At 35.8% G+C, this 72,089-nt stretch overlaps 2 protein-coding genes across 3 annotated transcripts; one reads left to right on the top strand and one right to left on the bottom strand.

The window, feature by feature from the left end:
* Positions 1 to 13,822: 13,822 nt before the first annotated feature.
* Positions 13,823 to 31,854, top strand: LOC144437557 (protein mab-21-like 3). Of its 2 annotated transcripts, none has more exons than XM_078126518.1 (4): positions 13,823 to 14,679; positions 22,191 to 22,419; positions 24,276 to 24,426; positions 29,533 to 31,854. In XM_078126518.1, the coding sequence occupies exons 1-4, from the start codon at positions 13,908 to 13,910 to the stop codon at positions 29,557 to 29,559; spliced, it is 1,179 nt and encodes a 392-aa protein (XP_077982644.1). In that variant the 5' UTR covers positions 13,823 to 13,907; the 3' UTR covers positions 29,560 to 31,854. The 2 variants fall into 2 exon arrangements, with proteins under 2 accessions (XP_077982644.1, XP_077982643.1); XM_078126517.1 differs by having other exon boundaries at positions 28,819 to 31,854.
* LOC144437559 (proton-coupled folate transporter-like) lies at positions 29,801 to 48,048 on the bottom strand. Its single transcript, XM_078126519.1, has 5 exons — positions 47,303 to 48,048; positions 37,281 to 37,412; positions 32,774 to 32,857; positions 31,704 to 31,860; positions 29,801 to 30,329 (listed from the first exon to the last, which is right to left on the bottom strand). Exons 1-5 carry the CDS (start codon positions 47,490 to 47,492, stop codon positions 30,248 to 30,250), a joined length of 645 nt encoding a protein of 214 aa, XP_077982645.1. The 5' UTR covers positions 47,493 to 48,048; the 3' UTR covers positions 29,801 to 30,247.
* Between the last annotated feature and the right edge of the window lie 24,041 nt (positions 48,049 to 72,089).

Here is a 72,089-nt window from a genome sequence, read left to right as displayed (position 1 = left end):
AATTTAAGTCCGGTATAAAACTTCACCTTTTCATTATTAGCATCAATGGTTTAGTAAAAACAGTAAACTGTTCCTGATTCTGTTGAGTCCGTCTCGGTGCATTTCTCAAATTATTAATCTCTATATATAAAGTCTCATTATCTCTGCATGAGAAATATCTGTACCACTGCACTGTCTGTGTTGAAATGGTGCGATGTCCCTCTTTTAAAGTCTCGGTGTCTATTAAACTCGCTACTGAATCAGCTGGTTTAATTTTATTGCTGGAAAATATGTAGAAGGGAACCTCTCTGATGTCCACTGAGTTTTTTTTCTGACCTCTGCATGGTTTGTTCATATCTTTCCATTCTGCCTGTGGATGGGGATTGTGACACTGTATGTCTCATGTGTAGAGAAGGAACTGGATTTGTCGAGTAATACAACTTTGAAGGCTGACCTGTCAACATAAAACATCAAACAGAAAAATGTTGAATCATCATTTTTAATCTCAAAATGAACATGAAAAAAACACTCAAAATAGGAACCAATAGTTGAAATTGGTGACAGAATAGCTATGTAATAGAGCCCTAAGAAATAATAAGGTGTGTGTGTGTGGGGGGGGGGGGGTACTTTTTCCAAATGGGTCCTCAGGGAGGGCCATTGTTTAGAAAATGGAAATTGGTGTGAGGAGCAGAGTGGGTCTCACAGTAGTAATGGGGGAACAACATTACAAGATATTGGTAATAATGTGGTGGAGTTGAGATGTTGACCAATCAGCCCTGGGGTTGTCAGTTGTGCACTCCATCTAGGCTTTGGTAGTTCCGGCCTTCAGCTCAGCCAATAGATCAAAACACAGGCTTTGATACAAACACAAACTGTGATGCCTTCAAAAATCATCAATGTGGTGGGATCTTACTACAGAAAAATTGTCTGTTTCTAGTGGGATTGAACCCAGGACCTCCTGACGACTAATCTTGAGCTCTAACAACTATGCCACAGAGAGGCAGTTAAAAATGTTTTTCATTAAAATCTTTTTACAGGGCATGGTCATTTGTTGGAGAAAGAAAATTGAGGGAGGGTCACTTTTTACATCCCCCCCCCTCCCCCCCCCCCCCCGGCTAAAAAAAAAACATAAGTAGAATTACATGTTTCTCAATTTGACAACTTTCAGTTTGGATATTATTGCTTGCATTACCTGCAATGAATGTAAAACATTTTGGAATTGAAAAATGAAAATAAACACTACTACAACTTTACACTCTACAAAATGGAAAGGGAAATAACAACTCAAAATAACAACATTGGCATTTATCACTCATCATCATCATGTCCCTGTAAACAGATTCACTTGGCAGCTCAGTATCGCATGTATTAATCTCGTTACATTTTCACAGCTGGTTATCTGGGGACATGACCTTATATATATATATATATATATATATATATATATATATATATATATATATATATATATATATATATATATATATATATATATATATATATATATAGATCAAAACACAGGTAATGCAAAACAATATATATATATATATATATATATATATATATATATATATATATATATATGATATTCACATAACAGGTATTTTTTGATCATGACTCAGTGTGGACTGCTTGACTGTCTTGCATCTACTTTATAAGATCCCGGGTTAGCACTATCTTAATTATAATTATTGACTACACAGGGCCAAAAGGAGTTTAATAGCATCTTGACAGTGAAAGGTATGGGAAAACTTGAGCAGGGAATATGTATATCTCATTGGGGGGGGGGGGGTCCTATGGGGTCTATAAGCCCTGGAGGTTTTTTACTTACATCTTGACAGTAAGAGGGGAAGAGCTTGAGACTGGGATATGTCCATCTCATGTGGGGGGGGGGGTGTCCAAGGAGGTCTCCCTCTAGAAGCCCTGGAGGATTTTTACTCTTATAAAAGCCATTTTTTAGTCTATTCAGACCCTTTCAAGCAATAACTCAATCCATGACAGTACCATCAAGTATCAGAAACTATTCTCTATAACTTACATAGGGTTGAAATATGTTCTTAAAGTTAAACAGTTAAATGGCATCATTAAATACATGTAGTAAAGGTCAGCACATCTACTGGTAGTATCATTGGTAGGGGAGATTTGTTAGACTACCTTGGCAAACATTTCACATCTTTAAAAGACAATATCATCTCAAATTACAATTGGGTGAAAATATTTAAGAAAAGTTCAATACCATTATGACAGGTTGTTGGTGCATCTGATTGTTGGTTGAATGCAAGAGTGGCCTCTGGGGGTGAGGGAGTCCTTGGGGTTTTTCCCCTGGCAGATCTGCAGTTTTTGGCTTCTATTAAGACAATGTTTAGGTTATTCATTGCCTTTTAGGTAATATTTCCAAGCTTCGAATAGCTAACGTAAATGTAAGTTTTAAATGAGTTTCCCATGTCACATAAAAATGGCCCTGTAACATTGGTATAGTGGCATTAATATTGCATGTACAGTAAAGTCACCGGTACATTAGAGAACTTTAGGAATTGTCATACCGAGTGTATAATAGAAACTGGAATCTGATGAGATGTGGTGATTTGTAGTGTCAATAACATGTAGTGTCCAAAATAGAAAGTGTATTAATCCCTTCTGACAAGTTCATAGTGACGAGTAAGGAACATTTTAGATTAACTTCTTTTATAAACTATCTATGAAGATTACCATTACAAAACCTTCAAGTTCACTTTTGCCCCATAGTGCAATATAAGTGAAGCACTGATTGTGAAACAGCCAAGCATTTACATGACATGTTCTGTAACTAGTGTGGTAGCTAGGTAATACATGTATATGTATATTTATTGTTATGCGTGAACTAATAAGGAATATTTAAAGAAATCATGTAAGAAACAGGGAGAAGAACAAATATTGACATGTACCACATTTCAGACAAGGCTATATGCCATTGTAGAAAGAGGATTTTTTTCTTCCATCACAATCCAAAACACAATGACCCCCTATCCACAATTTTGAAAACAGCATGACCCCCCCCCCCACTGGCAATTTCAAAAACAGGGTGACCCCCTCCCCCCACCCCCAGGCCGAAGGAACTGACCGACCCCTTAATCCTATTCAAGAATGGTGATGGGTCATAAGTAATGGTGTTATTTGGTATTTACGATATTCAAAACTATTATCAATGCTGACGGTATATTTTGAATATGACGATGCCTGAATAGAACTATTAGCTCACAAGTGACACTAACTGTGCTGTGTCACCGTGAACGTACACGGAACGATCGTCAGACAGTAATAATGGACGGGATCACAACAAATAATTAAATAATAAATAGCGTATTGAATATTTAGATAAAGTTTAAATTTCTCTACCTGTGACAAAGTACATGTAATCTCCACAGACTAGACACGCGTGACGTATCCGATACTCTGTTGTTTCCTTCTCGAGATAAAGCGGTAAGCCATCATTAAGTCCTCTCTCCTCTCGGACAGCTCTGTTTGATCTCTTTCTCCAACATATTTAGAACGTATACTTTGGTTATAACATTTACTTCCGCGTTTCCGGGTTAACATTGTGAGGACCCACCAGTCACTCTTCAAAAAAACTACACAAAACTTTGATGACGCTCTTTGACGTAACAGCAGATTTTGTATGACGCGAAGTGACGTTTGCGCAAGAGAGTGTAACAAATTGGGGGTTACCTCTACTGTTTAGGTAATCCCCTTCAATGTTACTCTCTCTCTCCACTCTCTCTCTCCACTCTGTACACGGGATCGACTTGGACTTTTAGGGAATTAGCTCAGACTACACACAATGTTCATGGTTAACCTGGATCATTTGAAAGTGGCCACGGAGCAGATCGAAGCTCCTGACCTCGGACCGTCTCTTCCAAAGACTGAATCCATCATTTTATTATTCCATCAAATTCTTATAAACATAAAATATACAATACTCAAATGATTGGGTGATAAAGTAATCATCACCATAAATGACTAAAACGGAAGTATTGCCGTCGCCTTAATTCAATGCAAATGATATTGACAAATATGAAAACTAGCCAAACAATGTGATCACGTCATTGTTCTTCCAACTGTCTGTAATTAGTCATTAGTTGACATCAACGATCTTATAATAACTTAATGTTGTCATCTTAGAAGAATACTATTCGCGAAATGCAAACATTTGTTCTAAGTATTAATTCATGACAGCTGAGAGTTCACGGTGACCTCGCAAAACATCAAAACTTAGCGAATATTAAAAAGTTGTATTCTCTCATCCGTAACACTATCACCTTTTCCCAAAGTGTGGCGTCCCCGCCACACATTAAAATATTCAAAATAATTGCCTTTCATAAATGAAACACTTTTTATGATTTTGTAAATCGATAGAAAAGGAGAAAAGTACAAACAATTAAAGAAATTAAACTTGGAATATTATGGATGTGGGCTCATTTCTTGAACAGCAGTCTGATTTCGAGACAGGCAGTTTACTTTCAAAGATTGGAATTGCAGCGATTATCTTTTTCAACATTGACGATAATGCGAGAGGTTATTCAAGAAGTACCTTTAGAGTCATACAGCTCCTCGATTATACAGCGTCTGGCCAGACTATACAATCACTCACACAGCCGTGCCTATCTTTTACCCAGATAAAAATGAAATCCTTTTGAATTTTGACTTGTAAAATCTATCATACAGGTACTCTTCAATGACAACTCAAAATCATGAAATGAATGATCATTTCATTAAACAAGTGGTGTCATTCTTTTTTGTGAAAAAACAACAACTTTACGTCGTTTACGATTGAAAAAAGTTGGACTAGCAGTTATCATGCGGGTTTTTAGCATCTGAGGAATTTCAGAAATTCTTGTGGAATTTGAAAGGAAATTTTGCATAGACAATAATACAGCTCATTTCGGTCGGATCTCTGTTTTACACTCAAATTTAAATTCAAATAGTTATCTTGTACTGCAGATTCAATAAAATACTATATCAACATGGTTCCTTTCTTTACTGTAGGAACTTTAAATCACAAAATCAGACTCAACTTGTGAGCAACGCATTTATCTGTAGCGTTTCGGCTCACTACAACTCAGAGTCAATAAAACTTCGGAGTTTCCAATACTCCATACTTCAATACATATTCTTATTAAAACTAAAATTTTCTCCATAGAAAAATCAATAATATTCTTCCTGCTTGTACGCGACCGTTGAGATGTAAAACAGCATCACTGAAATGGTTGTGATAGGAAAATAGATTCCCAGAATTGTTCGTCGTCAAACTAAATCGAGCATACAATTATTATTTCTCATGATTAGCTTTGTACACAGTAACAAACTCGCTGATCGTGAATAGAAATGAATTCGAGGAATAAAAATAATGTCAATCTTTGAAAAAGGTTTTACTCCCGTATGATTAAAGAGTTGTTTGTCCTTCAAAGTCTTAAGAATGTAGTTCACATGCGAACTGCTTCGGTCTGCATCGGCGTCCGATACGCGATATCTCCAATCGCCTGTCAGCTGTTCGGTCCCCGTTGAAGGTTTCATGCTACAACGTTTATCAAAGTCTCTATCGCTGTCTGTTTATTCACAATTCCACGTTTTGAAACACAGTCCCTCCTTCTGAGATGTCTTAGTCCATCACTGCAATATTTTACGAGTTCTAGTTCGAGTTGAATTCCCACCATTGCAACATAATAATTAAAAGTTTCCTTTCGAAAAGTTATCGAGTCATCGATTTCTCACTCACCCAGCGGCGTTGTTTTTTTTCTTCTTCTCAAAGGTTGTCAATTATTCTTCATAAAGTTTAAATTTGTCTCATTACGCGCACAATGGTCCTTCTAGTCCAAGGCCGGTTTTTCCACCAATGTAACAAATTATGGGGTGACCTCTACTGTTTAGGTAATCCCCTTCAATGTTACTCTCTCTCTCCACTCTCTCTCTCCACTCTGTACACGGGATCGACTTGGACTTTTAGGGAATTAGCTCAGACTACACACAATGTTCATGGTTAACCTGGATCATTTGAAAGTGGCCACGGAGCAGATCGAAGCTCCTGACCTCGGACCGTCTCTTCCAAAGACTGAATCCATCATTTTATTATTCCATCAAATTCTTATAAACATAAAATATACAATACTCAAATGATTGGGTGATAAAGTAATCATCACCATAAATGACTAAAACGGAAGTATTGCCGTCGCCTTAATTCAATGCAAATGATATTGACAAATATGAAAACTAGCCAAACAATGTGATCACGTCATTGTTCTTCCAACTGTCTGTAATTAGTCATTAGTTGACATCAACGATCTTATAATAACTTAATGTTGTCATCTTAGAAGAATACTATTCGCGAAATGCAAACATTTGTTCTAAGTATTAATTCATGACAGCTGAGAGTTCACGGTGACCTCGCAAAACATCAAAACTTAGCGAATATTAAAAAGTTGTATTCTCTCATCCGTAACACGAGCACATATTTACTGAAGGGGAGCTAGGGATGCTAAAATATCGCCTCCAAGAGAACGTCATACATGTTGACTAAATAAGTTATCGAGGAGCCAAAGAAGTTGTCGAGGCGAGTCAAATAAGTTGTCGAGGAGCCAAAGAAGTTGTCGAGGCAAATAAGTTATCGAGGAGCCAAAGAAGTTGTCGAGACGAATCAAATAAGAATTCGAGTTGCCAAATAAGTTTTCGAGGCGAGTCAAATAAGATGTCGAGTTGCCAAATAAGTTGTCGAGGCGAGTCAAATAAGATGTCGAGTTGCCAAATAACTTGTCGAGGCGAGTCAAATAAGATGTCGAGTTGCCAAATAACTTGTCGAGGCGAGTCAAATAAGATGTACATAATAAAGGCCCTAATGAAGCGCCATAAATGTGGCTATTTTCAAACATGTTTGACCATAAAACCTGAACGCATTTACGGGAACGGCTGTATTTCGATATTTATAGACCTTCCACGGTTTCCTAATCTCTGCAGATGATTAGGTTGGGCAATAAAATATAATTTAGTTATCTAAATCCTTTTGGTGGCTGATTTATCTGTACCATCTACATATACATCTATAGTATAGTATAGTATACACACATACTATGATACTATGAAATCTTACTTGAATTTCCCTGGACTGTTTTCTTAGTCTAGCTTTAAAGGGGTCATATGGATGAGGATTGGGTTTTTAAATTTTAACACAATTATATCATGGCTTCCTACTTGGAAAATCAATATGAAACAGCATATGACAAGACCTTCAAGTTGTTTGTAACTCAATAAATAGGAAAGGTTTAATAAAATATGTAATATGTTTGTTACTGTACATACAATACACACTGTTTACGCATTTGTTCGCTTTCTGCAAAGTATTGAGTTGCAAACATAGATCTGGCCAATGATTTTTCAAGTAGGCAGCTTGTTTTATGCATTAAAATTCGAAGTGGCGTTTGATTGGTTGACATAAAGACCGAATGAAGTGAGAACAACAATAAGATTTCACCATTTTACCTTACACAATAAAACTGTGATTAGTCAAGACCCAATTAATTAGAGCCGTGTAAAGACCCAAATAATTAGAGCCGTGTAAAGACCAAATTAATTAGAGCCGTGTAAAGACTAAATTAATTAGAGCCGTGTAAAGACCCAATTAATTAGATCAGTGTAAAGACCCAATTAATTAGATCAGTGTAAAGACCCAATTAATTAGAGTCGTGTAAGGACCCAATTAATTAGAGCCGTGTAAAGACCCAATTAAATAGATCAGTGTAAAGACCCAATTAATTAGAGTCGTGTAAGGACCCAATTAATTAGAGCCGTGTAAAGACCCAATTAAATAGATCAGTGTAAAGACCCAATTAATTAGAGTCGTGTAAGGACCCAATTAATTAGAGCCGTATAAAGACCCAAAGTTATGATTTCTCACATTTCTTATCATGCGTCCATTGTTGTACTTGTAGGTACTGTGGTCTAACATTAGAAATACCAAAGAAATATGATGATGTCGACGTCAGAAAAGTTAGGAACTTAAGGAAGGTAGGTTGGTAAATTGGGGTCTTGTTGTGACATTGACGCCATCGTATTTCTCGTGTAATATTATCTCAATCCACTGATAGTAGTGTGACAGGCAGAGCCCGGGAGGCAGGGTCCCTCAATCAGGTATGATAGCATGGATGTCTCTCGTCTTAGCTGATGTCGCCGGCCAGGTATGTGTAATGCTGCAATTACTGGTCCAAGGAATTGTGGGATAGCTTCACTTCCGCTGTCATTAAAAGAGTTTGTAGTGTGTAAAAAAAGATTTTGTCGTCTCAAAAGAGAGTTTGCATGCAAATAGTTTATATTACACCCACGCAGAGAAAGATTTATATATTTGTCGACGAAACTTAAATTGCGCCCTCATAGGCTGAGTTTCACATATTGAAATTAAACCGTTACTGGTACCATGAACTTTAGTTTTGATGTGGAATTTCAAATTTACTTGAATTGAAGAGTGATTAGCAAATCAGCAAAAAAGGATTGCTCTTTGAAAACAAAAGTTCTGTTCATAGTATTATAAGTTTGTTCTTGAACGACAACAGTTTAATACAGAATATGCAAAAAATTGTGTTCTTGGGATGCAAATTTTTTGTACAGAGTATTAAAAGATATACACTAAAAAATAAAAGATTCCTTTCAAGAATTAGGAGTTGTTCTTACGAAACAAACATTTTGTTTCAAAGAATTAAAAGTTTACTCATGAAAAAGAAATGTTTCCTTTCAAGAATTCAAAGTTCGTTCTTTGGGAAAAAGCTTTGTTCAAAGAATTATAAGTGTGTTCTTTGGAAGGAAAGGTTTTGTTCAAAGAATTCAAAGTCCATTCTTTGGAAAGTAACGTTTTTTTTCTTGGAAAATAGAAGTTTTATTCAAAGCAATAAATTTTGTATTGTCACCTAGGGGCCACCGTAGTGACTTAAGTTATGAGGACGGCTAGTACATCTGGAAATCCCAAGTATGTTGTAGAGGAGAACAAGAGGGGATATGATTGAAGTGTGGAAATATCTAAATGGAAAATATAATGTTTATCACATCTCCTACATTGTGACCTACAAAGTGTCACCGGAAGTCATGCACTCAAACTTATGGAATTTGGAACTTCAAAATCCACGCGTGCAAACTACTTCGCAAATCGAGTCATTTACCAACTGGAACAACTTATCTACTAATGCTGTAACATCACCAACTTTAAATACATTCAAAAACACATATTGGAATGACTCTAAGTATATTACAGACCCAGGTGTTTTTGATCACTAAGTATTTACAGTATCTTGTTTACCATCACACCATGAAGTAATTCACACACACACACACACACACACACACACACACACACACACACACACACACACACACACACACACACACACACTTTGTTACTAAATGTATGATTTGGTGATAGTTTTTTGGACAATTTGACATTGGTCAGCTCATAGGCTATTAGCCTTTTCTAGCTGTAATTTGATATGATATGATATGATATGATGTGATGTGATGTGATGTGATGTGATGTGGTATGGTATAATAGAAAACAGCGCCACCATCTAATCTTTATACATAGAGTTGAAATTATCAAAAGTTTTCTATAACATCTTGACAGTAAAAGGTCGGGCATCTAATGGGTTATTGACTAAGTGACAGCTCATTTTGGGATGATAGGGGCCCCCTCCCTAGAAGCTCAATAATTTCACAGCTTCATACAGCTACATTTAATGTACGCGTTAAAAGTATCACATGACATGTACGGAAACTAGTATGAAAGGTAATATATGTATATGTAGTTGTTAAGCAGTGTCTCAACGGCACTTTAGGCGAAATAATAACATAGAACATAGGTAAGAAAACCGGAACGGTAAAAAATACTACAGTTCATACAGTCATGTCGCTCTAGAAATTAGTTATTCTTTCATCACAATTCAAACACAATGGCCCCATTTTTAAAAAGAATGACCCCTTTCCTCCTTCCAGTTTCAAAAACAAAATGTCATCAACCCATATGAAACCATCGAACCCCCCTCCCGGCAGGAAATACTGACCGGTCCCTAACTGTGCGAATTGAGTATTGAAGTTTCAAAGATAAACAGTCTGTACCACTGTACATGACTTTAATATGCTAGTTTCAAAGGGACACAGTCTGTAACTGTATGACTTTAGTATGGTAGTTTTAAAGGGACACAATCTGTAAATGTATGAGTTTAGTATTACAGTTTTACTAGGGTACTGTCTGTGAGTTTAGTATGGTAGTTTTACTAGGATACTGTCTGTGAGTTTAGTATGGTAGTTTTAAAGGGACACAGTAATAACTGAATGAGTTTAGTATGGTAGTTTTACTAGGGTACTGTCTGTGAGTTTAGTATGGTAGTTTTACTAGGGTACTGTCTGTGAGTTTAGTATGGTAGTTTCAATGGGACACAGTAATAACTGAATGAGTTTAGTATGGTAGTTTTACTAGGGCACTGTCTGTGAGTTTAGTATGGTAGTTTCAATGGGACACAGTCTGTAACTGTATGACTTTAGTATGGTAGTTTTACTAGGGCACTGTCTGTGAGTTTAGTATGGTAGTTTCAATGGGACACAGTCTGTAACTGTATGACTTTAGTATGGTAGTTCTAAACGAACACAGTCTGTAACTGTGTGAGTTTAGTATTGCAGTTTTAAGGGAGTTGCACAGGCTAGGACGTCAGTTAAAATTCTCAATAAAAATATGTAAATTCAATTCAATAAATGTATTAATACACATTTGAATAAGAATTAGCAAGGGGCTAACAGGAAATGTACAGGTAAATCGACCTCAAACTGTGACTGGAATTGACATGTTTGTATTTTGCTGGGGAGTCTGATGCGCCCTCAACGATGACTCTCTGTATCCAAGGCCCACATCACGCAATGGCGGCATTTTGTAGAAGGCTCAGATGCCGTCAGCATGAACTAGTATTCAGACGCCTGCTGCCAATTTCACCTCAAAATCTCAGACGGAGGGTGAGTAAATAAATATAACGTTCAACCTTTGATTTAGATGTGTTTCTAACTTTCCTATGCTATCCATGCGTACATGTGTATCACCGTCATTGACGTCACGTATTGTCGCCAAGTACTCGTACTACGTAGATAGTCGGTGCAATTTTCCCTGATAGTGCACTTCACCGGCACCTATGCTGAGTAACTTATTCATTTCATGCATGGATGAGAAAGTGGCCTAAACATTATTCTTTTCTTTTTTTGACAGGATCAATCCGAAATGAAATAGACAGGCTAAGACAAGAAGAGGTACAAAAGGTCGACGGGTGCGGACAGTGCATTCAGTAGCTAGCTAGATACTGATGCCGTCCGATACACGAGTAAACGATTCCCAACTTATCTGAATTACTGTGTTTTCACAGGGACTTATCATTTCATAAATAAAATATTGTTTTGTGTATTTATAAGATAGTTTTGACTTTTGTTAATAAATCATCGATCATGTATAATACAACCAGACAATTGAGTTGATAAAATATTTGGATCCCATCCCATGTTGCATTCAGTTATGTGCTTTCTACTCTGTTGCAGTAGAAATGTCATGTTTGTTATTTCATTTTGAATTCCATACATTATTGGTGCAGCATACTTTTTCAACACTACAGTAAACTTACTCGTGATCTCATTCGCTTGCTTGCTTGCTTGCTCAATGACTGGGAGAAGACCAAGAGTGTTATAAAATTTACTGAAATTTATTATTGACTATATTGTACATAATTATTCTGGATATGGCTTCTTCTAGTGTTGATTTTACAAAAAATATAAATGGACATCTAATAATAACTGATACATGACATGAGTCTGTACGGAAAATCTACTGTAGACATAAATATTTCCATACATTGAAACATTCACAGAAGTACAATTTCTGACTTGCCATACACGCTTTCATTTTGTGGACGATCCACGAGAAAATTCGACACTACTGCCGCAACAGTTGACACATTGCAGGACGATTGAATATTAGAATGACAGGTCTAGTCAAATGAAAGTTGCGTTTTCTCTGTAGTACGTAGGGGTATCTTCGTTGAATGGTTTTGTACCCGCTGTTGCTTCTATTTCTTGTATAAACCGTCTGTCGGCGTCGCAGTCCCCACACTTGTAGACCGGAGACCGTAGACACGTAGTCGGCTGGCTGCGCTGTGTGGGTTACTGGACAATGTCTAACCACGAGGCCTCGCTCTAACCTAGTCGCCGTAACTCTGTCTTGCGACTCCATGTACTCTTCCCTGGCCTTTATACCAGCGTCTGACAAGGCATTGTAACGAAGCTTGGCCTTTCTTTTTCCTATTTTTGGTTTCGACATCTTCAAATTAGCCGTATTTCAGGCGATATGCGGCGATGGCTGATCAGCTGAGCAACCGAGGCTTCACACAGAGCATAGCGTTGCGCAACGCATGGTTTGTTGTTGTCTCCCTAGCTTTGTAATAATAAGTAAGCTTTACGGTACGACACGTATTACTTGTATAGAGCGTCTCTACAGTAGTCTAAAGGTGGATATGAACCATATGACGATTACCATACATACTAGAGGGTCCAAAGAAACTAATTCACAGCTTTGCTTTCAACTAGCGCTCCTACATACGGCGCAGAAGGTTCGTGAAATGCTGAAAAAACAGCATTTCTTCTGTTTTTCACTGTTTTGAGCTCATTTTCTTAATCATTTAATTTGCTTATTATACAAGCTAGGGAATCCGGGTTTCGATTATCAAATAAATTAGGTCAAGGACAACAAACGTATGGTTGGAATTTTCCCAACAGTTGAATGACCAGGGAACACTGCTTCATTGTAAATGGGATACATGTTTACAAAAAATGCAATTTTGACAGATAATAGCAACCAAATGGAATTAAATTTCAGCAAAGTTGTACCATACGAATTTGACATTTGTATTTATGATGACAGCGGTGAAAAAAACCCGAAAAAAACCCAACAATTGCCTTGTAAAAATTGAAAAATATGAAAAATATGACATATTAATATACACACGTATCAAATTTCATCATAACATAAACAAACAATATTTGAATGACTTTAGCATGGTAGTTTTAAATGGACACAGTCTGTAACTGTATGATTTTAGTATGGTAGTTTCAAAGGGACACAGTCTGTAACTGTATGACTTTAGTATGGTAGTTTCAAAGGGACACAGTCTGTAACTGTATGAGTTTAGTATATGGTAGTTTCAAAGGGACACAGTCTGTAACTGAATGAGTTTAGTATGGTAGTTTTAATAGGGCACTGTCTGTGAATTTAGTATGGTGGTTTTAAAGGGATATAGTCTGTGAGTGTATGAGTTTAATATGGCAGTTTTAATAGGGCACTGTCTGTGAATTTAGTATGGTGGTTTTAAAGGGATATAGTCTGTGAGTGTATGAGTTTAATATGGCAGTTTTAAGGAGGGGGGCACTGTCTGTGAATTTAGTATGGTACTGGTTTTAAAGGGATATAGTCTGTGAGTGTATGAGTTTAATATGGCAGTTTTAAGGGGGACACTGTCTGTGTCTGTGGGAGTTTACTACATCAGCTTCATATGCCTTAAACAACAGGAAAGTGTTAATAGCAAAGTTAATACATGTATGAGTTATGAAATGATCACGGGAAATAATACTTACATGCACAGTTAATACACTAACCAGTCCTATAGAAAATTCCCCGCGGGTAATTCCCTGGGAAATACCCTATTTCTATACTTACTCATAACCCCAATATAGACCTTATTACTCATGCACACACGCGCCTATAGATACATGTATACTGTTCTTACCCTTTTCATTTGTCGTAGCGCAGTATTCAGACACTTTCAGTGGTATTGCTAAAGTACACAAAACGAGCACTATATCATATAACTTTACATTGTGTGTTTTTGATCTTAACCATGGCTACTGGAAATAGTGAAATACCTGCCTACAAATTTGGATCATGTCGTCCAACACATCCACGCCGATCGTTTGTTGATAAACGGTTCGGTGGTAATGGTCGTTGTCAACGCAGCAGGTGTGCGAGGGTTTCGCAGCCATCGCTACTTGGTGTACCCGTCAGTATGTCTGGAACTCGACAACAGCCACAAACACCGTCGCCATCTTGGATACAAAAGCATGAAATACTGACTGAAAAGTACAAAGGATACGAATTTCTACTACCAATCAATATGCAACGTCGGTGGATTGATCAACAACCTATGTTACCAAGCAGTGATGAAACTTTAGTTTCTTTGGAGAGTTTTTATGCTGGAGAAGTGGAGTTGCAACCAAACGAAGCCACTGGGACTGAGGTGGACGTGTTATCCAAGTTAAGACAGATCATGCAGTGTGTGCATGAGTTGGACGGTCGGTTTGGGGAAGAACTTATACCTTCTGGTGGCTATTACCAAGGCCTTAAGGTCTCTGCGCCTGATGAATTTGACTATATGGTACCTGTAAATTTTCCAGCTGCGTGTATACAGTGTACGACGAATCTACCAACGTTCATAGCTATTGAAGAAACCACTATCGGCCCTCCTCCTCCGTTGGGTTACTGTACAATAACGGCCCCAGCATACTGGGACAAATCATGTCAACTCACTGGAAATGGATATATAATTCCTTGGAAGGTAAAGAAAGCCTTCAAAGGATACATTGCACAAGCAATTGTAAATCTTGGTTTAGAAGGTAGGTATATCATTATATACATATGTACCACGTTTGTTGGATCTTTCAGCCTTTACGCACTGCATCAGAGACTGTCCCGTCATTCTTATTAAGAATGACGGCCAATTAAATTGGCTGGGGGAGGAGGTGGAGTCGAAAATGTGCTTTCTCAAACTGCCAATATTAAACCAAAGGGTGGTACCTGCTGTAGAGACTTCATTTCCGAGAATGACCCCCTCTCAAAACATATTTTTGACACGGCACTTTGTATGTAAAGTATACAGGGTAATTACTATGATTCTGTTGCTATTTATAACACTACTTGAATGTAAATGAATATAAATACTGAATTGAAGAGCATACGTTACTTTTGGTACTGCTTTCTTTGTTTATCTAGAATCTATAAAACATATTCATCATTCCTCCGAGTATCTCAGTATACAGAATTAATCCATTGGAAACGCATTACATGCAGTTAGGGACCGTTCAGTTTTTAAGGTTGGGGGCCCGGCAAATTCTTGTCGTTCGTTTTAAAAGAATGATAGACCCTCTGCATCCACACCAAAAAAATGTTGAGCACTTGTACAACCGAAATTTGTAATAATTGCCGATATTTGTAATAAACCGAAAATTGTAATAAAATTCCCACATTTGTAATAAATTCTGTGAACGACAATTTTAATAAAAATTGCCGATATTTGTAATAAATTTCAGAAAAAAATGTGCTATAAACCTGCCGAAATTTTTAATTAAAACAAGCGACCTATCGGTCAGAATAGCTCCGCTGTTTTTTTTTTTATTTTTTATTTTTTATTTTGGTGACATGTGGAAGTGGTTCAGTTCTTCACTATGCAGTTTTGTTTTAGCGATGTAATAAAGTGGTTACTGGTTTCATATGATGTCTCACTATAAAACACATTTTACACAGAAGTTGGTAATGTATTGTACTTTTATACCAGTCACCATTTTATAACAAAAATCTACTGTTATGAAAAATTGCACAAAATCTCTGAAAAAAAAATGACTGGGAAATGCACGCAAGAAAAAGAAAAAAAAGAGGATTTTGAGGTTGGCTATAAATAATTCCAGTGTCTTACAGCTTTAACCCCTGGAAAATGTTAAGGATGAATGATGAATGAAATAAACTAGGGATCTAAAATAGTACTCGATAGTACGTGAGGAAATCGTCTCAAACTAGCGATACAACTTTCAAAATATAACTTGACATGTCTTCATTTGTTAGAGTTATACAATTCAAGACGGGTTGTCACTCGAAAAAAACAATTCTGTGAATAATGACACTCTGAACGCAGCGATTTCTCGGACGATGTTACCACTGCACTGTAACGTATGGCTGGCAACGACTTGCTTCCGGGTTAGTCCCTCGTGCATCCGGGTACTTGGGATTGTCGCCGTACGGAAACTCACTTGCCGTGCATTACCACATCGGTAATTTTGCCACCAATATTGATCGTACAAAAACAAAACTCCATAAATGAAGCACAAAGTACTTTCCCGTTCAAAATGTGATAATTTTAGAAAGAGTATTATCGTTTTTATTGACGACTGACTCTGTCAAAAATCGTCCCACACACTTCAGTTCAGGCTAGGCATGCAAGACTTCTCACATCACATGATCGTGAGGTGCGTATACTGGAATGAACCACTCTGTAGGAGGGGTGGAGAATTTGATTTGAAGTTTACAACCGTGTTTCGAACAAATATTTGTTATTTGGGCGCACAATGCGTAGAATTAAGACTACAGCACATATTACATTGCTTGTTTGACGTCAATAGCGTCTTTTGAAAAGTTGCAGTTTACCTAAATAAAAGTCTCGCGGACTGATTTCCAATATGGCGTCGGTCATAATGCTCATTAACATATTCATTTTTTTTTAATTACAAAAAAAAATCATAAAAAATAGAAAAGAAGACGTGCTGACTTGAAATTAACAAATCTAAGTAAGCTACCCTCTGTGCATCAACACACCAGATATCAAAGCAATCTGATAAATGGTTTTTAAGGAGATGATGAAAATGTCATTTTCGGAAAAAAATCATAAAAAATTGAAAATGGCACAGATCAACTTGGCATGAACAAATCTGAATAGCCTTCCCCCAGGGAACATGCACACCAAATATCGAAGTATTCTGGCTGTTACTTTCGGAGAAAATGATGAAAATATAAAAGTTTGATGGACACCTATCATTCACTCTACTCTAAACCTCCTTATACCCCCTATACCTAAAGCTACGCTTTCAGCTTTCGCTGACAGCGGAGCTAAAAAAGTTAAGGAGAACCTCCTTAACTTTGTTTTATTACTCTGGCTTTCAGAGAAATGGAGTTACCCATCCTTTAACTTGGAAGGGAGATAAAATATCGTCATTACAGTTTTCTTAGAATCGATTTTGTCATTCTAATCCGTGACATTAAGTGACCAAGTGATACACCTATTGAAAATCTCAAATAGAATATAGATATTTAGGCAAAATCTATTATCTGTTTTCTAAATATCTGGATAAATTTCACCAAATTGCGATTTTTTTCAAAATCGGACATGAATGTACACAAGACCATTCAATTTTTCGCAAACATAAAACCCTCTCAGCCCTTCTTTTAGTGGCCATTTATTCATCGCTATGTGATCTGCCATGTAGTATATCACTTGGCCACTTAATGTCACGGATATGATGCACTAATAATGTTGATGGTATTGTTGTTGATGATAATAATGGTGATGATAATAATGTTGATGGTGATAGTAGCGATGGTGATAGTGGTACGGTGATGATGATAGTGGTGATGGTAATAGTGGTGATGATAATAATGTTGATGGTGATAGTAGCGATGGTGATAGTGGTACGGTGATGATGATAGTGGTGATGGTAATAGTGGTGATGATAATAATGTTGATGGTGATAGTAGCGATGATGATAGTGGTACGGTGATGATGATAGTGGTGATGGTAATAGTGGTGATGATAATAATGTTGATGGTGATAGTAGTGATGATGATAGTGGTGATGGTAATAGTAGCGATGATGATAGTGGTACGGTGATGATGATAGTGGTGATGGTAATAGTGGTGATAATGTTGATGGTAACAAGAACCTGAAATATGTTAAAGCAAGCTTGTCTGTCTCTGCGTTTCAAGATTCAGATTTACCGATGCATTGAAAAGTCAGACGGTGACCCCCCCCCCCCGTGCTAGTGACAAAAAAAGATTCCGAAATTAAGATGACCCATCCACGAGTTTGCAGCCCCAGCCATGAAAACTTAACGGCCCCTTAACACAACTCTTTCTATCAAAATTGATCAGCACAAAATTAGCAATGTTGACAGGAAACAACACAATTATCTTCCAATAATGCTACCTGTGGTAAACATATACTGTGTGTGGTATTATACACTATAGTATGAAATGCAACGAAAATGTATGGAATCAAATACAAATACAACTCTCTGCGCAGTGAATTGATACTAAATATACACCTCGAAGATACAAAATTGGTTAAAACATAAGCGGCCGTTGGAAACATATGTTAAAGAAGAAAGTGTTGTTTTTGCTGATAAATATGTACCCCGTATAGGAAATAATAGCAAGAAAGGAATATTAGTCATATGGTAGTACATGTTATGGGTCATATGGTAGTACATGTTATGGGTCATATGGTAGTCCATGTTATGGGTCATATGGTAGTCCATGTTATGGGTCATATGGTAGTCCATGTTATGGGTCATATGGTAGTACATGTTATGGGTAATATGGTAGTCCATGTTATGGGTCATATGGTAGTACATGTTGTGGGTCATATGGTAGTCCATGTTATGGGTCATATGGTAGTCCATGTTATGGGTCATATGGTAGTCCATGTTATGGGTCATATGGTAGTACATGTTATGGGTCATATGGTAGTACATGTTATGGGTCATATGGTAGTACATGTTATGGGTCATATGGTAGTACATGTTGTGGGTCATATGGTAGTACATGTTATGGGTCATATGGTAGTACATGTTATGGGTCATATGGTAGTCCATTTTATGGGTCATATGGTAGTACATGTTGTGGGTCATATGGTAGTCCATTTTATGGGTCATATGGTAGTAGATGTTATGGGTCATATGGTAGTACATGTTGTGGGTCATATGGTAGTACATGTATGTGGGTCATATGGTAGTACATGTTATGGGTCATATGGTAGTCCATTTTATGGGTCATATGGTAGTACATGTTGTGGGTCATATGGTAGTACATGTTATGGGTCATATGGTAGTCCATGTTATGGGTCATATGGTAGTACATGTTATGGGTCATATGGTACTACATGTTATGGGTCATATGGTAGTACACGTTATGGGTCATATGGTAGTACATGTTATGGGTCATATGGTAGTACATGTTATGGGTCATATGGTAGTACATGTTATGGGTCATCAAAGACCGAATTCAATTCAGTGAACGAACCCTAACCCTAACCTGATACATAGCTAACCATTCTTAAACTATACATCGAAGCAAATAGTTGACTTTCTATTTTGGGAAATACTTCACTTGTTCGGAGTGCATATATATATGAAATGTAATTATGGAAATACGGATAGGGAAAGAGTACGGGAGGGGTATTCTGCAGCTTAATCTTTCAATAGTAATTCACAATTGCTCAGGAGTAAGTAATTTCACGGCACCAAAATAAAACAACACATTTATCGTGTTGTTTTCAAAGTGAAGTTCCACTTCAAGTGGTGTTTTAAAAAAATGATAAAATGACCCCACGCTATAACACCGACCCTATTGACAGGCCCTATGTTCCATTTCCTCAATGAATTTTGTCATCTCCATTGAAAGGTCAGCGTTTATCTCTTGCCATCTAAAACCGATGTTAACGTTTACTATAGATTTTGCTGCTACTGAATACTATACAGCCATGTTAATAAGCAAAGAGAATGGTTGACAATCGCTATCCCTTGACACAAATAAAGCTTTTGGTTACGATCTCATCCATCCCTTGTTGGCCAAGCATGCAGCTAATTGCATTCCTTTCTCATATTATTAATCTTTCGCTTACCAATGGAATGTTCCCCGAGGCACTTAAGTATGCAAAAGTTATACCATTGTACAAAAAAGGGTCCCCCTTTGATGTTGGAAATTACAGACCAATTTCAGTACTACCCGTTTTTAGCAAAATTTTCGAAACTATCGTTAATAAGCAAATTGTTTCCCATTTAGACAAATTCAACATTCTATCAGATATTCAATATGGTTTTCGGAAACGCTACAGCAGTAATTTGCATTGGCCCTTGTCGACATTGTCGCAGAATTAACTAATAGAATGGACAATGGAAATACAACCTTTGGAATATTCATTGACTTCAAAAAAGCTTTTGACACCATCAATCACGAAATTTTATTGCGTAAGTTACGTATCTATGGGATTAGGGGGGAACCGCTTAACTGGATTCGTAGCTACCTTTGTAAATGTCAGCAATCCGTAAATGTTGGCGGGAAATCTTCAAGTCCAAAGCAAATCCAATGTGGAGTGCCTCAGCGATCAATTCTCGGCCCGACTCTTTTTCTTACTTATATAATAATAACATTTGCAACTCCAGCAACTATTTCAATTTCAGACTTTTTGCCGATGATACAAATTTGTTTCGATCATTGAATTCCCTAAAACCTAACCCTAGTATTATCAATGAAGAGTTCAGACATGTGATTAGATGGTGCATGGCTAACAAACTTACTATTAATGAAGAGTTCAGACATGTGATTAGATGGTGCATGGCTAACAAACTTACTATTAATGAAGGGTTCAGACATGTGATTAGATGATACATGGCTAACAAACTTACTATTAATGAAGGGAAAACTAATTTCCTGTTGATTAAGACGACAAAGAGAAATATAACTTTGGAAGGTAATCTTTATGTTGGTAATATGGCGATAGAGCGCGATTCATCTGCAAGTTACCTCGGTGTTTCTATTGATCCATCTCTTTCTTGGAAACCCCATATAGAAAATGTCATCAAAGTTGTAAATATAAAAGTAGGAATTATTTCACGTTTACGCCACTATGTTCCAAGATCAGCCCTAATTATGATTTATAACTCATTTATTCTACCACACTTTACATATTGTTTAGAAATTTGGGACAATACTTATCAAACTCTTCTAGAATCAGTATTCTGGCTACAAAAGAAATTTGTCCGCTTGATCACATTCACTCACTTTTTAACCAACTTAATGTTCTGAATATCTTTCAACTAAGTAAATTTTACCCCTGTATTTTTGTTTTTGATCTTTGAAATAATCGTTAACCCCCACAATATAGAAAAATATTTTAACCGACCGTCCAATTCATATATATCAAATCCGTTCAGCTGCCAGTGGTATTAGTGATCTTAGAAATAATCGTTAACCCCACAATATAGAAAAGTATTTTGACCGTCCAATTCATATATATCAAATCCGTTCAGCTGCCAGTGGTATTAGTGATCTTAGAAATAATCGTTAACCCCACAATATAGAAAAATATTTTTACCAACCGTCCAATTCATATATATATCAAATCCGTTCAGCTGCCAGTGGTATTAGTGATCTTAGAAATAACCGTTAACCCCACAATATAGAAAAGTATTTTGACCGTCCAATTCATATATATCAAATCCGTTCAGCTGCCAGTGGTATTAGTGATCCCAGAAATAATCGTTATCCCCACAATATAGAAAAGTATTTTGACCGACCGTCCAATTCATATATATCAAACCGTTCAGCTGCCAGTGGTAACTTCCGTCCACCATCAACAAAATTGAATATCACCCAACATAATTTTAAATATGCTGCGACAAAGCACTGGAATTCTTTACCATGCCCCCTTAAAAGTAAAATGTCAAGGCAAAAATTCAAGATGGAACTAAAAAATTATATTTTAAGTACTCCATGACTTACAAATTCCAACCCTTGCGTTCATACGTATCGTTCTCTTTGGCGTTTTCAGTAACATTTCTTGTGTGTGTGTGTATCGATTTGAAATGTATAAAAATGTGCGGGCCATGGACAAGACTAGTTCCACTGAACTATTTTCATTGTCCACATCAGATAACAATTGTCTATTTCTTTTTGTATATTTGTATCATATGTTTCTTTGAAAGTGTAGCTTATTTTTCTTATCTGGTGAAATAAATGTCATTCATTCATTCATACCCAACCAATCATCCGTACAATGTTGAAGCCTTCATTACACACAAACACACACACACACGTACATACTACCCCCCCACATGTACATACCCACTCGCCATCCCGTCAGAGCAATCACATACCAACCGCCCGCCCGCCCACCCGCCCCCTTGCTCACATATGCATAATCAAATTGACATCTAATGAAACTCCTACATCGACACAGTTCTGAAAGCATTCTGTAAGCTTCTTATTTACATGTGGTTGTAATCACTTATATTGTAAATACACTTCCTTCATCACAGATGGTTTAATAAATATATATGTATTGTTATATTTTCTGTTGATAAAGATGTAGTTACGTTTGGAAGAGAACCAATTAATGGACCAGCTGTTACGCTAACTATAAACAACACAGTTAGGAAAGTTGATGTTGATCTTGTCCCTACAATCCTCGGCGAGGACAGTGAAAGGTTGCCACCAGGTGTTAATTGGCCCCATAGCAGTACATCTTGGCTCTCACGGAAGACGAATAAAGTGAAACCAGTTTTCGACTTTGTACCGAAAAAAAGCTACTACTGGTTAGTTTTGAACGTTTGCTGATTATTTCTTAACTCATTTATAATTTATCTTTATGGAGCCTTAATTTTTTTACGGGGGGGGGGGGGGGCGGAGGAAATCACACATGGTCTGTTAAGCAAAACATGACCCCCATACTCCATTTGTAAAAATGTGACCCTCCCCTTTGCCCCACTTTGTAAAACAGGACCCTCCCCATGACAATTGCATATACTGAACGTTAATATATATTCCCATTACGTGTTTATGTATACATACAAATTAAATGATTTTGACTCTGTATTAGAAAGCAATATTTCTACATAAAACGTGACAAACAGTAAAAGACTGGCTCGTCACTGCTACCATCACCATCATATTTTAACAACAACATTCACGTACAGTGTGAGTGATAAGGTGAGATGGGTACATTGAACAAAATGCATCGTTTTATTAAACAATTTTTTTACAATAATATATGTATTGTAATTTTTGTAATTTTGCATGTAAAATACTCGTAAAAATAAATGTTGAGTGCTTATCTCACTTTTACAACTCAAAACACACAAAACAAATTGACAATAATTGAATCTTCAATTTGGTCCCAAAACTACGGAATGTTAAATGTGACCCTCCCCCAAACATTGTAATGCAAAATATGACCCTCCCCCAAGAACAGGTTTGTAAAATGTGACCCACCCCCCGATTCCTCTGGCCCTCCCCCCTTGCAAATACTGAAGGCCCCCTTATGACGTTAAGAATGGTTAGAGTCGAATCTAACCAAGTTGATATGCATGTCACGTTTTTGGTGAATAGGAAATACAAAAGAGTACGCGAGAAAATACATTCGGTAGTCAGACCAACATTTGAAGTAGCACTTGGAGACTTGTATTAGGTCTAAAAACATTGTTTGGTTCCGGTTACCCGACCCCAACTAGTTTTTCACGCCGACCCTAAACTTTTTTGTGCGTTTTTTGTTGTTGCGTATTTGAGAAACACCTGCCACAGCATAGAGTTAAGATGTATAATAATAATAATAATGTTGGGTTCTTATATAGCGCTTTCCCACACCGTGCTCAAAGCGCTTTACAATTTATTACCCCTGGCTCGGATCAGAACGGCACAACGGCCCTTTAGTCTTCCTCAACTCCCCAGGGAGCATACAATCCATTGCAGCCATTTCAGCGCATAGGATTAAAGCCTTCACATTGCAACCTACATCCTACCAGGTCCCCAATTATACAGCTGGGTTGACTGAAGCACAGTCGTGGTTCAAATCTTGCCCAAGGACTTTAGCCACTCAGAAACAAACAGCAGGCAGCGACAGGGCTCGAACCTGCAACCTGTAGATTCCAAGCCGGTCACGCTAACCATTCACCCATCATGACTCCATGTATAGACTTCCAGACCACAGATAAAGTAACTCAAATTATCAAAATCATCAAAAGCAACTATCCAACAAAAAGCCGACTCTTTTGTCTCATTAATTAAGTTACAGAAAGTCATGCATATATACAGTAACAGGTATCCTAGATTTACAATGTGTTTATGCATAATAAACTATATGTCTAAGAACATGAAACAACGGGTGTATGAACTATGTGTCGACATATGCTAGACAACTCTGTAGGTTTTCTGAGACAAAGTGAAACATTGCCTTTTGTCTAAAAATTAAAAAGCATTTTCATTAGTAAGAGAGAGAAGGAATCATTTGGGTTGTTTGATAGGATGGTTGCAATCATATCAAGACATGATATTACATGTGCCATATTCATTAATTTTCTCAATCGATGTCGCTGTAATATGTGTGGTTCATTCAATATGCATTGTTGTAGTAAAATGGGTAGTTCACAAAATCAATTTTGATATGCTGCTGTAGGCACATTTCCACTGCCAGAATGGAAACAGCACTGTTGCAAGATTTAGATGAAGACGGTGGTTGCAGGAAGAAGTGCCAACGTATTCTGAAGAAACTTCGGGAAGATGAATTCTGTCACGAGGGAAAGTTGATCAGCTCTTATCATCTGAAGGTTGGTATGATTATAAAATAAAGAACAAGATAAGATGCAAACTGAATGATTTCCGTAAGGACAAATACATGATATACATCTTAAACCTGCACTAGCTGCAACTGGGATAGGATTTTTAAATAACCAAAGATATATTCACTAACAATTTGTTAGTTACTCAAAAAAACATTGCATACGTGGTCAATATTAACTGAAGGTAGTATATAGGCGAGTTTAAATCTTGATCGAATACTTGGTTTTGAATATGTTGCCATGTGAAAACCGCACCAGCTGTAACCAGAGTGTCATTTTCCGATCAGACAACCACAATATATTCCAGAATATAATTAGACATTGTACATGTTAACCAGTGGTTGATATTATCCACAAACAGTACACGACTCAACCTGTTACATAAACAGGTTGAATCGTGATCGCCATTGGGGATTCCGATTTTGGGTGCGGACGCAAAAATCAATTTATGATTTGATATTTTGTGTATACAGCTATAAAAATATCTTTATATACTTATACACAGGTGATGCAATACTGTTCACGGTGTACGATATCACGAGTAAGGTATTGTACCTAACACAGGTGATGCAATACTGTTGACTGTGTACGATATCACGAGTAAGGTATTGTACCTAACACAGGTGATGCAATACTGTTCGCTGTGTACGATATCATGAGTAAGGTATTGTATCTAACACTGGTGATGCAATACTGTTCACGGTGTACGGTATCATGAGTAAGGTATTGTACCTAACACAGGTGATGCAATACTGTTCACGGTGTACGATATCACGAGTAAGGTATTGTACCTAACACAGGTGATGCAATACTGTTCGCTGTGTACGATATCACGAGTAAGGTATTGTACCTAACACAGGTGATGCAATACTGTTCGCTGTGTACGATATCACGAGTAAGGTATTGTACCTAACACAGGTGATGCAATACTGTTCGCTGTGTACGATATCACGAGTAAGGTATTGTACCTAACACAGGTGATGCAATACTGTTCGCTGTGTACGATATCATGAGTAAGGTATTGTACCTAACACTGGAGATGCAATACTGTTCACGGTGTACGGTATCATGAGTAAGGTATTGTACCTAACACAGGTGATGCAACACTGTTCAAGGTGTACGATATCACGAGTAAGGTATTGTACCTAACACAGGTGATGCAATACTGTTCGCTGTGTACGATATCACGAGTAAGGTATTGTACCTAACACAGGTGATGCAATACTGTTCACGGTGTACGATATCACGAGTAATGTATTGTACCTAACACAGGTGATGCAATACTGTTCACGGTGTACGATATCACGAGTAATGTATTGTACCTAACACAGGTGATGCAATACTGTTCACGGTATACACTATCACGAGTAAAGTATCGTACCTAACACAGGTGATGCAATACTGTTCACGGTGTACAATATCACGAGTAAGGTATTGTACCTAACACAGGTGATGCAATACTGTTCACGGTGTATGGTATCACGAGTAAGGTATTGTACCTAACACAGGTGATGCAATACTGTTCACGGTGTACACTATCATGAGTAAGGTATTGTACCTAACACAGGTGATGCAATACTGTTCACGGTGTACACTATCATGAGTAAGGTATTGTACCTAACACAGGTGATGCAATACTGTTCACGGTATACACTATCACGAGTAAGGTATCGTACCTAACACAGGTGATGCAATACTGTTCACGGTATACACTATCACGAGTAAGGTATCGTACCTAACACAGGTGATGCAATACTGTTCACGGTGTACACTATCATGAGTAAGGTATTGTACCTAACAGGTGATGCTATACTGTTCATGGTATACACTATCATGAGTAAGGTATTGTACCTAACACAGGTGATGCAATACTGTTCACGGTATACACTATCACGAATAAGGTATCGTACCTAACACAGGTGATGCAATACTGTTCACGGTATACACTATCACGAGTAAGGTATCGTACCTAACACAGGTGATGCAATACTATTCACGGTGTACACTATCATGAGTAAGGTATTGTACCTAACACAGGTGATGCAATACTGTTCACGGTGTACGATATCATGAGTAAGGTATTGTACCTAACACAGGTGATGCAATACTGTTCACGGTGTACGATATCACGAGTAAGGTATTGTACCTAACACAGGTGATGCAATACTGTTCACGGTGTATGGTATCACGAGTAAGGTATTGTACCTAACACTGGTGATGCAATACTGTTCACGGTGTACGATATCACGAGTAAGGTATTGTACCTAACACAGGTGATGCAATACTGTTCGCTGTGTACGATATCATGAGTAAGGTATTGTACCTAACACAGGTGATGCAATACTGTTCACGGTGTATGGTATCACGAGTAAGGTATTGTACCTAACACTGGTGATGCAATACTGTTCACGGTGTACGATATCACGAGTAAGGTATTGTACCTAACACAGGTGATGCAATACTGTTCACGGTGTATGGTATCACGAGTAAGGTATTGTACCTAACACAGGTGATGCAATACTGTTCACTGTGTACGATATCACGAGTAAGGTATTGTACCTAATTAGCACAGGTGATGCAATACTGTTCACTGTGTACGATATCACGAGTAAGGTATTGTACCTAACACAGGTGATGCAATACTGTTCACGGTGTATGGTATCACCAGTAAGGTATTGTACCTAACACAGGTGATGCAATACTGTTCACTGTGTACGATATCACAAGTAAGGTATTGTACCTAACACAGGTGATGCAATACTGTTCGCTGTGTACGATATCATGAGTAAGGTATTGTACCTAACACAGGTGATGCAATACTGTTCACGGTGTACGATATCACGAGTAAGGTATCGTACCTAACACAGGTGATGCAATACTGTTCACGGTGTACGGTATCACGAGTAAGGTATTGTACCTAACACAGGTGATGCAATACTGTTCACGGTGTACGATATCACGAGTAAGGTATTGTACCTAACACAGGTGATGTAACACTGTTCACTGTGTACACTATCACAAGTAAGGTATTGTACCTAACACAGGTGATGCAATACTGTTCACGGTGTACGATATCACGAGTAAGGTATTGTACCTAACACAGGTGATGCAATACTGTTCACGGTGTACAATATCACGAGTAAGGTATTGTACCTAACACAGGTGATGCAACACTGTTCACTGTGTACACTATCACAAGTAAGGTATCGTACCTAACACAGGTGATGCAACACTGTTCAAGGTGTACACTATCACAAGTAAGGTATCGTACCTACACAGGTGATGCAATACTGTTCAAGGTGTACACTATCACAAGTAAGGTACTGTACCTAACAATACATTTTTCTAAATGTCCCAGTTGCAGCTATAACTTGCAAATTAAGTTTATTAAATTCTATGGAATTTGAAGCTTGTGCGCTTAAAATATTGGTTAATTATACAAAATAATGAAATAAATGATTACTAAAGATTTATGAAAATGAATCATTAATGTAGCTACACCAATAAGGTTTATGAGATACGTGTACTTAGTTATCAATATATGTATAAAATTATATGAAATTTGAAGCTTGCATTTTCAAGATATGCTTGCCATTATGCAAATGACGGATTACGATTGAAAACTTAACCAACAAAAATATGTCAGACACTTGCGCTTTATTATCACAAATACATTTACCAAATCATTCGAAATTTAGTGTTAGCAGGTACTGTCTGGAGTCATGTAAGTTAAAAACTAGTGTTAGGAGGTAGTGTTTGGAGTCATGTTAGTTAAAAACTAGTGTTAGGAGGTACTTCTGGAGTTATGTAAGTTAAAAACTAGTGTTAGGAGGTACTGTCTGGAGTCAAGGTAGTTAAAAACTATTGATAGGAGGTAATGTCGCGAGTGAGGAGAAATAACTGTAGATTTGCAAACAGTTGTTTGTTTCGGGAAATACATACCAAACAGATAACTTTTTCTCAAGTTTTATTTTCAAATTATAGTAAACATTTCAAAGGTCTCTACTTAATACAGTGTGTGAAATTAATAATAGCGAATCTAATATTAACTAAGTATGGAAATAAATGCACGCTGTGTGTATCAATTGTAGTCAGTAATTGGAATCAGGTATGCTATACTGGCTTTCGATAACAATTGACAGAAATGTAAAACTTTGCAACTCAAATAGAGAATTATACAACTCCTTCGTTCAAGATCAAAAACTAGGTTTAAACAAAATTGGAGAAAATATGATGCATTGGTGCCCGTTGGTTAATGATTGGCTTTACGTCAGAGTCACTTCAAGTTGTTCTGGCATCATACTGCCTTGACATTTTCCTTGAGATGATTTCTATCGTATTTTGGAGCTCTTTAAAATAATCTATTTCGTCATTTTTTAGACCGTCTTCTTCTGGCAATTAGATAATTATCCAGACTGCTATTGGAGAGAATCCAACTTGGTGACGTGTTTTAATAATATGTTGAAGACTCTGAAGTGGTGTATTTATCAGGGCAACTGTCCCCACTTTTTTATTCCTGGTCTGAATCTTCTTGAAAGAAAAAGGATTGGTTTACTTTATGGCGTTCATGCGAACATAGACAACTTTCTACAAAAGTCGTCAGCATACCTTGCAAAATAAATTGCACGTTATGTTGTCTGCAAATGTGGCTAATAAAAATGTTATTTTCAGACATTCCTTGAATGCAATTGTCATACCTGTGATTTCAGCATTTTTCTTGCACTGTGGGGCAACTTTCTAAATATGCAAAGCTACACGGCAATGAAAACAGTAATCCAGGTGATTGCACTGGTGATACTACCCTTTACGTCTATCAACTTTCAAGGTAGCTTTCATGTATATCGGGTTTGTCTATTATTACTATGCTGTTCAAGTCTCAACATATATTATAGGGATGCAATCTTACTTAATATGTTTTGAGGTTTAATTCTTTCTACATAAAAGGTGCTCACGTCTACTGAACGCTAACTAGGTAGTAAGGTAGGGTCTTGCATATGAAAAGAGGAAATGGGAAAATTATAATGATGATTGTACATTTCCTTGTTGTGGAAAAGCTGATGAGACACTTGAACACTTTCTTTTTACATGTGAAAGCCATTCTACACATCGACAGATCTTTAATGAAAGGAGCAGAAGAACTATAACTTAACAATGAAGAGCTAAACTTATATGAAGAGTTAAACAAGGGAAAGAACTTAGCGGTTTTAGCGGTTAGACTTTCTGACAACTAACATTTGAAGCATAATTCTAATTTTCGTTGTATCTATCTTATTTTATTATGTTTGTTCCTGTATATGTTTTACTCGTCTTTTTTTAGTAGTGTATGTATTGTATTATTGTTTGTTAGTGCTGCTCCTAACAATCTTAGTGAGGCCCTGATACAAAAGGGATGCAATTAATAAATAAATAAACAAATAACTTATAAATAAATAAACAAGGAACTCTCCACTATGCAGTCAAATGTTGTAACATTACTAGAAGACAATTGTAATGACGTCATAGAAAGCATGCCTTGACATTAATGTTATACTAGTTTAATCGAGTTTAATGTTTTTAAGTATTTTCACTTGAGTAAAAAGTTAATACATTTAGATTGTACCTCTTACTGTACAGGGCTCTGAACCCTACTTCGCATTGGATACAGGTGCTCTATGAATTTTATGATTGATTGATTGATTGATTGATTGATTGATTTATAACGCAATTGAGATGGAACATGTATAAAAGATAGTGTACAACATTTTCCCTGAGATTTATAACCAAATAAAAAGTTTGCCAACCAAAGTAAATAATGTGCCAATCTGAGGTTTTATGTCAAATCGCTGTCAGAAGATATTGCCTTTCCTGGTAAAGGCATGTAACCGGACTTTGGTTCTTTTATCTGTAGTATTCTAAAATGAAATTAAAAGGATACATGTAATGAGATCTTTATTTGCCTGACATGTATTGCTGTCAATTTATTGTGTAATGATAAAGACCAACAACTCTTTAAAACATCTTTGAAGTTTCAAACGCACATTAAAATTCATACTGGCATTCACCGATAGATGTGATTATGCTAGCATTTAAAATTACACACAATTGCCCTTCTTTGTCACTCTTGTTACACAGTATGTAATTGTATTATAAACAAACAGTAATTGTATCTAGGCTACCCGACCTTGTGAGATCTAATTGATTAATGAGATAGTAATACGAGCTAGGCCATGTAATTACTTGTAATTAAGTGAATGTTGCAAGTGTCACTATACGTGATAAATCACAACTTTTAATGAATTCAGCTATTAGTAGAAAAGGGTATTTTCAAAACTTTATTTCTGAATTGAATTAACTGTAGTTCATAAACACTTCCTAAATAAGGAAAAGAATTGAAGTTTATTGTAAACATGTTATTTACTGATAATATTTGTATTACGGAATGAAGCTTTGAATTTGAATAAAATGTGAATGTTGGATGTATGCGCATATGTTAGGAGGCCAACTTCTCAGAAAAGAGATTTGTGGGGCAGCAGGAGAGCAACACGTCTTTAACTTACAGTAACTGATCTGAGTTATGGTATAAATACTACGGAGAACTAATTGATTCAATCTACTCTGGACTGCTGTAAGTGAAGGAAACCAAAAGCTCTCGGATGTTGGTTTGAGCATACGTCATCTTCACCAAAAGTAATATTTTGAGTCCTTTGTGAGTTTTTCCACAGAATACGCGTCCTGAGATTCTGGTACCTCTGAGATAGAATGTGTGCGTATGAGATTACCTCTTGGATTTTGGTCAATAGTTTACCACCAAAGACAAGTAGATAACACTCTGAACGACAGTCTGAATACCTCAAATGTTGACCTAAAACGTTCATCAGCTTGGTAGATCAAACGATTTACAAAGGTTATAATGCACAAACAGTTCAAAGTTTTTAGCATTGAGCTTTTGATCTGTCATGGTTGATGATCGTCATTAGGATTAGCTGTGACTAGGGAAATTTGTCATTCTGATATACAGTTCGAGTCATGAACACGACAGACCCAAAGTCCAAAGCTAAGAAACTTTGAACTGCTTGTGTTATAACCAGTGTAAGTCAACTCCAATATTGTCTAGATGTGTAATCATTGGGAGAACATAACAAAAAAGTGAATTACTGGGATATTTGTTGAACTCATAGCTGTTGTAATTCTGGACAAGCCGAGATAAAATAATGGCAATCTGCAATACCAAGGGGACTAGGATTGAGTCAACATTGTAGACTCAAATTTTAGAGAAACGAACTTACGCTGTGACGATTACAGAGACAATCAAAGAGGCTGCCATGGTTACAAACACCGTTCCTGGTAAATTCGATACAGTTTCTGCATAAATAGTGTTGAAGATAATTGGAGAGAAGAACATTCCAATGCTTTCACAGCTACCGGAAGTTGCAAATATAGTACCTGTAAGATTAATACACATTTGCCAGTATCGAATATAGTACCTGTAAGATTAATAAACATATATCCAATTATGTCAGTGTCAAGTTTCTGGGTGTTTATATGCAGACAATGAAGGTTTTTTAAAATTGAATTGAACTTCTATAAATTTGTGAAAATGGCAATGTTTTATTCCATAATTGTATGACAGTAATGTATTGATATTTATGTATCTATTAGTGATTGCACAAGTCACACTGATTTGTATGGTTGTTCTGAATCTGATAACTAAGCAAACAAAAATGACAAGTTGTCAATCACACGATGATAATATATATATGTTGCCACAATTACATAACAATTGCAAGGCTATGCTGATTTTAGTGTTGATAGTCTTAAAGTCATTGCTACTGCTTTCAATGTCTGTTATTTTTCATTTTCACAAACTGAGCGACCCTTAGTTGTAGGCACAAAGACATGTCTAGATTAGCGAAAACGGAGTTGCCATGGTAATTTCTTTATGCACAACTTGACATTTTCAGACTATTGACCCCGAGGTCACTAGGTAGAATGCACCAATACTGAGCAGAATGACAACATAACCTCCGGTAGTAGCTACATTTTAGATGCTATGACAATAATACATTTCTGGGGACGTAACTTTATTTTTCACTCGCTAAAAGTTATTTTGACGTGTGCAAATTATATGAATGTTTAAACATTATATGACTTGTTTTCATTATCATTAAACCATCAATTAATCAATACAGCTGCAACTGCCTCCCCTACCAATGACTGTGGGAACCCCACGACTGCGTTCAATTCACCTGCATCCCCTGCCAATAACCAAGCCTGCGAATATAGTAATAGGTAGCATACAACAGTTTTATGAGTTGTATGAGTTACTACATGACTAGGACAATGAGCTACGTCTTACCTTGCTCGGATTCTGTGACTAGTTTTGACAGTTTTGAGTTCAGTACAGGCACTGCCAAGAAACTAAACACACCAGCTAGGGTAGCTGTAACAAGTGAAAGTAAACACGGTGTACATTAAGACACGCTCACAGCAATGGACATACACAATGTATATATTATGTTACACTAGAAAAGTAACAAATAAACGAATTTATAAAATCATCCATTGTTTCATTATATTGTTTTGTTTTTTCTACACATCCTTATATACAACATTTTAATAGCTTTACTTTGTCAGCCTAAGAGGTTTTAAATTGATGGATTAATCAGATCAAGGCTGTCATATTATTGGTTTCAGTTGAAGGAGTTTTTATTTGAGTGAAAAGTGTAATATCAACAATCTGACAAAGTGTTAGCCAATGATCATTAGGTTCTATAGGCAGTTAATATGAACTATTTAAATATTTTTATGGCAAATCTTATCTTCTTTAAATAAATGCAAATTCAAAAATGTAAGTACTCGAATGTTAGATTTAAAAAACTCATCTTGGTACACAGGGAACCCTGCACACCTCTCTAACATTCACATACCAAGGACAGGGTTGTGCACACAGCTGTACCAGCTCAGTGGATCCATGGGGACTGTACCAGCTATGTGTACAATTAATATCCCTGTAACATCTCTGGCCAACACACTAGGTGTAACATACCTAGATTTGATAAATGTGTATGCCAATATCAATGTAAGGGGGTGATCAGTTTTTATGGCCGGGGGTGGGCCGGTGACTTCTTGTTCATCTTGTATGTAAAAATAGTGACCAATCTGCGATTCATCCACAAAACAATCCAACCCCCTCTGACAAATAAAAAAATACCGCCAATGGCGTTGCAGTACAACTGTACAGTTTTTAAAAATGTTTATCCATATGTTAGTCCATGCTAACAATAGGTGTTCATTTGCTGAATCCAGTTGCCTATCCAACCATGTTGCTATCTTTGCCATATACGCGATCATTTGGCTGTTGGTATGCGCCTGGTCTTGTTGCTAGGTATATTTGCATATTTTTGAAATTTTATTCAATTGTCTATCTATCCCCGTTGTTATTTTCGCAATATATGTGATTATTTGGCTATTGCTATGGGCGTGGTCTTGTTGCTAGGCACATTTGCATACATTTTTTGAATGTTTATCCCTTTGTCTTTCAATTCCTGTTGTTACCTTCACAATATATGTGATCATTTGGCTGTTGCTATGGACGTGGTCTTGTTGCTAGGCACATTTGCATACATTTTTTGAATATTTATCCCTTTGTCATTCAATTCCTGTTGTTACCTTCACAATATATGTGATCATTTGGCTGTTGCTATGGACGTGGTCTTGTTGCTCGGCACATTTGCTTACATTTTTTGAATATTTATTCAATTGTCTATTAATCCCTGTTGTTATCTTTGTGAAATACACGACCGTTTGGCTGTTACTATGGGCGTGGTCACAGTTGCTAGGGATATTTGCATAGATTTTAAAAATGTTTACTCACTTGCCTACCAGAAGATGTTGTTATTTAACCAAAATATACTGCCATTTGGTTGTTGCTAAGGGCATGGTCATGGTTGCTAGGGCCAATTTTGTCAAAATGTTTTGAAGAAAATCAGCAGAATAACACTTTCAGAAACATTTCACCAAGTTTCAGACTCATAAGTTTTTGACCAAAAATAAACATTTTTACACCTAATTTGCTTATCACTCATGGAATCATTGTATGCTTAATATTTCTTCGTCCATACATCCCTAGATGCATTCCCATTAAATTTCAGCCCAATCTGCTCAGTGATTTTGGAATTAGAGATTTTTGACCAAAGAGACACTCTTTTACATATCACTGATGGCACCATCATATCATGAACAATGCTTAGTAAAAACACCCTTAAGAATGTTTCACCCAAATTTCAGCCCAATCTGCTGCCCAGTAGTTTTTGAGTTTTTGTTTTTTGATCAAAAATCACATATTTTGACCCAAATCACTAACTAAATTTTGATTTGAACAATTTCCCAACTAGACATCCAAGGTAATGGACCCACCGTGGCAATCGGTTCAGTAGTTTTTGGCTTTAAGTTGTTTACACACAAACATCCACACACATCCACAGACAGACAGACAGACAGACAGACAGACAGACAGACAGACAGACAGACAGACAGACAGACAGACAGACAGACAGATAGATGCCGGACGATCCCTACAGCACTACTGAACCTCAGTTCAGTTCTGCTAAAAACACACTGACCCCCCCCCCCCCGACATCTGTTGACAAGAAATATTCTTCTTGACACTCTAGATTCTCAAAGCACAATACAGCACACTGCATACTAGTTAATTTTACTTCTTACATTTACAGTAATTTTAAGTGTATCTGGTAAATTGCCATCCCAAATCCATTGCTTCACATGTATAAAGCTCTTTACACAGGAACCATATGAGAAGTATGATTGTCTGTTCATGGACATGCAAAATATTCATGGTTTGGTAACCAATAGTTATAGGATATCTCTTAGATTGGGTGAACTATTACCATTACAGATTAATTCAGCTAATTATAACATACAATATTAGAAATGGAGTTAATATAATTGTTAACCTAGGGGTTTCAGTAAGTTTTAAAGTAGGGAGAGAACTGGAAACAGTATGCGGAGTGTGCGCGCCTGCTATACAAGCACGGGTGGGGGTTGGGAGGGGTGTCCCCCTCCCATGGTAAGAGCTTTTTGAAAAATGAACACCTTTTGGAGGCCATTTAGAGCACCATTTAGAAGTAAAACACAACTTAGTTATATCATAAAAGTATCACTAATTTAGGGTTCAAAAGTTTAAATCATTTCAAGTAATATTGATACAAATAATAATAAAAAAAAGATCAAGTATAAAGTGAGAAAATTTGGGAAAAACATGCACAGTGGAGGTCAGTTACCATTTAGAGATACACATTCATTAAATTATTTTGAAAGTTTGTCTCTATTGGCTATGTTTGTGTGCAATTCAACATGTTCAGGTCAATGGAGGCACCGATTTTAGAGTCAGTTCATCAAGTAAATTTCAAGGTATTTCATTTCTTATGTGTTACGTGTACAGCTACATATGCAAGTTTTTATACCACATGATGACACAATGCAACTCATGGCCTGCAATATTGAGAAGTCATTTCTAACTTGCTTAAAAGGTGCAATGTTATGACTCCATGTCATATGCTATCAAGAGACAAAGAGTTTATGTTATATTTGAACGTATATTTATAGCCATTGTTTATGGTTTATTGAATGCACATACATTTGTTGTATGGAAATTTAAGTACAGCAGGGTAGGTAGTTCATGATTTCGTTCAGTTGTTGAAAATAAGGTGACCCCCCCCCCCTTTATATCACTTTGTAAAAATGATGCCCCCCCTTCTTTGAGTCCCAAACTGAGGTGCTCCCCCCCCCGATTTACCCCCCCCCCCGGCCGTAAAAACCGATCGCTCCCTAAAATGGATGTTAAAAATAGCCATCCAGCATAGGTTTTTACAACATCCATGTACAAGAGCTTTTCCCCACAGCCATGTACCGGCTATGTTAGCCTAGATGTAGCATAGGTATTTCCCACAGCCATGCACCAGCTATGTTAGTCTGATATGAACAAAAGGGTTGCTACAGGGTATTATTCCACCATAGCTGTTATATGTATGTGCTACGTATGCAGTACACAGCTATGGTACTGGGATGTGTACAGCAGTCATGGCACAGAGGCGGTATTCCACATCCATGCAACAGGCATATTTTTCACAACCATGTACCAGGGCTGTGGAAAAATATATCCTGTAACGGGGCTGTGAAATACTGATGTCTCAAATGAAATTGGCGCTCGTTCTTAAGCTTGTTTTGGAGCGTTTTTGATACATTTGGGATATGTCTATGATCAAAAGCACGTATCAACAAAAACACACGTAGGAGAAATATAGGCAATGATTATAAAAGTCTCGAATTGGAGAATAGGCTGTTGAATAGGAAAGATAGTCAGTGGATTAGTATGTGTCAAACATTCACCCGTTCAGGTTTCAGCAGTTTCCACTACTAACAATCATCAGACAGACAGACAGACAGACAGACAGACAGTCATCAGTCAGTCACTTACCTGAAAGCTTGAACGTGCTCCAAACAAAGTTCGTCAAGACAAGGTTGTCCTGAACATATTGCAATGGTCTATTTTAGGTGTGGAAATCGTCATGAGTCATCAATCAATTTAAATACTGAAACTGCATGAAATGCGACAATTTGTCGATATGAGAGTCTTCTTTCACATGCAACATTTTAAAAGTGACTGTAGACGTCCTTTGCCAAGCAATGGCAAAATGTGTTTTGGCCGTGAACGCACCAGTACGTGCAAGAACGACTATGAATACTGAATTAATGTGAAAAACGTGATACCTGTAAGAGACGTTGACATGTAGTTGACCTGTACCTGCGTTTTGTACCGACCGAATTGAAATCACTGTACTTACCAGAAAACATCATTGGTGTATTATAGGCAAATGCTATCACCATTAGTGAACACATATAGGAGAGTACAGCAACTTGCACTATGGCCAAGTCAGTTAGACAACACATCAACAGTTTACCTCCAACAAGTATACCTTCAAAATGTTACAATAGAAATGTTACGTGTTATTTATCATGACTTTAGTATCAATACTTGCTAATTGGAACAGACAAATGCAAGTTACTGGACGATGTATGGACATGTACTCTATACAGTCTATTGTTATATGTTGTAAATTACATTTTTCACACTAATTTACATATATATATAATGTATAATCATAGAAAAAATCCAAACGGGATTTCAATCTGATTATATAGCTTAATTGTACAGCTTATTACATAGCTTATTAATAAGGAGCTAACATAACATTAAGATGTATATCCCGAGCTAAAGGTACCAATACCAATACATCATTGGTGTATTATAGGCAAATGCTATTATCATTAGTGAACACATGACTTCCAACTACCTGTAGGGCTTACCATAAAAACACAGTACGGCAACAGACAGAGAACGCTATAGAATTAATATTTCAAGTACTCATGCCACATTTGTACACGATGCGCGTCATGGATTTTGAACAATATGATAGAGAACAGATGTTTTATTTAGAATTAAAGTGCACATACTTCACCAGTGGGAAAAGTATACATGCAGTTGTTGTAAAACTACTGTAATAGTAATGTATGTACTTGCTTGTTTGTTTGTTTGTGAGAGAGAGAGAGAGAGAGAGAGAGAGAGAGAGAGAGAGAGAGAGAGAGAGAGAGAGAGAGAGAGAGAGAGAGAGAGAGTGTTATCGACACTAAAAATCAACACATCTCATCATTCCAGTTTCTATTAAGTATTATACACTAGGTATGACCACCTAAAGTTCTCTAACATACCAGTGACTTTTAAAACTATACAGGCAATATTAATGCCACTGTATCAATGTTACAGGCCCATTTTTATGTGACATGGGAAACTCATTTAAAACTTGCATTAACATTAGCTTCGAAAACTTTCGAAGCTTTGAAATATTACCTCAAAGGCTATGAATAACCTACAAATTGCCTTAATAGAACCAAAAATCCTCCGGATCTGCTAGGGAAGACTCCCTCACTCCCAGAGGTCACTCATGTGTTCAACCAACAATCAGACGCACCAACCTTTTTAATGTCATAATGGTTTTAATTTTTCTTAAGAATTTTCACCCTATGCTAATTTGAGATGATGTTGTATTTTAAGATAGTCTAAAATTATTTGTCAAGATAGTCTAAAATTGCCTTAAAACTCCAAATCTCCCTTACCAATAATACTACCATTAGATGTGCTGACTTTTACTATAATGATTAGAACATGTTTCAACTCTATGTAAGTATGTAAGTTATAAATAATAGTTTGTGATACTTGATGTTGTTGTCTTGTAAAGATTGGACGTTATTGCCTGACAGTGTCGTAATAGCCTAAATGGGCTTCAAAACCCTACTAAACCCTCTAGAACCCCCTTCCCCACATTCCCACACACAAGAGTTGGACATAGTTTATCCCAGTCTCAAGCTCTTCCCCCTACCTCTTACAGTCAAGATGCTATTAAACTTTGTTTTTAAAACTATTTCAACCTAGTGAAGTTGCTTTTTACATGTTGGTGCTGTCTTGTGAAGCTTGGAAATTATTGCCTGAAAGTGTCTGAATAGCCTAAAAATGGGCTTTAAGAGTAAAAAACCCTCTAGAGCTTCTAGGGGGAGACCCCTAGGACCCTATGTGTATGTATAGTTGCTTTTTACATGTCGGTGCTATCTTGTAAAGCTTATTAAGCTATTAAGAGTAAAAAAGCTCCAGAGCTTCTTGGGTTAGACCCCTAGGACCCTGATGAGAGGTGTACATATTCCCATCTTAAGTTTTACAGATGGGGGTGGGGGTGGGGGTGGAGGTGGGGGTCAGTGACTGTTTGTCAGCCCGATGGCAAAATCCACAGGCAAGGACAGAAACACAGTCAGAGTTCTGGTTGTTTCTTGCTGTCTGCCTGTTTGGGTTGCTAGTCAAACAGAAATAACAGGAAATTCGGTCCGTCTGCTTGTTCGGGTTGATTCTCAATCTACCCCTATATCTCTCCAAACAGACAGACCGAATTTCGGGTTGAAATTCGTTCTTTCTGAATGTTAATCAACGCGACCAAGCAGACAGAAAGAAAGGCAGTTAGCTACCCCTATGTCCTATGTCTCTTCAAACAGACAGACCGAATTTGGGGTTGAAATTCATTCTTTCTGATTGACTAGCCGAACAGGCAGACAGAAAGAAAGGCAGTGAACTACCCCTGTGTCTCTTCAAACAGACAGACCGAATTTGGGGTTGAAATTCATTCTTTCTGATTGACTAGCAACCCTTACAAGCAGACAGAAAGAAAGGCAGTTAATTTCGGGTTCAGTGAAATTCGTTCTTTCTGATTGTAAAGCAACCCGAACAAGCAGAAAGAAAGATTTATTACTACCCCTATGTCTGTCCAGTCAGACAGACCGAATTTCGGCCTGGAATTCCTTCTGTCTGATTGCAAATCAACCATAACAAGCAGACAGAAAGAAATCAACCCGATTTCTGACTGTGTTTCTGTCCCTTACTGCCCAGGCTGGAGAAACTGACCGGTCCCTTACGATTCCACGGTCCTAGATGGCCGACGAACCCCCCCCCCCCCTTTTCCGTGAAATTCCTAACAAGCATGCGTACCCGCTTCGTATGGGACTGCCACCATCGGGGACAACGTCACTAATTTTATCTTTAAACGATGAATAGTTTAATACTTTGCAGCGTATATACGAAGTTTTGCTTAGTTTGTACAGTGTGGTAAGTTCATTTGTGAATGGGTTCAAGTTAGATTCGTTTTGTGAGGGATGATCTGCCCCCGGTTCTGCCTCACTGTGTCTGTATTTTATATAGCGCCAAGAACGATGCTGTAGGCTTATGCTGAGCCACTCTAAGGTGGTGGTTTTGATGAGGAAACGTCGGACAGTTCTAGGGCTTTAGATGTCATATTCATTTCCCCCAGCTAGGGAAAATATTAGCGTTCGGCATGGAAGACTTTTTGTTGTGCAGGCGATCGACGGTACAGATTCGGCGGACACAATGGGGCAGACGAAAGCGATCAAAATATGATTATACTATTCTCATTCAGGGCCGCTTGGAGTCGCGCTATCTCTGTGTTATCACTATTATAGACGTGTTAGTTTGTTGTATTGACCAATCAGATATCTCTATTTGCACCATGAATATACTGGTATAGTATAATGTCATGTTTACATTCTGTGAAAACCCTAATGTATGTATGTATGTATTTATGTATGTATGTATGTATGTATGTTGGAATGCATAAGGAACTAATAAACCAGTCCGTATATATAGCTGTTAAATCCGACGTTTCGAATAAATATTCTTTTTCAAAGGAAAAATTGGCGAGACATAAAAATGCCAGGTCAAAACCCGAACGTTTATGTATGTATGTATGTATGTATGTATGTATGTATGTATGTATGTATGTATGTATGTATGTATGTATGTATATGTATGTATGTATGTATGTATGTATGTATGTGTGTGTGTGTGTGTGTGTGTATGTATGTATGTTCAATAGTCAACGTGATTTTGCTATTATATCATTTGTATTAATCGTGAGTTTAAAAAATACTGTCAGTGTCAATGGCGTTGTAGCACAACTGTACAGCTTTTAAAAATGTTTATCCATATGGTAGTCCATGCTAACAAGAAATGTTCATTTGTTGAATGACTATCCAGTTGCCTATCCAACCATGTTGCTATCTTTACGATATATGCTATCATTTGGCTGTTGCTATGGGCGTGGTCTTGTTGTTTGATATATTTGCATACATTTTTGAATGTTTTTTTTTTCACTTTTGCATGAATTCCTGATATTATCTTTGCAATATACATGATCATTTGCTGTTGCTATGGGCGTGGTCTTCTTGCTAGGCATATTTACATACATTTTGAATGTTTATTCAATTGTCTATTAATCCCTGTTGTTATCTTTGCAATATATGTGATCATTTGGCTGTTGCTATGGGCGTGGTCTTGTTGCTAGGTACATTTGCATACAGTTTTTGAATGTTTATTCATTTGTCTTTCTATTCCTGTTCTTATCTTTGTGAAATACACGACATTTTGGCTGTTGCTATGGGCGTGGTCATGGTTGCTAGGGTATTTGCATACATTTTTTGAATGTTTACTCATTTGCCTACCAGATGATGTTGTTATTTGATCAAAATATACTGCCATTTGGTTGTCGCTAAGGGCATGGTCATGGTCGCTAGGGCCAATTTTCTCAAAATGTTTTGAAGAAAATCTGCAGAATAACACTTTCAGAAATATCTCTCCAAGTTTCAAACTCGGTGACCAAGTGCTTTTTGAGATATAAGTTTTTGACCAAAAATGAACATTTTACACCTAATTTGCATATCACTCATGGCATATCATTGTATGCTTAATATTTCTTTGTCCATCCATCCCTAGATGCATTCCCATTAAATTTCAGCCCAATCTGCTCAGTAGTTTTGGAATTATAGATTTTTAACCAAAAAGACACATTTTTAGCCCTAATTTGCATATCACTGATGGGACCATCATATCATTAACAATTCTTAGTAAAAACACCCTTAAGAATGTTTCACCCAAATTTCAGCCCAATCTGCCCAGTAGTTTTTGAATTTAAGTCTTTTGTCCAAAAATCATATTTTTTGACCCAAATCACAAAGGTAAGATCATTTTGAATTGAACAATTTCACAACTTGACACCCAAGGTAATGGACCCACCAAATATTATGGCAATCAGTTCAGCGGTTTTTTAGCTCCGCTGTCAGCGAAAGCTGAAAGCGTAGCTTTAGGTATAGGTGGGTATTGAGGTTTAGAGAGTAGAGTGAATCATAGGTGTCCGTCAAACTTTTATATTTTTACTATCTACTCCATAAGTGACAGTCGGAATTCTTCGATATTTGGTGTGCATGTTCCCTGGGGGGAGGCTATTCAGATTTGTTCATGCCAAGTTGATCTGTGCCATTTTCAATTTTTTATGATTTTTTTTCATAAAATGTCATTTTCATCAACTCCTTGAAAACCTCTTATTAGATTGCTTTGATATCTGGCGTGTTGATGCGCAGGGGGTAGCTTACTCAGATTTGTTAATTTCAAGTCAGCACATCCTCATTTTTATTTTTTATGATTTTTTTTTTGTAATTTGAAAAAAAAATGAATATGTTAATGAGCATAATGACCGACGCCATATTGGAAATCAGTCGACGAGACTTTAAGTAAACTGCCACTTTTCAAAAGACACTATTGACGTCAAACAAGCAATGTAATATGTGCTATAGTCATAATTCTACGCATTGGGCGCCCAAATGACAAGCGTTTGTTCGAAACAGGGTTGTAAACTTCAAATCCAATTCTGCACCCTTCTACATTATCAGCCAATCCGCAACATCCTCATTTGCATACTCTACCCTGATTCGACCAGAAGCTGAAGGTGACCTCATTCGACTGAGCGATTTTCCACAGCAAGTATCTTGAGTATCAACACAGGACGTTCTTAGTACTCACTAAAATCACACTTCAGACCCACTATAAAAGTGTGATGTTTTCAGATAACATGTAACTTGTGGTTAATTCTATATTGTCGTGCAATTTGGAATGACAGTGAACCAGAATTCAGACAACTTGCGTAAGGAAGGGCATGCCAGGCATGCGGTTGAAGTTTAAATATGGCCGACAGTTCATATGTAAAGTTAAACGACATGAACGTGTCTTGCCTTTCCAAAATGCAAATATTTGGCATGTAAAAATAATTAAAATAATTACAACTTTAATTTGGCTTCAGACTTTGCATTATGTTTTGCGTATCTTTCCCCGTTTTACATGTAAATCCGAAAAGGTTCTCTCTCATCATGTCATCAGTGTCAGTGATCATACCGCGCGGGGTAGTCCTCGGGTGCACGAGTCTGTATTACTGACTTGACTCTAAACACCGGAGGGGGAGGGACAATTGTCAGAATCGAGTCCCGAATTCCTCCGTATGCAAGCAGGACTACGTGCGGGGCTGCTTTGAGTACGAGCGAAGTGAGGCATGTTGAGGTATTTTGTTGAGAATTATAAATATTGCGAAATGTCAAGTACAAGGTTTAAATACAATGGAATGATGAAAAAAATGGCAGAGTCTGCTGACAGGCGCCGGTCACAAAAAACACTGTGAATTAAAATATCAGACGATGTACATGTATGTATTAATCGCCGACAATCCACCCGTATGCACGAGGGACTAACCCGGAAGCAAGTCGTTGTCAGCCATACGTTACAGTGGTAACATCGTCCGAGAAATCGCTGCGTTCAGAGTGTCACTGTCATTATTCACAGAATTGTTGTTTTCGAGTGAAAACCCGTCTTGAATTGTATAACTCTAACAAATGAAGACATGTCAAGTTATATTTTGAAAGTTGTATCGCTAGTTTGAGACGATTTTCTCACGTACTATAGTACTATCGAGGCTTACTTGGAACATGGAGTGGTTATACTTCCATGCTTGGAAGTAGTAGGACCTTCCAGTTCATCGGGAAGTTTAGCCAGTCCGATAATTCTTTCTGGTTTAGTTTACAACACTTTTGATCACGCAGATTTTGTTGTTGTGATGAAAAGAAATTAAAAAAAGATCATTTCAACCATTTCGTTGTGTTTTCTTTGTGAAAGGTAACCGAACATGAACGAGTGTTACCACTGTAACGTATGGCTGAGAATGACTCTCTTCCGGGTACTTGAGATTGTCGCCGTACGGAAACTAAGATGGCGATTAATACATTTCTTCCCTATATATATCTACCACAACTAGAACAAGTTGAATGTTGTTGACTTTGTAAATTTGTTAGAAAATTCAAATTCAAATTGCCTCAAAATTATTTTAGATCCCTAGTTTATTTCATTCTTCATTAAAAATTTCCAGGGTTACAGCTGTAAGACACTGGAATTACTTATAGCCAACCTCAAAATCCTCTTTTTTTCTTTTTCTTGTGTGCATTTCCCAGTCATTTTTTTCTGAGATTTTGTGCAATTTTTCATAACAGTAGATTTTTGTTATAAAATGGTGACTATGGTATAAAAGTACAATACATTACCAACTTCTGTGTAAAATGTGTTTTATAGTGAGACATCATATGAAACCACTAACCACTTTATTGCATCGCTAAAACAAAACTGCATAGTGACTCGAAGAGCTGAAGACCTGAACCACTTCTACATGTCACCAAAATAAAAAATTAAATTTAAAAAAAAACAGCGGAGCTATTCTGACCGATAGGTCGCTTGTTTACTTTAAAGGTGATTCAAAATGCTCACATTCACTATCACTAATTTGCTAGACTACATGTTGGTGAAATGCATTCTGGTTTTAAAACTTTTCAAAAGCGTCTGCAAACACCTTAAAATGACCTTTTTTCAGTCACTTCCCTTCGGATTTACTTCGAGAGTTTTCGGGTATTTCCGGTCCCACCTAGACCACGGGATTTTATGACGTCATAAGGAGACATGGTTAGCACGTAGCCTATGACGAGCGTAGTCAACAGGTGAATAAAACTCAACAGCATTGTGAAAAAATACATTGCTGGTGGTTGTAATAGACATCAGTAAACAAAAACTACACTCTACATGTCTTATTAACCAATATTTTACCGATATTTACTCACACTTTCTCACTAATTGGCAGTGTCTGTGGGTATAAATGCTAAAATATGATCTCCCCATATTATGGCAAAATAAATCAAAACGGCTAGACTAGATATATATAAACACTTGTAATGTCGCGTGTTTCACATTCATTGACTTTTATTTATCTGATTTTTTATTATTTGCCGACAAGAAGCATTACGATACCGTCGTGACGTTTGTCGGCATCCCCGGGCCAAGGACGGCATATTTTAGCCCAGTCGTACTTGCGTCGCCTTTTGAACAGTGCATTTAACAACAAAGTAAACATATTTCATCTCGAATAAATATACTAGCTATTAGAATACCAATGGGAAACTTCAAGAAGGCGTATCGGGACATGTGCCACAATATATTTGTTGGTCCCATAATACACTAATTGATTCGATTTGCTCCGAGCATATGGAAGTACGCTCTGAGTCATTGCATCATGTAAATGGAACTGTGACCGACCTAATTTTGTTGTCCATATATAAAATGAGACTGACCTGTAAATTTTTCACAGTTTTCGTTGTGGTCTTGTATTGTCACATGTTTGGCTTGTGAACACAAGTTTACATCTATTATTGTCTAGGACGTAATACTCTAGTCCGAGTCTGAAACCCATATAAAACCTAAGAAACTCGCATTCGGATCGGACAGAACAGAAGTAGGTCTCATCGACTTGTTGGGGACTCGAATTATTGCTTGTTTTTATCACGGTATACAGGTGATTATTATATATCAGTAGAGGGGTAGTGTTGTCAAGTTTAGTGCAGTCACCGCGGCCGCGGCAGTAAGCTTATACTAGGGTAGTCCCGCCGATCAAAGCTGAAGCAGTGTATGTACAATGTACGTATGGAATCGGGAGAACACAGCGCACATTCGTGTCGGGATAAATTTATCCACGTGTTGATGTAATCCATATTTATCAATCAGATATATTGTAAAATTCTTCAAGTCGTACAGAAATAACGTCTCTAACTTCAAAACAAACCCTGAGAAACTGGACCGGACGTGGCTAGCCAAGTATCTTGTTGCAGGCTTTCTTTCATAACCATGTGCTGGGGTCACGACCTTGTTTGCCGACGTCAATATTGTCCAATCATATTTAATATCATGAACACATCGCGATATTTGATTTGTTGGTTTCCTAAACTGTATACTTCGAATACCACGATTCGTTACAGAATTCTTCTAATGAATATTAAATAGGCTTGTTGCATTAAATTAAGTGATATCACAACAAGGGAAACCATACAAGTTTTCTTCCAGACGAGTTGCTAAAGTCATGTAAATGACAACACTAAACTCAGGAAATTTCCTCAATTCTTTACAATTTTATTGCTGATAATATGGCAATCTAATAGCTAGTATATTTATTCAAGATAAATATGTTTACTTTGTTGCTAAATGCGCTGTTCAAAAGGCGACATCAGTGAGTATAGTCGAGTATAGTGGGCTATAATATGCTGTCGACGCCATGCCTGTCGAAGATATTGTAATGCTTCTCCTCGGCAAATAATTAAAAAAAATCAGATAAATAAATTGAAACACGCGAGCGACATTACAAGTGTTTATGTATATCTACACTGTAGTCTAGCCGTTTTGATTTATTTTGCCATAATATGGGGAGATAATATTTTAGCATTTATACCCACAGACACTGCCAATTAGTCAGAAAGTGTGAGTAAATATCGGTAAATGTTGGTTAATAAGACATGTAGAGTGTAGTTTTTGTTTACTGATGTCTGTTACAACCACTAGCAATGTATTTTTTCACAATGCTGTTGAGTTTTGTTCACCTAGTGACTACGCTCGTCATAGTCTTAGTGCTAACGTGTACCCCTTATGACGTCATAAAATCCTGTGGTCTAGGTGGGACCGGAAATACCCGAAAACTCTCGACGTAAATCCGAAGGGAAGTGACTGAAAAAAGGTCATTTTAAGGTGTTTGCAGACGCTTTTGAAAAGTTTTAAAACCAGAATGCATTTCACAAACATGTCGTCTAGCAAATTAGTGATAGTGAATCTGAGCATTTTGTTTACACACACACACAAACACACACACAGACAGACAGACAGACAGACAGACAGACAGACAGACAGACAGACAGACAGACGCCGGGCGATCCTTATAGCACTACTGAACCTCAGTTCAGTTGTGCTAAAAATGGAATCAACATTCAATACTATGTTTTCTGACATGTTGTTTTCTGCAGGACTGGTATTGTTTTGAAATTAATCCAATAAAATCACGTGACTACTTACCAATAGCATTAACAAACAGCAAAGCTGCAGTATAATAACCAATAATGATGGCTGACCAACAAAACGGGTACTGCATGATATACAAGACAGTTAGACCAGGTGCTGAATTAATAACAGTTGTCACTACCATGTTGTTAGTTAAAGTTGCAATCACTCTCCATCGACGACCGTTTGAGTTCTCTTTAAACATCTTATAAATATCTCGTAATTGTGACAAGAATCACAATAAGTAGAAATGGAGGACCAAATCCTTCTGCTTCTAACAGATAACCTATTCCTATCTGTGATAGGGATGAAGCCAAGATGCTGATAAACGTTACGAAGGCGATACGAAAGGTTCTTTGCTGTACGTTTGTAATATCTGCCACATATGCAAGACATCCAGAAAGGAAAGCATATATGTTTCCAGTTCCACCACGTATAGCTTCGGCAATTAATAGATAATGCAGAGGAAGGCGAAAATCGGCATATATTATGATAACAAATATAATGGAATAGACAGTCAATCCAATGCAAGGAATTACAATGGCGATTTTACGCCCAGCCTTATCACTCCACGAGCCAATGATTGGAGTTGTGACGAATGAGAGTGGAACACTAACAAGGTCGTAATAAAGACTCCAATACGATGACTCTGCTTGGATTTCACTCAGTACGTCTGTGTCTGACGAACCAGTCCCATTCACTATCTTGCAGGTGCCATTGATTGGCAAAATACTGCCCCCTGGAGGAGACAATGAGGGTGTGATATTGTGACTCAAGGTAACTTCATATTGGATAAACATACACATACAATGTACATTACCTTTGGTGCTCATATCACTTTTTACTCAAGGGGAGCCATATTTGTAGTGAACATTCATGATTTACCAATTAACTAAACATTTAACTTTTAATACATTGATACTAACTACATTAAAGTGTCTACCCCTATTGCCATTTTAAACCAAGTCTTTCTTTTTAGTTAGACATTGACCTTTGACCTAGACCTGGATCTTCAGGTTCAGTTACTGGAATTTAGCAATTCCCTTCGTAATCACAGACACTTTGTGGTATTTATTTGTCGCCACCAATTTCTATGCCTCCACTCAGTCACATTTAGGGGGGGGGGAACTGTCTTCTATGAAGACTTGTTTTCTTTGAAATATATATGTCATTCATCTACATTAGTGTAATTGTAATTGTGTCTTCAAACTAAATTTGGTACCTGGATTGTAAATGATTGTTTCCTGGATAACGAATAGGGTGTAGAAAATCGCAACGATGACAAGAATCACAATAAGTAGAAATGGAGGACCAAATCCTTCTGCTTCTAACAGATAACCTATTCCTATCTGTGATAGGGATGAAGCCAAGATGCTGATAAACGTTACGAAGGCGATACGAAAGGTTCTTTGCTGTACGTTTGTAATATCTGCCACATATGCAAGACATCCAGAAAGGAAAGCATATATGTTTCCAGTTCCACCACGTATAGCTTCGGCAATTAATAGATAATGCAGAGGAAGGCGAAAATCGGCATATATTATGATAACAAATATAATGGAATAGACAGTCAATCCAATGCAAGGAATTACAATGGCGATTTTACGCCCAGCCTTATCACTCCACGAGCCAATGATTGGAGTTGTGACGAATGAGAGTGGAACACTAACAAGGTCGTAATAAAGACTCCAATACGATGACTCTGCTTGGATTTCACTCAGTACGTCTGTGTCTGACGAACCAGTCCCATTCACTATCTTGCAGGTGCCATTGATTGGCAAAATACTGCCCCCTGGAGGAGACAATGAGGGTGTGATATTGTGACTCAAGGTAACTTCATATTGGATATATTGTATTCTGACTGTTTGGGTAAGGACATGTGATAACATTACCATAAAAATGACAGGTTCTACGGTTCTCGAACGTCGTAGTAGTCTAGTTGATTTCCCTTTCCAACCATCACCACTGTTGGCATCGACCATCTTCAATTAGGAATTCTTGCTTCACTGTCAAATAAACAAGTATGATTGCTGTTGCATAACACTTAAAGAACATTTGCGTTTTCAAAGTACACGTGTCTAGTCATAGCATTTAATTGTCTCATCATACCATCCGCTATAAGGGTGATTAATTGAAATCAATATAAATTATAAACTAGACTAGTAGTGAGGGCAAGGCGGTGGGTCACCCCAACACAGTTTGCTTTCTGTGGGTGGAGATGAATGTGTTGGGGTAACTCATACAATCATGAAAACTGACGTGTTTGATGTAGACCAAACATTAGTAATCAGTGTGTTTGTAAAACCACCACGTGTGTATATATATATATATATAAACTCAGTATATGTAAAATGTATAAACAGTAAATAACACAGTATCAAGCAAGGTACACAGGTGAATTCTGACACCCATATCACGTGAAATGGAATGATTGAACTTTGAATTTGGAACGATACCATTAGTTGTCTGATTATTACAACAGCGTAAAACACTGTGTAACGACTCCTGTGCGTCTTTATATATATATATATATATATATATATATATATATATATATATATATATATATATATATATATATATAACTCGGTGAGTATCAATCTGCTATAAGACAGTGCTCTATACCGCAGTGGCAAAGCGTAATAGTTTTGGTCTGATGATCGCAATATGCGTGAAACTCCGAGTTACACCCAAGAAAGAGTTCCAGTACTACCAAAACTATATATATATATATATATATATATATATATATATATATATATATATATATATATATATATATATATATATATATATATATATAGACTTATATAGACTTGATTCAAAGAATAAGGATGTTACAAGTCGTCTTATAATGACCTATAACATCTTGATTCTTTTGTATTAAATCTATAATGCTCTGCTACTAATATGGAATTGAGCACTGTTCTCTCCAAAGTGAGACACTTGTATGTATGTATGTATGTATGTATGTATGTATGTATGTATGTATGTATGGTACCAGATCTTCTGGTGTACAGTACGGATATAGAGCTTGATAAGTGAATGAAAAAAAGGTGGCTTGGTTACTTTGTTAGATTCTGTTCTCCACTACAAATTTGTTTCGCATGACCAGTATAGCTGGTCACACTCATTAAGTGGGTGAATGCGTAGTGGCACAGGATAAGTGTAGCAGTTTTCTTTGGTTCATGTTTGTAGGTGATAATTACTAGGCTGTTGTTGTCTGTGCTATATATTATGTAATATATAAAAAGCAGTTTCAGTTATATATATTATCAGTCGTTTCACACACACACACACACACACACACACACCTCCTTCTCTCTCTCTCTCTCTCTCTCTCTCTCTCTCTCTCTCTCTCTCTCTCTCTCTCTCTCTCTCTCATGGTTTTGCTTTGATATTTGGCGTGTGGGTGTCTTCAATTTAGTTTTTTTTGCATGGAGTTGAAATCCGTAACTTTCTATTCTCAGATGCCAGCTATCTTTGGAGACCTTGACCTTCGACCTTCAGGGCTAATTATCAATTCAATTCAATTCCTGCCTATCACAGACACATTGTAGTGTTTACATATTGACAATTTCTTTTAAATCATGTTTATATTATAATAATAACTATAATAATAAGCCTTATTTAGACTTGAGGGTCTTATTATTATTATCCCTAGCAAAGACCTAACTTTATACCTGGCACCCAATTATACAGCTGGGTTATCTTAGGCACAATCGTGGTTCAAACCTTGCCCAAGGATTTTAGCCATTCAGAAACAATCGGCAGCGACGGGGCTCAAACCTGCAATCTGCAGCTTCAAAGCCGGCCACTCTAACCATTCGTCCATCATGACTCCACAAATTTACAAGTAATATTGAAGAAAGGAACTATACACAAGCATTAATTTGGTGCTCATATAATGTTTACCCATATTTATAGTAAACAATCGCTATATTTTAATATTGCATAACTAAACGACTTCTATCATATACTCTATTCATAGACCATCACTATTAAGTAGCAATTGTGTGTGGCTAATGTATTTTAGATCATGTCTATCTGTAATGTAGAACCAGATAAACATACACATACAATGTACATTACCTTTGGTGCTCATATCACTTTTTACTCAAGGGGAGCCATATTTGTAGTGAACATTCATGATTTACCAATTAACTAAACATTTAACTTTTAATACATTGATACTAACTACATTAAAGTGTCTACCCCTATTGCCATTTTAAACCAAGTCTTTCTTTTTAGTTAGACATTGACCTTTGACCTAGACCTGGATCTTCAGGTTCAGTTACTGGAATTTAGCAATTCCCTTCGTAATCACAGACACTTTGTGGTATTTATTTGTCGCCACCAATTTCTATGCCTCCACTCAGTCACATTTAGGGGGGGGGGGGAACTGTCTTCTATGAAGACTTGTTTTCTTTGAAATATATATGTCATTCATCTACATTAGTGTTTGGTGTTTATGTGCCAACGGATATCTGTAATTTTCTTTTTTGTATAATTCTTTTCGATTTCAAAAGGATCTGTTGTTATTATTAAGATCTAGATAGCCTGTCATTTCAATGTAGACAACAATCTGTATGCATTATCATAGTTGGTCTTCTTTACATACAATTACAGTCAATTTCAAAATACCGTGCAGCTTTCTGTTTGATATAGCCACACAGAAACCAATACAAAACAGGGCATGCTACACTTTAAGATAACAAGATTGATATTGGATGAGCACAGTTTCTTGCTACATTTTGTCTAAGTGAAATGAACTACACATATCATCATACATGTACATACATCAAATGAACGCCGCAAAGGACATTTCATGTCCCCTTCATCGGCTGTTTGATACCAAGAAAAACATTGGCGTCCGAATGTCTGCATGGTTTTTTTTTGCAATACATTTAAAATGGTTTATTTCATTTACACTAAATGTAGCAAAAATGCAATGTTGATACTGAAGTGTAGCGCTGCAGTTTCTTGTTGGTTTCTGTGTGGTTGTATCAAACAGAAAAGTTGCACGTTATTTTTAAAATGACCGTATCTTCATTAACCTCAAAGTTGATTCTGTATCTAAACTATCGCAGCAGATCTATTCTGATCCTGATTTAGGAGAGAATCATTTGATTTCGGGGGGGGGGGGGGAGAGTGGGTATGATAGCAATTTCTGTGACAGCAAATTTGGTTTTCTATTGTCAGTCCTGCACCATGCATCAATTGTTTTTCCATATGCAGAAGCAATGCATTTTTTTTCTCGGTTACCTATTTTGTAACGTGCGGTTCATAACTATACCTACATGTCACTAGTTCACAACTAACTTGTTCTGTGTAAGTAGCAATAAGTAGCACTTACAATTCATGCTTCTGCTACTTGAATTTTATGTACAAGAGATACTGGTAAAAAATCCATGAGGAGCTGACTGATCTGGGGAGTGCTGTACTCCTGACCTCTCTGATCAAACATTTTGAAGGACCCCCCCCCCACCCTTCCATTTTAAATAGTAGATTACAGTGTTTTACAATACACATACCCATGCATATATATATATATATATACTGATTACATCACATCATCCTGTTTGTAAAACAATGTGTACCAAGACATTATATTTGCAAAAGTTAAAACAATGTGTTTTACTGTTTCTGTCCTTTGGCGCATACTGAGATATTTAGGAACTCATTTTCTTAAACACAAATAATCTATCAAACATGTCATTGTCCTTTAGCTCGAGTGGTTTTGAAGTAGGCATATGACCATTTTAATTGATAGCAACATGTCTTTAGATATTCACGTTTGAAAATATTCTGTCATTAATTTAAAACTATTTCTCTATTATTGAGGATACATGGACTTGGAGGCGCCTAGTTTTTATCTGAAGACAAACACCTCTCTAATACACCTGGAAGAAAACTGCTGCCATTACTTGATTAATAGACTAACAATAGTTACATGATCAGCTGTTCAACTGAGTCTTTGATTTCTGTTCATTAGTGTATTATTTCCTTGATGTGTAGCAGTTAAATGTCTTCTTCATTACTGTACAGTCGCAAATGTTGATGCACATGCTATTAAAAAAACAGTTCTGTATTGGAATGTACTAGTTCAGTCCCCTAATTGTACAGTAAAAACTGACAACTTGGACGGAATGACATTAAATAACACTATAAAATGCACTCTTGTATCTTGTCATTGTGTGATTTAGTTGAATATTCTGTCAAGAGATCACATTTTCAGTCACAGAATATTGCATCAAGTGGTATATGAATACGAATATGTTTATTGGAGTTGTTGCATATATTGTGACTCAGTTCGCTACTTCCTTCCCTGCAATACATTCTGGGGTAACTTTCAAAGGTAATTCATGTCAGAGTATTTTAAGTATCTATTTACTCATAATTAACAGGGCTTGTTCACAAATATTGAAAATATTAGCGCCACCTTAGACGGCGTGCCTCCAGAAAAAATAGAGAATCGGATTCCCAATTTTGTTTTGTTTTCACTTTTGTCTCTTGGAACATTTTTTTTCTCAAGCCATTACGGGATCAAATTATTTTTTTTCTCCTCCACCTGCAGACAATTTATTTCCCCAAAAATCCTCCCCCCCCCAGAAATCAAATGGATCACCCCTTATATATATTTTGCTATCGTATGGTACACTTTTTAGTGCTAATTTTAACAATTGCACACCCGCAGAGAGATATATAGAATTTTTGCTGTGTATTTTTTCTTACGTTCGTTAACATTGTCAACATTATACAATTGCCAGCATTCTCTCGTTGACCACACTTTCTTTCTAACACCACAGTTTGTTTTGTGGTCTCTATCTTGCTCTGTTCGATTAAGTTTGACCTTGTGTACTTGTTACAATGAATGAGTTATTTAGTGACCCTAAAATCAATGTATATAGGCTGCCGACCATTCGACGCGAGATCAGTTTTTGAAACCCCACTGAAATGGGGCCACTGGACAACACATGAAGGGTCACATTTTAGATCTTTCATTTAGGAGAGCTTTATGTAAAATTTAGGTAAAGGCATTGACGATTCCCTTAAGTCACCATGCACAGCGTTGCATTAATTGACGTCTTCATTGTTCCGATGTTTGTCACATTAATATATGTCTATCGACCAGGTTTCACTGCGTATGTTGGATGACTTACACTTTTAACAGTATCATATCCTACATATAACATGGAATTTACATTTCTTGCTGTCATATACATCATATATAATTTTCATAAGTATTTGTGCATATATTCTCTATATATATTCTGGAATTGGGTTCAGCTAATCTGAAAGACAACTACAATAGCCATGTATGTCCTTGGCTGAGGTCAAGACTCAAACAAATAAAATAGAGCGTGGAAATGATGGCCTGGTATACCTGAAAATGATATATGAGTAAGGAATCTATGCGTACAGTAGACCTAATTCAGTGTACTTACCGGTGCAGATGGTGATTACCCTGAGTGCATGTCTTGTTGGCATCTACAAAATAATTTGTCTAGCGAAAGCAAAGAAAACAATTCACATGCCAATACACGATCCATTCTAATAGAAAGCCTATATAACCATGTGACTTCAAGCTGTCACCTGATAGCTGGTGACAACAGGTCATATCAGTCTTGCATTCCTTTATCGAGATCGCTGGTATCCATCAGTGCGTAACAATCCCAGCCATTACTAGAACACAGGACAAGGAGTACTAACAATTTCTCAAGCAAAGTGATTGATGCCAATGAAAAGGGTTGTCATTATTGATATTACACACTGGAATTCTATTTTGACATCAAAATGATCACTTGTTTTGAGCGTAGGGAGTCAACCAGCAAAATATTTATTTTCAATTTGCTACAGTAAATTCATTCGCTATTCTGAAGAAGGAAGGCGACATATAACATTGACACGTGGAATGGAATTTGGTAAAATATGTAATGTGAGAACGTAGACGATGGATATCACCTTTGTGATATGTTCAACTTTGAAGTTGCTTTCTACACATTTAAGATACTGGTATTTCTTTGGGCCAAAAACAACATTCAACTCTTACAGTGATGTAATATTTTGTATGTGCAATTTGAAGGATTTTAAAATCAGACAATTGTTTGTTACATGTAAAGATTAATTTTAATTTAATGTGTGAGGAGTCATGAAGTCAATTTATTTTTCAGGTACACCCCCCCCCCCCCCCATGACCAACATTATTATTTTCAGATACCCCCTGTCCAAACACTATGCATATTTTTTCGAGTACCTCCCGAACTGTGAAAGCAGCCTTATATCATAAATGCTGGAAAAAAACAGGGCTTGTTCACAAATATTGAAAATATTAGCGCCACCTTAGACGGCGTGCCTCCAGAAAAAATAGAGAATCGGATTCCCAATTTTGTTTTGTTTTCACTTTTGTCTCTTGGAACATTTTTTTTCTCAAGCCATTACGGGATCAAATTATTTTTTTTCTCCTCCACCTGCAGACAATTTATTTCCCGAAAAATCCTCCCCCCCCAGAAATCAAATGGTTCTCCCCTTATATATATTTTGCTATCGTATGGTACACTTTTTAGTGCTAATTTTAACAATTGCATACCCGCAGAGATATATATAGAATTTTTGCTGTGTATTTTTTCTTACGTTCGTTAACATTGTCAACATTATACAATTGCCAGCATTCTCTCGTTGACCACACTTTCTTTCTAACACCACAGTTTGTTTTGTGGTCTCTATCTTGCTCTGTTCGATTAAGTTTGACCTTGTGTACTTGTTACAATGAATGAGTTATTTAGTGACCCTAAAATCAATGTATATAGGCCACCGACCATTCGACGAGATCGGTTTTTGAAACCCCACTGAAATGGGGCCACTGGACAACACATGAAGGGTCACATTTGAGATCTTTCATTATTTATTTTCAAATAAGCAGTAAATTCATTCGCTATTCTGAAGAAGGAAGGCGACATATAACATTGACACGTGGAATGGAATTTGGTAAAATATGTAATGTGAGAACGTAGAGGATGGATATCACCTTTCAACTACGATGACGACAAGAAAAACGCATCTTGATAGACTTAACTCCAAACCGAACCAAATTTTAATAAGTTCACAAGAATATCGATGACACGAAACCTTGCAATCGCAAAGACTGAATAAATAAATAACTAAAAACAAATGAATGTATATATGTCTGATGATCGCACTATGCGTGAAAATCCGAGTTACAACCAAGAAAGAGTTCCAGAACCTCCAAAACTATTGCGCTCTACCACTGCGGTATAGAGCGCTGTCTTAGTAGATTGATACTCACCGAGTTATATACCGGGTATATATATATATAGTTTTGGTAGTACTGGAACTCTTTCTTGGTTGTAACACGGAGTGCGATCATCAGACAACTGGTTTGTACTCTCTGGGTGTGCTGTAAAGAAATACCATCACTATTGTCTATGTGTTGGTGGGTTGGTGCTGTGTGTGTGTGAAGGTGTTGGTTGTTATTGTGTGAGTTATTGGGTGCGGACAAGTAGTAGGTGTTGGCGGGTTGTTGCAACCAAGAAAGAGTTCCAGAACCACCAAACTATTGCGCTCTACACTGCGGTATAGAGCATTGTCTTAGCAGATTGACACTCACAGAGTTATATATATATATATATATATATGTGTGTGTGTGTGTGTGTGTGTGTGTGTGTGTGTGTGTGTGTGTGTAAACATAAACTCAGTATTACATTTTGGAAAGTGCCTATGCTGGAGTAAACAGTGCTCTATACATATGTATTAATTCTGAACGTTTATTTAATAAATTAGATTCGTCAGGACATATGATGCATATAAGCTTTTCGGCCAGGCAAAGGTCACACAACTTCGAAACACTTGCAAAGGAAGTCGTATGTGTCAATAACAATTACTAGAATTTAGCCTTACACTGGTAATGTCAATAACAATTACTAGAATTTAGCCTTACACCAGTAACGTCAATTACAATTACCAGAATTTAGCCTTACACCAGTAACGTCAATTACAATTACTAGAATTTAGCCTTACACCAGTATAAACGTCTATTACAATTACTAGAATTTAGCCTTACACCAGTAACGTCAATTACAATTACTAGAATTTAGCCTTACACCAGTAGCGTCAATTACAATTACCAGAATTTAGCCTTACACCAGTAACGTCAATTACAATTACTAGAATTTAGTCTTACACCAGTAACGTCAATAACAATTACTAGAATTTAGCCTTACACCAGTAACGTCAATTACAATTACTAGAATTTAGCCTTACACCAGTAACGTCAATTACAATTACTAGAATTTAGCCGAACACCAGTAACGTCAATTACAATTACTAGAATTTAGCCTTACACCAGTAATGTCAATTACAATTACTAGAATTTAGCCTTACACCAGTAGCGTCAATTACAATTACTAGAAATTAGCCTTACACAAGTAATGTCAATTACAATTACTAGAATTTAGCCTTACACCAGTAACGTCAATTACAATTACTAGAATTTAGCCTTACACCAGTAACGTCAATTACAATTACTAGAATTTAGCCTTACACCAGTAACGTCAATTACAATTACTAGAATTTAGCCTTACACCATTAACGTCAATTACAATTACTAGAATTTAGTCTTACACCAGTAGCGTCAATTACAATTACTAGAATTTAGCCTTACACCAGTAGCGTCAATTACAATTACTAGAATTTAGCCTTACACCGGTAATGTCAATTACAATTACTAGAATTTAGCCTTACACCAGTAACGTCAATTACAATTACTAGAATTTAGCCTTACACCAGTAACGTCAATTACAATTACTAGAATTTAGCCTTACACCAGTAACGTCAATTACAATTACTAGAATTTAGCCTTACACCAGTAACGTCAATTACAATTACTAGAATTTAGCCTTACACCGGTAACGCCAATTACAATTACTAGAATTTAGCCTTACATCAATAATGTCTATTACAATTACTAGAATTTAGCCTTACACCAGTAGCGTCAATTACAATTACTAAAATTTAGCCTTACACCAGTAGCGTCAATTACAATTACTAGAATTTAGCCTTACGCCAGTAACGTCAAATACAATTACTAGAATTTAGCCGTACACCAGTAGCGTCAATTACAATTACTAGAATTTAGCCTTACACCAGTAGCGTCAATTACAATTACTAGAATTTAGCCTTACACCAGTAACGTCAATTACAATTACTAGAATTTAGCCTTACACCAGTAACGTCAATTACAATTACCAGAATTTAGCCTTACACCAGTAGCGTCAATTACAATTACTAGAATTTAGCCTTACATCATTAACGTCAATTACAATTACTAGAATTTAGTCTTACACTGGTAACGTCAATTACAATTACTAGAATTTAGCCTTACACCAGAACGTCAATTATAATTACTAGAATTTAGTCTTACACCAGGAATGTCAATTACAATTACTAGAATTTAGCCTTACACCAGTAACGTCAATTACAATTATTAGAATTTAGCCTTACACCAGTAACGTCAATAACAGTTACTAGAATTTAGCCTTACAGCAGTAACGTCTATTACAATTACTAGAATTTAGCCTTACACCAGTAACGTCAATTACAATTACTAGAATTTAGTCTTACACCAGTAGCGTCAAATACAATTACGAGAATTTAGCCTTACACCATTAACGTCAATTACAATTACTAGAATTTAGTCTTAAACTGGTAACGTCAATTACAATTACTAGAATTTAGCCTTACACCAGAACTTCAATTACAATTATTAGAATTTAATCTTACACTAGGAACGTCAATAACAGTTACTAGAATTTAGCCTTACACCAGTAACGTCTATTACAATTACTAGAATTTAGCCTTACACCAGTGTTATGTCAATTACAATTACTAGAATTTAGTCTTACACCAGTAAGGTCAATTACAGTTACTGGAATTTAGCCTTACACCAGTAACATCAATTACAATTACTAGAATTTAGCCTTACACCATTAACGTCAATTACAATTACTAGAATTTAGCCTTATACCAGTAACGTCAATTACAATTACTAGAATTTAGCCTTACACCAGAAACGTCAATAACAGTTACTAGAATTTAGCCTTACACCAGTAACGTCAATTACAATTACTAGTATTTAGCCTTACACTGGTAACGTCTATTACAATTACTAGAATTTAGCCTTACACCAGTAATGTCAATTACAATTACTAGAATTTAGCCTTACACCAGTAACGTTAATTACAATTACTAGAATTTAGCCTTACACTGGTAACGTCTATTACAATTACTAGAATTTAGTCTTACACCATTAACGTCAATAACAATTACTAGAATTTAGCCTTACATCAATAAAGTCAATTACAATTACTAGAATTTAGCCTTACACCAGTAACGTCAATAACAGTTACTAGAATTTAGCCTTACACCAGTAACGTCAATTACAGTTACTAGAATTTAGTCTTAAACTGGTAACGTCAATTACAATTACTAGAATTTAGCCTTACACCAGTAGCGTCAATTACAATTACCAGAATTTAGCCTTACACCAGTAATGTCAATTACAATTACTAGAATTTAGCCTTACACCAGTAATGTCAATAACAGTTACTAGAATTTAGCCTTACACCAGTAACGTCAATTACAATTACTAGAATTTAGTCTTACACCTGCAGTAGCGTCAATTACAATTACTAGTATTTAGCCTTACACCAGGAATGTCAATTACAATTACTAGAATTTAGCCTTACACCATTAACGTCAATTACAATTACTAGTATTTAGCCTCACACCATTAACGTCAATTACAATTACTAGTATTTAGCCTTACACCAGGAATGTCAATTACAATTACTAGAATTTAGCCTTACACCAGTAACGTCAATTACAGTTACTAGAATTTAGTCTTACACTGGTAATGTCAATTACAATTACTAGAAATTAGTCTTACACTGGTAACATCTATTACAATTACTAGAATTTAGCCTTACACCAGTAACGTCAATTACAATTACTAGAATTTAGCCTTACACCAGTAACGTCAATTACAGTTACTAGAATTTAGTCTTACACTGGTAATGTCAATTACAATTACTAGAAATTAGTCTTACACTGGTAACATCTATTACAATTACTAGAATTTAGCCTTACACCAGTAAACGTCAATTACAATTACTAGAATTTAGCCTTACACTAGTAATGTCAATTACAGTTACTAGAATTTAGTCTTACACTGGTAATGTCTATTACAATTACTAGAATTTAGTCTTACACTGGTAATGTCTATTACAATTACTAGAATTTAGTCTTACACCAGTAATGTCAATTACAGTTACTAGATTTTAGCCTTACACCGGTAACGTCAATTACAATTACTAGAATTTAGCCTTACATCAATAATGTCTATTACAATTACTAGAATTTAGCCTTACACCAGTAGCGTCAATTACAATTACTAAAATTTAGCCTTACACCAGTAGCGTCAATTACAATTACTAGAATTTAGCCTTACGCCAGTAACGTCAAATACAATTACTAGAATTTAGCCGTACACCAGTAGCGTCAATTACAATTACTAGAATTTAGCCTTACACCAGTAGCGTCAATTACAATTACTAGAATTTAGCCTTACACCAGTAACGTCAATTACAATTATTAGAATTTAGCCTTACACCAGTAACGTCAATTACAATTACCAGAATTTAGCCTTACACCAGTAGCGTCAATTACAATTACTAGAATTTAGCCTTACATCATTAACGTCAATTACAATTACTAGAATTTAGTCTTACACTGGTAACGTCAATTACAATTACTAGAATTTAGCCTTACACCAGAACGTCAATTATAATTACTAGAATTTAGTCTTACACCAGGAATGTCAATTACAATTACTAGAATTTAGCCTTACACCAGTAACGTCAATTACAATTATTAGAATTTAGCCTTACACCAGTAACGTCAATAACAGTTACTAGAATTTAGCCTTACAGCAGTAACGTCTATTACAATTACTAGAATTTAGCCTTACACCAGTAACGTCAATTACAATTACTAGAATTTAGTCTTACACCAGTAGCGTCAAATACAATTACGAGAATTTAGCCTTACACCATTAACGTCAATTACAATTACTAGAATTTAGTCTTAAACTGGTAACGTCAATTACAATTACTAGAATTTAGCCTTACACCAGAACTTCAATTACAATTATTAGAATTTAATCTTACACTAGGAACGTCAATAACAGTTACTAGAATTTAGCCTTACACCAGTAACGTCTATTACAATTACTAGAATTTAGCCTTACACCAGTATTATGTCAATTACAATTACTAGAATTTAGTCTTACACCAGTAAGGTCAATTACAGTTACTGGAATTTAGCCTTACACCAGTAACATCAATTACAATTACTAGAATTTAGCCTTACACCATTAACGTCAATTACAATTACTAGAATTTAGCCTTATACCAGTAACGTCAATTACAATTACTAGAATTTAGCCTTACACCAGAAACGTCAATAACAGTTACTAGAATTTAGCCTTACACCAGTAACGTCAATTACAATTACTAGTATTTAGCCTTACACTGGTAACGTCTATTACAATTACTAGAATTTAGCCTTACACCAGTAATGTCAATTACAATTACTAGAATTTAGCCTTACACCAGTAACGTTAATTACAATTACTAGAATTTAGCCTTACACTGGTAACGTCTATTACAATTACTAGAATTTAGTCTTACACCATTAACGTCAATAACAATTACTAGAATTTAGCCTTACATCAATAAAGTCAATTACAATTACTAGAATTTAGCCTTACACCAGTAACGTCAATAACAGTTACTAGAATTTAGCCTTACACCAGTAACGTCAATTACAGTTACTAGAATTTAGTCTTAAACTGGTAACGTCAATTACAATTACTAGAATTTAGCCTTACACCAGTAGCGTCAATTACAATTACCAGAATTTAGCCTTACACCAGTAATGTCAATTACAATTACTAGAATTTAGCCTTACACCAGTAATGTCAATAACAGTTACTAGAATTTAGCCTTACACCAGTAACGTCAATTACAATTACTAGAATTTAGTCTTACACCTGCAGTAGCGTCAATTACAATTACTAGTATTTAGCCTTACACCAGGAATGTCAATTACAATTACTAGAATTTAGCCTTACACCATTAACGTCAATTACAATTACTAGTATTTAGCCTCACACCATTAACGTCAATTACAATTACTAGTATTTAGCCTTACACCAGGAATGTCAATTACAATTACTAGAATTTAGCCTTACACCAGTAACGTCAATTACAGTTACTAGAATTTAGTCTTACACTGGTAATGTCAATTACAATTACTAGAAATTAGTCTTACACTGGTAACATCTATTACAATTACTAGAATTTAGCCTTACACCAGTAACGTCAATTACAATTACTAGAATTTAGCCTTACACCAGTAACGTCAATTACAGTTACTAGAATTTAGTCTTACACTGGTAATGTCAATTACAATTAATAGAAATTAGTCTTACACTGGTAACATCTATTACAATTACTAGAATTTAGCCTTACACCAGTAAACGTCAATTACAATTACTAGAATTTAGCCTTACACTAGTAATGTCAATTACAGTTACTAGAATTTAGTCTTACACTGGTAATGTCTATTACAATTACTAGAATTTAGTCTTACACTGGTAATGTCTATTACAATTACTAGAATTTAGTCTTACACCAGTAATGTCAATTACAGTTACTAGATTTTAGCCTTACACCAGTAACGTCAATTACAATTACTAGAATTTAGCCTTACACCAGTAACGTCAATTACAATTACTAGAATTTAGTCTTACACTAGTAATGTCAATTACAATTACTAGAATTTAGCCTTACACCAGTAACGTCAATTACAATTACTAGAATTTAGCCTTACACCAGTAGCGTCAATTACAATTACTAGAATTTAGCCTTACACCAGTAACGTCAATTACAATTACTAGAATTTAGCCTTACACCAGTAATGTCAATTACAATTACTAGAATTTAGCCTTACACCAGTAGCGTCAATTACAATTACTAGAATTTAGCCTTACACCAGTAACGTCAATTACAATTACTAGAATTTAGCCTTACACCAGTAACGTCAATTACAATTACTAGAATTTAGCCTTACACCAGTAATGTCAATTACAATTACTAGAATTTAGCCTTACACCAGTATAGCGTCAATTACAATTACTAGAATTTAGCCATACACTAGTAATGTCAATTACAGTTACTAGAATTTAGCCTTACACCAGTAACGTCAATTACAATTACTAGAATTTAGCCTTACACCAGTAACGTCAATTACAGTTACTAGAATTTAGTCTTACACTGGTAATGTCAATTACAGTTACTAGAATTTAGCCTTACACCAGTAACGTCAATTACAATTACTAGAAATTAGCCTTACACCAGTAGCGTCAATTACAATTACTAGAATTTAGCCTTACACCAGTAACGTCAATTACAATTACTAGAATTTAGCCGTACACTAGTAACGTCAATTACATTTACTACAATTAGCCTTACACCAGTAACGTCAATTACAATTACTAGAATTTAGTCTTACACCAGTAATGTCAATTACAATTACTAGAATTTAGTCTTACACCAGTAGCGTCAATTACAATTACTAGAATTTAGCCTTACACCAGTAGCGTCAATTACAATTACTAGAATTTAGCCTTACACCAGTAACGTCAATTACAATTACTAGAATTTAGCCTTACACCAGTAACGTCAATTACAATTACTAGAATTTAGCCTCACACCAGTAACGTACGTCAATTAAAATTACTAGAATTTAGTCTTACACCAGTAACGTCAATTACAATTACTAGAATTTAGCCTTACACCAGTAACATCAATTACAATTACTAGAATTTAGTCTTACACCAGTAGCGTCAATTACAATTACTAGAATTTAGCCTTACACCAGTAACGTCAATTACAATTACTAGAATTTAGCCTTACACCAGTAACGTCAATTACAATTACTAGAATTTAGCCTTACACCAGTAACGTCAATTACAATTACTAGAATTTAGTCTTACACCAGTAATGTCAATTACAATTACTAGAATTTAGTCTTACACCAGTAACGTCAATTACAATTACTAGAATTTAGCCTTACACCAGTAGCGTCAATTACAATTACTAGAATTTAGCCTTACACCAGTAACGTCAATTACAATTACTAGAATTTAGTCTTACACCAGTAATGTCAATTACAATTACTAGAATTTAGCCTTACACCAGTAACGTCAATTACAATTACTAGAATTTAGTCTTACACCAGTAACGTCAATTACAATTACTAGAATTTAGTCTTACACCAGTAATGTCAATTACAATTACTAGAATTTAGTCTTACACCAGTAACGTCAATTACAATTACTAGAATTTAGCCTTACACCATTAACGTCAATTACAATTACTAGAATTTAGTCTTACACCAGTAACGTCAATTACAATTACTAGAATTTAGCCTTACACCAGTAACGTCAATTACAATTACTAGAATTTAGTCTTACACCAGTAACGTCAATTACAATTACTAGAATTTAGTCTTACACCAGTAATGTCAATTACAATTACTAGAATTTAGCCTTACACCAGTAACGTCAATTACAATTACTAGAATTTAGCCTTACACCAGTAACGTCAATTACAATTACTAGAATTTAGTCTTACACCAGTAATGTCAATTACAATTACTAGAATTTAGCCTTACACCAGTAACGTCAATTACAATTACTAGAATTTAGCCTTACACCATTAATGTCAATTACAATTACTAGAATTTAGTCTTACACCAGTAGCGTCAATTACAATTACTAGAATTTAGCCTTACACCATTAACGTCAATTACAATTACTAGAATTTAGTCTTACACCAGTAATGTCAATTACAATTACTAGAATTTAGCCTTACACCAGTAACGTCAATTACAATTACTAGAATTTAGTCTTACACCAGTAATGTCAATTACAATTACTAGAATTTAGTCTTACACCAGTAGCGTCAATTACAATTACTAGAATTTAGCCTTACACCAGTAACGTCAATTACAATTACTAGAATTTAGCCTTACACCAGTAACGTCAATTACAATTACTAGAATTTAGCCTTACACCAGTAACGTCAATTACAATTACTAGAATTTAGTCTTACACCAGTAATGTCAATTACAATTACTAGAATTTAGTCTTACACCAGTAACGTCAATTACAATTACTAGAATTTAGCCTTACACCAGTAGCGTCAATTACAATTACTAGAATTTAGCCTTACACCAGTAACGTCAATTACAATTACTAGAATTTAGTCTTACACCAGTAATGTCAATTACAATTACTAGAATTTAGTCTTACACCAGTAACGTCAATTACAATTACTTGAATTTAGCCTTACACCAGTAACGTCAATTACAATTACTAGAATTTAGTCTTACACCAGTAGCGTCAATTACAATTACTAGAATTTAGCCTTACACCATTAACGTCAATTACAATTACTAGAATTTAGTCTTACACCAGTAATGTCAATTACAATTACTAGAATTTAGTCTTACACCAGTAACGTCAATTACAATTACTAGAATTTAGCCTTACACCAGTAACGTCAATTACAATTACTAGAATTTAGTCTTACACCAGTAGCGTCAATTACAATTACTAGAATTTAGCCTTACACCAGTAACGTCAATTACAATTACTAGAATTTAGCCTTACACCAGTAACGTCAATTACAATTACTAGAATTTAGTCTTACACCAGTAACGTCAATTACAATTACTAGAATTTAGCCTTACACCAGTAACGTCAATTACAATTACTAGAATTTAGTCTTACACCAGTAGCGTCAATTACAATTACTAGAATTTAGCCTTACACCATTAACGTCAATTACAATTACTAGAATTTAGTCTTACACCAGTAACGTCAATTACAATTACTAGAATTTAGCCTTACACCAGTAACGTCAATTACAATTACTAGAATTTAGTCTTACACCAGTAATGTCAATTACAATTACTAGAATTTAGTCTTACACCAGTAGCGTCAATTACAATTACTAGAATTTAGCCTTACACCATTAACGTCAATTACAATTACTAGAATTTAGTCTTACACCAGTAATGTCAATTACAATTACTAGAATTTAGTCTTACACCATTAACGTCAATTACAATTACTAGAATTTAGTCTTACACCAGTAATGTCAATTACAATTACTAGAATTTAGCCTTACACCAGTAATGTCAATTACAATTACTAGAATTTAGCCTTACACCAGTAACGTCAATTACAATTACTAGAATTTAGTCTTACACCAGTAATGTCAATTACAATTACTAGAATTTAGTCTTACACCAGTAGCGTCAATTACAATTACTAGAATTTAGCCTTACACCATTAACGTCAATTACAATTACTAGAATTTAGTCTTACACCAGTAATGTCAATTACAATTACTAGAATTTAGCCTTACACCAGTAACGTCAATTACAATTACTAGAATTTAGCCTTACACCAGTAACGTCAATTACAATTACTAGAATTTAGTCTTACACCAGTAATGTCTATTACAATTACTAGAATTTAGCCTTACACCAGTAAACGTCAATTACAATTACTAGAATTTAGCCATACACTAGTAATGTCAATTACAATTACTAGAATTTAGCCTTACACCAGTAACGTCAATTACAATTACTAGAATTTAGTCTTACACCAGTAACGTCAATTACAATTACTAGAAATTAGCCTTACACCATTAACGTCAATTACAATTACTCGAATTTAGCCTTACACCAGTAATGTCAATTACAATTACTAGAATTTAGCCTTACACCAGTAATGTCAATTACAATTACTAGAATTTAGCCTTACACCAGTATAGCGTCAATTACAATTACTAGAATTTAGCCATACACTAGTAATGTCAATTACAATTACTAGAATTTAGCCTTACACCAGTAACGTCAATTACAATTACTAGAATTTAGTCTTACACCAGTAACGTCTATTACAATTACTAGAATTTAGCCTTACACCATTAACGTCAATTACAATTACTAGTATTTAGCCTTACACCAGGAATGTCAATTACAATTACTAGAATTTAGCCTTACACCAGTAACATCAATTACAATTACTAGAATTTAGCCGTACACCAGTAACGTCAATTACAATTACTAGAATTTAGCCTTACACCAGTAACGTCAATTACAATTACTAGAATTTAGCCTTACACCAGTAACGTCAATTACAGTTACTAGAATTTAGTCTTACACTGGTAATGTCAATTACAATTACTAGAAATTAGTCTTACACTGGTAACATCTATTACAATTACTAGAATTTAGCCTTACACCAGTAAACGTCAATTACAATTACTAGAATTTAGCCTTACACTAGTAATGTCAATTACAGTTACTAGAAATTAGTCTTACACCAGTAATGTCAATTACAATTACTAGAATTTAGTCTTACACTGGTAACGTCAATTACAATTACTAGAATTTAGCCTTACACTGGTAACGTTAATTACAATTACTAGAATTTAGCCTTACACCAGGAATGTCAATTACAATTACTAGAATTTAGTCTTACACCAGGAATGTCAATTACAATTACTAGAATTTAGCCTTACACCAGTAACGTCAATTACAATTACTAGAATTTAGCCTTACACCAGGAATGTCAATTACAATTACTAGAATTTAGCCTTACACCAGTAATGTCAATTACAATTACTAGAATTTAGTCTTACACCAGTAACATCAATTACAATTACTAGAATTTTAGCCTTACATCAATAACGTCATTAACAATTACTAGAATTTAGTCTTACACCAGTAACGTCAATTACAATTACTAGAATTTTAGCCTTACACCAGTAACGTCAATTACAATTACTAGAATTTAGTCTTACACTGGTAATGTCAATTACAATTACTAGAAATTAGTCTTACACCAGTAATGTCAATTACAATTACTAGAAATTAGTCTTACACCGGTAATGTCAATTACAATTACTAGAATTTAGCCTTACACCAGTAACGTCAATTACAATTACTAGAATTTAGCCTTACACCAGTAACGTCAATTACAATTACTAGAATTTAGCCTTACACCAGTAACGTCAATTACAATTACTAGAATTTAGTCTTACACCAGTAACGTCAATTACAATTACTAGAATTTAGCCTTACACCAGTAACGTCAATTACAATTACTAGAATTTAGTCTTACACCAGTAGCGTCAATTACAATTACTAGAATTTAGCCTTACACCATTAACGTCAATTACAATTACTAGAATTTAGTCTTACACCAGTAATGTCAATTACAATTACTAGAATTTAGTCTTACACCAGTAACGTCAATTACAATTACTAGAATTTAGCCTTACACCAGTAACGTCAATTACAATTACTAGAATTTAGCCTTACACCAGTAACGTCAATTACAATTACTAGAATTTAGTCTTACACCAGTAGCGTCAATTACAATTACTAGAATTTAGCCTTACACCAGTAACGTCAATTACAATTACTAGAATTTAGCCTTACACCAGTAACGTCAATTACAATTACTAGAATTTAGTCTTACACCAGTAACGTCAATTACAATTACTAGAATTTAGCCTTACACCAGTAACGTCAATTACAATTACTAGAATTTAGTCTTACACCAGTAGCGTCAATTACAATTACTAGAATTTAGCCTTACACCATTAACGTCAATTACAATTACTAGAATTTAGTCTTACACCAGTAACGTCAATTACAATTACTAGAATTTAGCCTTACACCAGTAACGTCAATTACAATTACTAGAATTTAGTCTTACACCAGTAATGTCAATTACAATTACTAGAATTTAGTCTTACACCAGTAGCGTCAATTACAATTACTAGAATTTAGCCTTACACCATTAACGTCAATTACAATTACTAGAATTTAGTCTTACACCAGTAATGTCAATTACAATTACTAGAATTTAGTCTTACACCATTAACGTCAATTACAATTACTAGAATTTAGTCTTACACCAGTAATGTCAATTACAATTACTAGAATTTAGCCTTACACCAGTAATGTCAATTACAATTACTAGAATTTAGCCTTACACCAGTAACGTCAATTACAATTACTAGAATTTAGTCTTACACCAGTAATGTCAATTACAATTACTAGAATTTAGTCTTACACCAGTAGCGTCAATTACAATTACTAGAATTTAGCCTTACACCATTAACGTCAATTACAATTACTAGAATTTAGCCATACACTAGTAATGTCAATTACAATTACTAGAATTTAGCCTTACACCAGTAACGTCAATTACAATTACTAGAATTTAGCCTTACACCAGTAATGTCAATTACAATTACTAGAATTTAGCCTTACACCAGTATAGCGTCAATTACAATTACTAGAATTTAGCCATACACTAGTAACGTCAATTACAATTACTAGAATTTAGCCTTACACCAGTAACGTCAATTACAATTACTAGAATTTAGTCTTACACCAGTAACGTCTATTACAATTACTAGAATTTAGCCTTACACCATTAACGTCAATTACAATTACTAGTATTTAGCCTTACACCAGGAATGTCAATTACAATTACTAGAATTTAGCCTTACACCAGTAACATCAATTACAATTACTAGAATTTAGCCGTACACCAGTAACGTCAATTACAATTACTAGAATTTAGCCTTACACCAGTAACGTCAATTACAATTACTAGAATTTAGCCTTACACCAGTAACGTCAATTACAGTTACTAGAATTTAGTCTTACACTGGTAATGTCAATTACAATTACTAGAAATTAGTCTTACACTGGTAACATCTATTACAATTACTAGAATTTAGTCTTACACCAGTAGCGTCAATTACAATTACTAGAATTTAGCCTTACACCATTAACGTCAATTACAATTACTAGAATTTAGTCTTACACCAGTAATGTCAATTACAATTACTAGAATTTAGCCTTACACCAGTAACGTCAATTACAATTACTAGAATTTAGCCTTACACCAGTAACGTCAATTACAATTACTAGAATTTAGTCTTACACCAGTAATGTCTATTACAATTACTAGAATTTAGCCTTACACCAGTAAACGTCAATTACAATTACTAGAATTTAGCCATACACTAGTAATGTCAATTACAATTACTAGAATTTAGCCTTACACCAGTAACGTCAATTACAATTACTAGAATTTAGTCTTACACCAGTAACGTCAATTACAATTACTAGAAATTAGCCTTACACCATTAACGTCAATTACAATTACTCGAATTTAGCCTTACACCAGTAATGTCAATTACAATTACTAGAATTTAGCCTTACACCAGTAATGTCAATTACAATTACTAGAATTTAGCCTTACACCAGTATAGCGTCAATTACAATTACTAGAATTTAGCCATACACTAGTAATGTCAATTACAATTACTAGAATTTAGCCTTACACCAGTAACGTCAATTACAATTACTAGAATTTAGTCTTACACCAGTAACGTCTATTACAATTACTAGAATTTAGCCTTACACCATTAACGTCAATTACAATTACTAGTATTTAGCCTTACACCAGGAATGTCAATTACAATTACTAGAATTTAGCCTTACACCAGTAACATCAATTACAATTACTAGAATTTAGCCGTACACCAGTAACGTCAATTACAATTACTAGAATTTAGCCTTACACCAGTAACGTCAATTACAATTACTAGAATTTAGCCTTACACCAGTAACGTCAATTACAGTTACTAGAATTTAGTCTTACACTGGTAATGTCAATTACAATTACTAGAAATTAGTCTTACACTGGTAACATCTATTACAATTACTAGAATTTAGCCTTACACCAGTAAACGTCAATTACAATTACTAGAATTTAGCCTTACACTAGTAATGTCAATTACAGTTACTAGAAATTAGTCTTACACCAGTAATGTCAATTACAATTACTAGAATTTAGTCTTACACTGGTAACGTCAATTACAATTACTAGAATTTAGCCTTACACTGGTAACGTTAATTACAATTACTAGAATTTAGCCTTACACCAGGAATGTCAATTACAATTACTAGAATTTAGTCTTACACTGGTAACGTCAATTACAATTACTAGAATTTAGCCTTACACTGGTAACGTTAATTACAATTACTAGAATTTAGCCTTACACCAGGAATGTCAATTACAATTACTAGAATTTAGCCTTACACTGGTAACGTCAATTACAATTACTAGAATTTAGCCTTACACTGGTAACGTCAATTACAATTACTAGAATTTAGCCTTACACCAGGAATGTCAATTACAATTACTAGAATTTAGCCTTACACCAGTAACGTCAATTACAATTACTAGAATTTAGCCTTACACCAGGAATGTCAATTACAATTACTAGAATTTAGCCTTACACCAGTAATGTCAATTACAATTACTAGAATTTAGTCTTACACCAGTAACGTCAATTACAATTACTAGAATTTTAGCCTTACATCAATAACGTCATTAACAATTACTAGAATTTAGTCTTACACCAGTAACGTCAATTACAATTACTAGAATTTTAGCCTTACACCAGTAACGTCAATTACAATTACTAGAATTTAGTCTTACACTGGTAATGTCAATTACAATTACTAGAAATTAGTCTTACACCAGTAATGTCAA

This window comes from Glandiceps talaboti, chromosome 7 (genome assembly GCF_964340395.1).
Source record: "Glandiceps talaboti chromosome 7, keGlaTala1.1, whole genome shotgun sequence".
Classification (NCBI taxonomy): domain Eukaryota; kingdom Metazoa; phylum Hemichordata; class Enteropneusta; family Spengelidae; genus Glandiceps; species Glandiceps talaboti.
This window is presented reverse-complemented; position numbering and strand designations above follow the sequence as displayed.

Excerpts from the sequence above, each read along its gene's own strand:
- LOC144437557 (XM_078126517.1), top strand. The coding sequence starts at position 13,908 with ATGGCTACTGGAAATAGTGAAATACCTGCCTACAAATTTGGATCATGT. Across the intron at positions 22,420-24,275 it reads CCGAAAAAAAGCTACTACTG|GCACATTTCCACTGCCAGAA; the intron begins GTTAGTTTTGAA and ends ATGCTGCTGTAG. Across the intron at positions 24,427-28,818 it reads TCAGCTCTTATCATCTGAAG|ACCGTCTTCTTCTGGCAATT; the intron begins GTTGGTATGATT and ends GTCATTTTTTAG.
- LOC144437559 (XM_078126519.1), bottom strand. The coding sequence starts at position 47,492 with ATGTTTAAAGAGAACTCAAACGGTCGTCGATGGAGAGTGATTGCAACT. Across the intron at positions 37,413-47,302 it reads GCTGTTTGTTAATGCTATTG|GTATACTTGTTGGAGGTAAA; the intron begins GTAAGTAGTCAC and ends AACATTTTGAAG. Across the intron at positions 30,330-31,703 it reads GTCTCTGTAATCGTCACAGC|AATACTACAGATAAAAGAAC; the intron begins GTAAGTTCGTTT and ends ATTTCATTTTAG.